Here is a 51,863-nt window from a genome sequence, read left to right on the forward strand (position 1 = left end):
AAGTCAAGTTAAAACTAGAGGAAGTGGCAGAGTCATAATTAAAATTCAGTTTTCTGGTCTCCAATTGATTTGCTTTACAGTATGACCTAAAATTTTTTAATGGTAAGTTATTACCATTTTGTCTAGATGAACCTCAAAGAATTAATCCTAATGCTTTTTTTGATGTGACCAATTAAAAAGACCAATAACCTACATAATTTGCATCACCTAAAGTGGTTTTATTCTGTAGACCTCTGAGCTTCTAATTAAAGTTTCTTTTCTTTTGGTTATCTTCTTCCTCTCATAACCTCCTGAAATTGAATTGTCCTCCAGAATATTGCCTTTATCTCAAGTGAGCCACTAGCATGGCTTGTTGTATGCCCAGTTCTAGTTTCTTTGGTAGTAACTATGAGGTTATTACAGTCTCATGTGTATCAGTTGAATGTAAAGTTCACTTTGTTGCGAATACTCTACAAAGATGATTAAAACATCTTTATGACTTAAGCAACCCATTCTCTACTAATTAGTACCCAAAACTTTACTTTCTTACTTTGCTGAACTTTCTAAAGATCATTTTTCTCAGCTGTAAAATTAAACAGTGTATACTTTAAATTCATGAGAAGGGGCTTTTTGTGTGTGTTGAATTACCTTGCTTTCCTAACCATTATCTATAAAATGAAAATAGTATAGTAAAAAAATGTTATATACTTACGAGGTACTTTCTATATTATGTAATTAGAAGTGGGCTGTGTAAAATCTTTTATATTGTAATTCTCATACTTTTTTCCCCCATCTTTCCCTTAGATTTCCTTCATGGATACATTTTCATAGCATTATTATGTGATGTGAGAAGTTTTTTTTTTGTTTTTGTTTTTTTTTTGTTTTTGAAGTAACATGGATTTTATACTACAGAATCAAGAGATTGGCTTTATAGGAAAAATTGAGTTATAAAAAGTGGTACAGGTTCTTTTAGATAACCATGACAACATCCCATATGAATGGGCATGTTACTGAGGAATCAGACAGCGAAGTAAAAAATGTTGATCTTGCATCACCAGTGGAACATCAGAAGCACCGAGAGATGGCTGTTGACTGCCCTGGAGATTTGGGCACCAGGATGATGCCAGTACGTCGAAGTGCACAGTTGGAGCGTATTCGGCAACAACAGGAAGACATGAGGCGTAGGCGAGAGGAAGAAGGGAAAAAACAAGAACTTGACCTTAATTCTTCCATGAGACTTAAGAAATTAGCCCAAATTCCGCCAAAGACTGGAATAGATAACCCTATATTTGATACAGAAGAAGGAATTGTCTTAGAAAGTCCTCATTATACTGTGAAAATACTAGGTAAGTAAACAAGAATAACAGAAAATGGTTTGCTTTTGTTTCTCTTGCCTTAGCCTAAATGTATATAGGAAGAAAGGAGGGGTAAGAAAGAACATAAGCAAGAATTTGATTCAGTTCAAGATCAGTTCTTTTCTTACAAAAGTCATCATTCTTGGGCCTCCCTGGTGGCACAAGGGGTTGAGGTGCAACGTATGAAGCTCGCCGCAGCCACTGTAGCACAAGTTCGACCCCCGGCCAGGGAGCTACCCACATGGTGCAGCAGATCTTTCCTGACTTGCCCACTGCTCCCCTCAGCAGTGTATTTCAGTCAGTCTGCCTGTTCTGTTCCCCACACTGTCTCTGGTGAATCTCCTCACCCCCTACATCTCTGGCCTGTACCCCAGTTCTTGTATGTATAAATAAATAAATCCTAAAAAAAAAATCATCATTCTTTACTGTTAACCACATAGAGCTAAAGTCAGTGGCTTAATGTTCAGTTACTACAGCATGTTTTTTACATAAAATTTTTGAATTAAAAATTTCTATGAAGTTGCCTAACATTTAAAATCTTGAAATTTACCTTTTGCTTGAAACTCAAGCTTTTATACCAAAATTGAAAGGCAATATTTAATTTCTGATTTTCTTAAACTTTGTGAAATAGTAATAATGTCAGTATTTGTAGCCTATAATCTATTTGATTTTCTTTAATGACTGTCATTAAAAATTGGTGCACTTCATATGGCATCATACACATGAAGCATGACTCAATATTCCCCATGCTGTTTATTCCCATATTCCATTCTGTGGGGAGAAAAAAAGACATAGACAAAGTTCTGTGACAAAATCAATTTTGAGAGTAGTGAATTAAGTTAGTTTAACAGCTGCTTAGTACAGGATTTCTTAGCACCTTTAGAATGCTGATAAGTATTATGAATATACAAGAAAAGTTGATGTTGAATATATGTTCCCACACTTAGAATATTTGATCATTGAACTTACTGTCCTCCCTTCTTATACGCACATAGGAGTGATCATTGAAATGTTCGTTATAGTCAATATGAGAAGCTGGCATAAGTTACAGCGTTATTAATGTCACTGAGAACTGCAGTTTTTGGATATACTGAGTCTTAAGTTTCCATTTTAAAATGAAGTGTAATAACTTTGTACCGAGCATTTTTTTTCCTGTTCATAATTTGCTAACACATCAAACTACAACAGAAATACTCCCTTAAAGTTGTATGTGTCTCCCTGCCAGTATTTTGATTAATACACACGTGCCAGGAGACAACTTCCACAGCCAGAAACAGCAACCTTGTTTTAAGTAAGGGAAGGATGGGGAAACTGATCTATTTCTCTGAGAGAGAATCTTCAGTTTCCAAATGATCATTATTTATCTGTAAGTAGAGAAAATGCTCTTTTAAAAACTGAAAAATGTGATTGGAAAGGTTGGCTACCTGGATTGTCTGGTGGACTTTTTAAATGAAAGTATTTATAAATTTGGTACTGTATAATAATTGAAGTGCAGGGATGGAGCTTATGGAAAATATTCGTAGAAGATAAACAATTTTCTTGCTTAAAAGCAGTCAGAATCTTAAAATTAGAAAATAGTGATGTGGGAACTTAATTTCATATAATAATTATTGGTATTATAAATTAGATTTTGGTATATTAAGGAAGGCAATTCCTTAAAGCTGACATGAATTATTAAAACTTGTTTTACTACAAATGAAATAGTATGCGTTTTCTATTTTATTGGCAAAGCAAATGACTTTATGAGAGAAATCCTGAGGAAAAAATAGAATGCAGGTTAGAGTATAATGAGGTGGAATTAGAATCATTTTCAGATACTCTAGGTTATAAATTTTACTGTTTATTCACACATAAGTAGTTTTGTGCTAGGATTGTAGACAGGTAACTTTAATAGGTGGAGTATTTAAAGGGGATAAACTAGAAAAGATTGCTATCATATATTTTTATTACACCGTGAGGAAACTTTAGGAAAGCCACATGTACCCACCCATCTGTATGCACCCATAATAAGCTGTCTTGTGGTTAATAAGGAGATTCTTGAAATTTGTGATTAGGGACTTTCTAATTTATGTCAAGTGCTATCAGTGTTAAGGAAAAGGGGGAAAAAAGACAACTAGTGGGAAGAAAACTATGTTGAAGAAAGTATTTTCATGATATTAATATGTTTCAGTCTTCATTAGTGTCTGCTCATTTTTTGTCAGCTGTTTCTGAATATTCAAACTCTTAAGTAGAGAGTTTTCCTGTATTTGACATCATAAAGTAAAATATCTCTTCCATCTTTGTTTCTATATTATTTGACTTTCAATGGACCATGGAATATACTAGAATTTTGCTAGATTATGACCTTAAGTTGTTTTTTAAGGTAAAATGTATTCCAACAAACAAAATTCCAGTACCAGTATACCTTGAATTAACTACTATTGAGAAGTTAATGATTTTGCTATTAGATATTTGCTCAACTGCAATAGATATTTCCAAAATTTAGTCCATTCTGTGAGGGAGGTTTTTTAACCCCCTGGTAAGTAACATTGTTAGAACTGTTGATACTATGGTACTGGATTTAATGTTTAAAATGTTAGGACCATTTGAAAATTTACTAATTTGTTCATATTGCTAAAATGAGAGTTAACTGAATCTTTACTTAGTTAACCTAATCTTGCTTATAATGCTTGTTAACTATATATAATCCCACTGAAAATATAATTAACTGCTATATTGTTCAGTCTTGTGACACAAAGACTTCATTTCACCCATTAAGTAACCATAAGTTTTATTTTTTCCTTTTTTTTTAAAAAGATTTATTTATTTCTTTATACAAGCACTGGGTGTAGTCAGAAGTGTGGGAGGGTGAGAGAATCCACCAGAGCCAGAGCAGGGAACAGAACAGGCAGAAGGACCAAAGTACACTGCTGAGGGGAGCAGCGGGCGGCAGGAGAGGTCTGCGCGCCATGTGGGATCCTCCTCCGGTGGCCAGGGATCGAACTGGTGCTGCAGAGGCTGCGGGTAGCCTTGCAGCCCAGCACTCAACCACTGTGCCACCAGAGAGGCCCTATTTTTTCCTTCTTAAAAAAACTTGCATCGTTCTATTATATGCTTAGAAATGCGTGTCACTATTGCATATTGGAAAGTTCAGGGATGTCTGGAGTTAGGAGTTTGTTATTGATCTTGGGCAAGCAATTTTATAAGCATCAGTTTCAAAATTTTCTTGAGGATCAAGTGAAAAAAATGTATGTAAGCATGTGACATACAGTAAGCTTGACAAATTTAACTTCTGTATGGTGATGGAATATGGGTACTTTGGTAATGGGAGAGCAATAGTAACCACATCTAAAGGGAGCAAGCCTATACTTTCGAAAAAAAGTGAACAAGGATTTAAAAACAATGATACATCATTAAAAATAAAAACATTTTAGAAAAAAAAGGAATTAAAGTAGTGAATAAATACTTGTTCAGATGCCCCCAAAAAAAGGATTTTATAGTCTGTGGTTCAGTCTGAAATTTAAAAAGGCAAAATTATGGGTTTAAAATATATTTGCTTTTATAGAGGGTGGTGGGTGTGTAGTGGGGGACTGGGTAGAAAAAATAATATAACTTTTTAAAGAACCAAACATCATCTAATCTTTTAGTTCATTAAATTAACTTATGGTTTTAACCAGTAGTTAAAAATTTTATTTTAAGAAATAACAGCTTTATTTAGATGAATTTACATACCATAAAATTAATTTTTTTTAAGTTCATGAATTTTTAGTTTGTTCACAAGATTTTGTGCAACCATCACCACTATATACTTCCAGAATGTTTCCTTTACCCAAAAAGAAACTCTATACCCATTAGCAGTTCCACCTTATTCTCCTCACCCCAACCCCTACAACTGCAGTCTACTTTCTGTCTGTGGATTTGCTTGTTGGGCATTTCACGTTAATAGAATCGTATAATCTTTGACCTTCTATGACAGGCTGCTTTTCACATAGCATAATGTTTTCATGGTTCATCCATCTTGTGGCATTAACCAGTACTTCATTCCTTTTTATTATTGAATAATATTCCGTAACATGAATATACCATACCATGTTTAACAATTCAGTGGTTGATGAAGCACTTGGTTTTCTCAATCTATTGTCTATTATGAATAGTGCTATTATGAATATTCATGTGTAAGTTTTTTATTTTTACACCTGTTTTCAACTTTGGGAAGTATATATATAAGACATATATGTAGATATATAGATACCAGTCATATGGTAATTCTGTATTTAACTTATTAAGAAACTGCCATATCCTCCACAATTTCTGCAGTGTGGAAGGTTTCCAGTTTCTTAGCATCCTCATTTCTACTTGTTATTATGTCTTTTAATTTTAGCCATCCTAGTAACTAGTGTTTATTTTATTTTTTTAAAGATTTATTTATTTATGATTACAAGAACTGGGGTACAGGCCAGAGGTGTTGGAGGTGAGAGGATCCACCAGAGACAGCAGGGAACAGAACAGGCAGAGAGACCAAAGTACACTGTTGAGGGGAGTAGCTGGAGAAGTAGGAGAGGTCTGCTGCGCCATGTGGTCTGCTCCCTGGCCGGCGGGGGATCGAACTTGAGCTGCAGAGGCTGTGGACAGCCTCACAGCACTGAGCTCAACCCTCTGCGCCCCTGGGGAGGCCCATAACTAGTGTTTTTTACAACTAGAATAAATCAGAAAAATATTAAAGCATGTTATATTGCACCTAAGTTTTCGTGTATCTTTTATTTCAAATAAGTATATATACTGAGTTGAGAAATTAAAAAATACATCTTTTTTTAATGAATTACCAACAGAAGTTTGAGAAATACAATCTAGTCAAAACCACTCATTTTATAGAAAGGCCCTGAGACTTGAAAGGGGTTGTCCAATGATATATGGGCATACCTTAGAGGTAATGCAAGTTCAGTTCCAGACAACCGCAATAAAATGAGTATCACAATAAGCCTAGTCATGATGAAGTTTTTGGTTTCCCAGTGCATATAAATGTTATGTTTACTCTAAACTAGTAAGTGTGCAATAGCATTATTTCTAACAAAACAATTTACATAACTTATTTAAAAGTGACACAGAGACAGAAAATAAACACATGATGTTGGGAAAATGACACCAATAGACTTATTCTCAGCATTTTCCAGTTTGATGAAATAGATCAGACTGCAGGACTAGGACTTCAGGATAGTTACAAAAAACTTCCTTGTAGAAAAGTTGTTACAGACTAAAACATATTACCAAAGCTAGTTGCTGTCTTTGACTTAGTACACTGAAAATCAAAAGTCAAATACTGAATTTTAAGCTTTTAACTTTAAAAAGAAAAATAAAACTATCCCCTTTTAAGCAAAGCTTTGCTGAATGAGTTTTCTAATTTTGATTCAGTTAAGTTTCTCATCTCAGTATTCAATTTCTACAGCTTAAGGGATAAGAAAAAATCTTTTAAAGTTTCCAAAAACAGATGTGAAGTTGGTTGGAGTCCAGAAATTTATGAGGATAGATTAGAAGAATTGGTATTATTTAAACAATGAAATGGAAGAGCCTTAATGTTAGATCTCTAGAAACTATCTGTTTTTGTGTGGGATAAATGACAGCAATAAGTAAAAATAAGCAAAGCTAATCCAGGGTAGATGGTTATCTCCATAGCTTTGACAGATCTTCAGAGTTGGAAATTCCTCAGCTTCCTTGGGTATTTTAGAGGTTTGGATGTTTAAAGATAGAATTTTTAGATAGAGCAACTCCTGACAGCTGATTTTTGTGCAAGTCATTCTTTTACATTTTAGGCCACCAGGATAAGGCAAGGGAAAAGCAGAGAATTCAGTGGCTTGGATTTGTGGGCATATGTGTATGTTTGTATTGTGTTATTAATTGTATCCCAAAGTCATATATATATAAGTGATTTTTTTCTTACATTTAGATCATATGTCCTCTCTTTGAACATAATCAAGATTTAAATGTGATATGCAATGTTAGAGAAGATGGGAATTAAAACAATTTCTACATTTCAAGATGAAGTAGATCAAACTTCAGGACTAGGACTTCAGGATAGTTATAAAAAACTTCCTTGTAGAAAAGTTGTTACAGACTAGAACTTACTACCAAAGCTCGTTGCTATGTCTGCCTTTGTCCATTTCTGCCTTCCCTTCAGCCTACCTAGCTCTGGATACTCCTCTGCTTCAGTACTCTCTTCTTTGTCCACTCTTACAATCTGCACTTGTGTCATGCTTTCTCACTAGTCCTGTGATTTTCCACTTACCTCTGTTTCTCTGTCCACGGGGTTCTTTCTCCTAATGTCTGTTGGGTCTCTGTATGAGAGGGGGAAAAGGAGCCTCTGAATTCTATATGGGGAGTCTCTGTTCTTTGTTCTCTGTTGTCTGTGTATCTTCATCATTATTACAGAAAAATACATATTTGACAGGAGTGACTTAGTTGCATCTGATTGGATTTTTTTAACATACCCCCCCAATTGTACAGAATGTTGAAAAACTTAAGAGGCTTTTAATTTGTTTTAAATAACAGATATATCTTAATTGAACCATAGAAAGTGGAACATTTCTTTAAGTATAAAGAAAATTTACTGGTTTTGAATAATAGGTATTTGTAAAGTATTTTTAATTTTTTAAAGATTTATATGCATACAAGAACTGGGGTACAGGCCAGAGGTGTGGAGGGTGAGAGGATTCACCAGAGACAGAATGGGGAGCAGGACAGGCAGATTGACTGAAAATACTGCTGAAGGGAGCAGCGGGTGAGGCAGGAGGGTGCCACGTGGGTTAGCTCCCTGCCTGGTTGGGGATCGAACTCATGCCGAGCTTCATAGTGCTGTGACTTACCCCTTGTGTCACCAGGGCCCGACTTTCTATATGACTTTAAGTGGACAGAGGCAACATCATTTTTCATAGCCTTAAAATTGGTAAAGCTACTTGTAAATACATGTTCATTTCATCAGAGGGCTCATGTTTCAGCAACACATGATTTAGACCATATTTTCTTATCAGTGCTGTATAATGTTTAATGAAGCTTGAACACTCTTCTGGGTGTTAATCTGTTCTACTTATTAAACTTTTTAAATGGAAATATATTTGAACCTGAAGGATGAGAGTACTTTGGTCAGTTTTCCTTCTTAAGAATGCTGTCTGGAAACTTTCCAGCTAAATTGGTCAAGAAAGTAGGTATGGAATTTATCTGAAATCTATGCCCATTTAAATCATAATTACTAATTTTGCTATACTACTTTGTTACCTAGGCCAGCAGTACTGTCAGTGAGGCTTTACATTTTTTAAAAAAAATGCATAGCCTCTACATTCTCAGAAGTTGCAGTTTTAGTTTTTTTTCTGAACTTGTACTACCTAGCATACTAGTGCTATGTTAGAGATGAATATAAATGCTCTGAGAAAATATTTCAAGGATAAGACCCTTGGTTAAAATATCAGAAATAAAATGCAGCAATTATATATAAACAATAATGAAAGTAGCATTTGGAGGATGTTGAAAACACATATATTATCTGCATTATATGTATAAGCAGATTACAGATACCTAATTAGAAGAAATTCTTACAGATATGTATAATATATGAATCTTAAAATACAATAACTGATATTAATAAAGCCTAGTTTTTCTGTTGGCCATGACTACAGTATTTATACTTAAAATATAGCTAGAATGTGTATGCTCCTTTAAATCTAGTTAGTTTACATTACATGCTACTGTTTTGGGTGAAAAGACATATTAGGACAACTTTTCCAAAAACAGATGAATGACCATATCACAATCAAGACCTAGAATTTTGGGGGTGGGAGTAGGAGTAATAAGTTTAATTTTTTATTCCCCCAGTATGACAGAAAAGGTAAACTGTCCTAGTTCTTTGTGACTTTATAACTCCTCAGTATGAGCTACAATATAAATTAATTGAACATATTTTGTCTTTCTCTAGAAACTGTGTTCCTTACCTTAGTTCCTAGCAACATGAGAAACGTACTTAGATTTTAGAACTTTCAAACTATATTTTTTCCAGTCTGATCAGTCTCAACTGTTAATTAATCTGAATATGGTGTGTTTACTTCGGCAGCACATATACTGAATATGGTTATTGATTTCAAGTTATAGCTCTCATCAAGCCATTCATAGTTTAGATTACCCTACATCCTTTCTCTAGTTTTTCTTGCTGGCTTATGACTACAGTATTTGTACTTAAAATATTCTGAATATGAATATTATATTCTGTGTTTGCCACAGAAGCAAGAAGGCAATAAAAGGAAATAGTTGCCAAGGAGGAAACTTAATAACTATAAAAAGCAGATATCGAAGTTTGATATAGTAATCAAGGTTATTTAGTATAGAAGAAAGTAGGTTTGACTAACATAGTTAGGCCCAACTATATCAATCTTAAAATATTACAGTAGCTGATATTAATAAAGCCTTTTAAGTCAGAGGTTCTAAACCAAAGGGTACATAAGAGTCAACATATATATGTATATATGTACATAAGAGATTTTGATAGTGTTTGAGGTAGAAAATTCTCACAAATATCTTTAACCTTATGAAAATATATTCAACCTCACTACTAGGAAAAGAAACATTTTTTCCTAACTGGATCACCAAATTTTAAAAGATTGATACTCTTTCATTTGGTCTGTGTTTATAGAAAGAGACACTCATGTTTATTAGTAGGAATATCAGTTAGTACAAATCTGCAGCACATTTGACATTATGTGTCAACATTTTAAATGTTTTTGTTATCTAATCAGTTCTAGGAATTCTAAAGAAATGGAAAACATCAGACTGCAAAACAACATTTACAATGTGATCATGTGGTTAAATGATAAAGCTTGTTTTTTTGGTCTGCAAGGCTATATTTACAGTATAATTAAATTATACCAGCAATTATAACTGAAAGATAAAAGGTTACAGATAATTTTTTTTAATAATGTTAGTATTTTTGTGTCTTTGTGGGTAGGTTTGGTACAGAGGAGAGATATGCAGAAATTCCTTAGCCTTTAAAAATTTAAATCTCCCTGGCATTGAAGGAAATGAAATAGGGAGATAGTTACCTTCTGTGATGACTATCGTTGCTTATTGATTTTAGTCAGTGGGGAGATTGGCAACTACTGGTTTTTCTCATTGTCCTGACAGCCAGACTCAACCCCTTTAAACAATTACTAAAATTAAACGTGCATCTCATTATCTATTCATGGAAGTCTATCATTCCCTTAAGATTGTAGTCTTAACTGCTCTATTGGTTTGGTAATTCTTTTTCCTTTCAAAGTATTCAAGGTATTTTCCTATTTTGCTCTAAACATAGCTTAAAGCAATTTAATTCTTTATACTCTTCGGGAATTCTTTACACACTTAGGTAAATTTGTGGTAACCTTTGTATTTGATGGAATTTGACATTCCATAGTCTTTTTTCCCCCCCAGCTTTATTTTTTATTGAAGTATAAGTGACAAATTGTGTATATATATCTAAAGTATACAACATGGTGATGTGATATATACCCTATGAAATAGTTTACATAATAAAAGTAATTAACACATCCAGCATCTCACATAGTTGCCTTTATTATATGTCTGGTGAGAGTGGTCTGCTCTTTTAGTAAATTTCAGATATGCAATACATACTGACTATAGTATCCATGCTGTACATAAGCCCCCTCAGAACTTATTTAAAACTAAAAATTTATACTCTTTGACAAGCATTCCCTTTTACCCCCATCCATATTCTTTCTATCATATTAGCTTATAGTTAAATACTATCTCAAGTTTTATATAGCTCTGGGTCACAACTTATGTCGTTCTAATGACAGTTTTGACTTTGTGACTTTTTTCCAATTTTTTGCTCCATCTTAAATTATTCATGAGCAGCATCACACACACATATGTTTTATAAGGTGAACTAATACTCTTTTGATTTTGAAGGATAAAGGTAAGAAACCTCAGGAATCACTTGAACTATTTGAATCTTTAAAATATTTAAGTAGTGGGATACAAGAAAAATGTAGGGCCTCCCTGGTGGTGCAGGGGGTTAAGGTGCAACCTATGAAGCTGTCCACAGCCTCTGCAGCAGGAGTTCCATCCCCGGCTGGCCAGGGAGCAACCCACATGGCACAGAAGACCTCTCCTGACTCGCCCACTGCATCCCTCGGCAGTGAATTTCAGTCAGTCTGCCTGTTCTGTTCCCCACACTGTCTCTGTTGAATCTTCTCAACCCTCACACCTCTGGCCTGTACCCCAGCTCTTGTATACATAAATAAATCTTTTAAAAATAACACATAAGATTAATGTAAAAGAATCAACATCCTTTCTATGGGACTTATAAAAAAATTAACAAAGATTTAACTTTTTTTTCCATGTGACTATGTAAGACAGATAATACTCATTATAAGTTTTTCTCAGACTCATTTAGTGACTTAATTGCAGTAAATATCTCAATAGGATTTTTCTTTTTGAAGGAATGGGAGAGTGGAAGATATATTGAGAAAAATGATCCTATAACTAATTTGAATATCAAGGCATTTTTGAAAAAGTAATGAGCAAGAACTTATCAATATGAGCAAAGACTGCTGCTATAATAAGACATTGTGGTTCTGATAGACTATTGGATTAAGAATAGACACTGATATATGCAGGAATTTGGTGGTATTAATAAATGGGTGGAAAAAAGGAAGGGTTATAAATTATGCCAGAGTGGAAGAAAAAGAAGTTAAAATATTCCCTCAAATCTGTATCAAAATAAGCTCCAATTGGACTAAAATTTATAATGAAGTAGAAGCCATAGAAAGCTAGTAGAAAGATAGGTAAATATTTAATGACTTAGGAGTAGTAGTTTATAAGCTTAGAAATAGTGCCAGAACCCACACAGGAAAAGGTGGATCATTTGTAATACAGAAGAATTAAAAACCTATACCATAGGGGGCCTCCCCTGGTGGCCCAGTGGTTGAGCGCTGGGCTGCGAGGCTGCCTGCCTGCAGCCCCGGATCGTTCCCCAGCCGCTGGTGAGGGTCCCACAAAAAAAAAAAAAAAAAAAAAAACCCTATACCATAAAAGCTACCAGAAATACAGTGAACAGAAAATTGGAAAAATTAGGAAACTGTTTCCAACAAATATGACAAAGTGTAATACACATGTACACATCTTATCTGTCAGGGAAGAGACATCTGTGGTTCATAATCATTTTGGGGATAATACTGTCCCAGAGAGAAATTCATAAGGTGTATTTGTACACTAACAGGCATGTATACATATAACACATATCCAGAACTTTAAGAATAATTTTAGGAGACTACGATTCATAAAAGGCTTAAGGACCACAAAAGAAGTACCTGGTAAATACTTATATGCTTCAGACTCCCTATTTAAAAGATTAAGAATTTTTTTAAATGGTCATGGTAAATATTGCTATAATGGAGTCTGAATTAATGAAACATCCTTGAAAAGCTATTTTAAAATGTCAGTCTCGGGGCCTCCCCGGTGGCGCAGCGGTTGAGCGCTGGGTTGCGAAGCTGCCTGCAGCCTCTGCAGCCGGTTCGATCCCCGGCTGCTCCCCGGCCACCAGAGGAGGGTCCCACATGGCGCGCAGACCTCTCCTGCCGCCCGCTGCGCCCCTCAGCAGTGTACTTCGGTCCTTCTGCCTGCTCTGCTCCCCGCTCTGGCTCTGGTGAATTCTCTCACCCTCTGGTGAATTCTCTCACCCTCCCACGCTTCTGACTGTACCCAGTGCATGTATAAACCAAACAAACAAACAAATAATAAATAAATAAATAAATAAGATATGCCTCTAGAAAAATTAAAAAAAAAATAAAAAAAAATAAAATGTCAGTCTCATTTTAAAATTCTACTTCTAGGAATTATAAGAAAACACCAGAATCTCAGACAAATTTTTATGCAGCAATGATTATTAGGTACTGAAATATTTATTACTTATAATAGTAAAAATTGGAAGCAACTGGAATGCTCAACTTTACTGTAATGGTTATAAATTATGATTCGATATTAGCACATCATGAAGCTCTTTCTGAAGACTGTGATGTATACAAGTAATTAAAATGTATTGTTAAGTGAAAAAAAGGAAATAGTTGTAAGATGTTTTAAAGTTGTTTCTAGTGGATGGGACTATGATGATTTTAAATTTCTTTATTCACTTCTGTATTACCTAATTCATATTTATAATGCATTATAATGAAAACACTATGGAAAGAATGCAAGATACCCCATTGCATAATTTTTAAAGTTTTAAAAATCAATGAAATGACAGTGACTTGACACTCAAAAATATATGCAAGTTTTGGGATTTTTTTTTAAACTTAAATTGTTATTTAAAGAAATTTTATCTTGAAGCTTATCTTGAATTATAACAGAAACAATATTTGGATACCTTTCCCTTTTCCTACTAGAAGTGGAAGACTTGTTTTCTTCACTTAAACATATTCAGCATACTTTGGTCGATTCTCAGAGCCAGGAGGATATTTCACTGCTCTTACAACTTGTACAAAATAAAGATTTCCAGAATGCATTTAAGATACACAACGCTGTCACAGTACACATGAACAAGGCCAGTCCTCCATTTCCTCTTATCTGCAGTGCGCAAGATCTTGCACAAGAGGTATGTATTCTGAACATCTCGTTAACATATTTAAGATATAGTAAGGCAATATTATTGGAAAATACTAATGTGAATAAAAAGCTTGTTTGAGTTAATTCTTAATGATTCCATGTTAATTTATCATGATGGGAAAAATTGGCTATATAATTTTTATCCTGTAAAATCATATACTAAATTCAGAGTAAGAAGTACTCTATTTGATGAAGAGAGTTTTATAAGAGTGTGAGCGTGTGTGTATGTGTGTGTGTGTAATTGTACATTTGCAGAGTAAGGGAAATATTTATCTAAATTACTATAGAGGAAAGCTTTTCAATGTTTAGGAAGTTACAGTTTTATTTTAATCATTATCATTATAAACTGAGATAAATGAAAGGTGATGAAATAAAATTACATTTGATAATCAGGTATCATAAAGATTTGTTACCTGTAGGTATTGTGAAGATTTTGATCTGTAAAAACTGTATAGAAGGTCCAAAATAATTAAACTTCATATACAGTGAGTTTTTCTTGTTAACATGCTGAGTTTTAAATGCTTTTTTCTGCTGCCTCTTGATATTCAACATTTGCCGTGTCCTGAAAACATCTTTTAAATTGAAGGTCTTAAAAAGATATAAATAATCCATCTCCTACTTTGGGAGTTGGACATTCTGTCATTAAATGATTTTAAATTATTTTGAGATTATAAAAATAATTCTAGAAGTCCATAAAGTAAATCTGTTTCAGTGAACTCAGACATAAGACAGAAAATGGGCTAGGGGAAAGGTAGGACTTCGAGAGCCTCAGACCTAAAATAGTTTCGAGGGCACTTTTCAGATTAACATAGAATGGTCCCGAAGGGAGTACTTTCTGCATTTAAAAGCCTGAGATGAGCAAAGATCCTATGTGCAAGAGTGGCTGAAAAGTCTAGTGTTGCCCAGGATCTAGGAGAGTATTACCTTAGGACCTGCTCCTAGATAGGAAATTTTCCTGTGTAGAGTTGAGAGAATCAAAGAACTAGAAGTGGCTTAAAGAGTGCATGTAAGAGAGAATTTGGGAGAGACAAATGATTGAGTGGGACTTTAAAAAATTAGTTTCAAATATTAGGTTTAAGATAGTTAACATATTCACAGAGTTCGCAATTTTTAAAATACCATATCAAGGAAATTTTCTGAAAATTTGCTTCCACAGCCTGATAGTATCTTCAGTAATACTTAAAAATTGTATTGCTTTGGTAGTAGTGGTATGTGAGTGAGTGGTAGTGACTTTGAGCTAAGACTGGTCATAAAGGGAATGCAAGATGATGAACTTAGTCAGGACCACCTTGTGTGGTTCTGCAGTGTTAGGGTTAGGGTATCTCTCTGGCCACCTGGGAATCAAACCTGCGCTACAGAGGCTGCGGACAGCTCCACAGCACTGCGCTCAACCCGCTGCACCACTGGGGAGGCCCTAGTCTGTGACTCTTTAAGATGTCATCTCCAATTCAGTTTTCCTTTTTTTTAAAAGATTTATTTATGCAGACAAGAACTGGGGTACAGGCCAGAGGTATGGGGTTGAGAGAATTCACCAGAGACAGAGCGGGGAACAGGCAGACTGACCGAAACACACTGCTGAAGGGGAGCAGCGGACGAGACAGCAGAGGTACCCTGCGCCCTGTGGGTTGCTCCCTGGCCGGGGATTGAACTCATGCTGCAGTGGCTGCGTATTGCCCCACAGGTTGCGTCTTAACCCCTTGCGCCACCAGAGAGGCTCTGGTTTTTCTTCTTTTATGTAATTAATGATTAGTCTATTTTATAGTATGTTGATTCAAGAATCAGGTTTTTTTGGTGTTTTTTTAAAAATAAAAAATGCTAATGCATTTTGACTTTTTCTTATAATTATTTTTATTTTCTTTCTTACAAGTAGTTTTCATTATGTTAATTTGCATCTTTATAAAAATACCTGTATAGATGCTGGTGGTATTTTCTCTAATCTAAGGAAAATAATCTTTCTGTTTCTTAGGTACAAACTGTTTTGAAACCAGTCCACCAGAAAGAAGGTCAAGAATTAACTGCTTTACTGAATGCTCCACATATTCAGGTAGCAAATGGACTGGGCATTAAGTGTGTGCTTTTTTACAGCATTTGCCTTTTTTTTCCCTGCCAGACACACAAAAGGTTTTATTCATCCTCCCAAAAATCTGTACAACCACCACAGACACAGATAAAGAATTTTTACTCCTGCAGAATCATTACTTCTCCTTTTTTGCCAGCACCAGTATTGACCTTTGCAGTCCCCCTGACTTTCTTCATTCTGCCCTTGTATTCTTTTTGCTGCTTTCTTGAGATCTTCTCATATAGACTGTCTTGCAAGTCTGTGTTTGGGTTCATTTTTCTTTTCATAATCCAAGGAGTTGTAAATCATGCCAAAGCCAGTTGTATTGCCACCTCCAGAATGGGTTCTGTATCCAAATACAGAGATGACATCAAGGGTGGTCTTGTACATGTTAGCTAGTTTCCCCCAAATTTCTGTCTTAAGTACTGTTGCCTTCCCAGAGTGAAGGATGGCATTGACCATTTGTTTCCACTGACACAATCTGTGGTCATGAACTTCCTGGCCCAGATAGTTACTGTGGCATTCATGATGGTGAATGCTCTTCCAGCAGCAAGGGAAGAAAAGTTTCTTGGTTTGTTTTTTTTTTAAATCCAAGATTCTTAAGGTTAGAAGAGACCTCAAATATTATCTAACCTATTTTGATTATTTACAACTTCCACTGAAAAACAATTATTGCTGAATTACCTATCTTCATATTTAGAGTTAGCCACATTATTTTTGAAACAGTTTTATTCTTTACAAAAAAATCTTCCTTTTGGGGGGCTTATATTATCAATAGTTTTTTTATGGTGTTAACCCTATAAATTTATTTTGTTTTTATGAAGTTTAATAAGCATTTTAGATTTTGATGACCCATTCCAGAGTACACCTGATTCAACTTACCACATCTCTAGTTATTATTAAGCTCTCTCTCTCTATATATATATAAAATCTAAATGCTTATTATATATATATAACTAATTGTGTAGTGCTTCTTTTAAAGATTTGATGCCCAGAATACTATGTCCATGACCAAAATACATCTCTCTACAGAAATAAATCATGCTGTTTCTTTAAATGCTGTGGATTTCTTTTAAACAGGCACTTTTACTGGCCCATGATAAGGTTGCTGAGCAGGAAATGCAGCTAGAGCCCATTACAGATGAGAGAGTGTATGAAAGCATTGGCCAGTATGGAGGAGAAACTGTAAAAATAGTTCGTATAGAAAAGGCTCGAGATATTCCATTGGTAAGTGTTCCACATGTCTGACCTGAGGTTCTTTTTGTACATGGATCTTATGTTTGACAGATAGGTCAAAAATCCGTTTACATTTCTTTTAAAGGTTAATTTGAGAAAAATTTGTTCATCTTCTCTCACCCATGATTTAATAAAAATAATAGCTTTATGTATTATCCAATGCCTAAATAAACTAATAGCTAAATAAATTTATCAAATAGCTAAATAATTGTTGAGGAACCACAAAAAAGGACTAGTAATCTGCTAGTGATTCTCTTAGCTTTTAAAAAATAGTGTCTAGAAATTTAATCTTTTCATTCAGTTAAATCTGTTGAGACACAGTTGCTTATATACTTATATATATCCTTAGAAGTATGTGTTCTTTAATAAAAAATGAATTTAGGCTAGTATATGCAAATTTTTAAAAATCTCTTCTCTTAGTCTGCTGTCATTGCCATAATTTTCTTTATTTTCATAGAAAAATTCTTTAATCCTGATGTCTCAGTTACATCTTGGCAAATGTGGAATTTGCCAAGGGACTGCTTTTTATGGGAAGTTTATGTAACTAGGTTTCTTTCCTACCAGAAAAATAAATATTGAGGAAATGATAAAATTTTAAATTACACATGAAGAGAAAATTCATATAAATTCTACGCTTTCAAGCTATGTTCTGGGGATATTTCATATTTCCAGGTTATGAGCTTATATATTTCAGTTGTGCTTCCAATTTTTATAATAAATATTAATGATGTAATATATTTAATGTGGCTTGAATGCAGCTATCATAATTAACATTTGATTAATCAGACAGACTGGTCTTTTTCCCTCAGTCATATGTTGAACTGAAGAAAAAAAAAAAAGTCATGTTCACTAATTATTCCTAACTATAACATAACCATTTGAGTAGTATTCAGCATATAAAGAACAAATTTGATTATAGGTTGTCACATTGTTTTTAATTAAGTATGCTCTTGTATGCTTCAAAAGTCTACTTGATTTTAGAATTGGTAATGAATACAATGTTTCTGAAGCAGAAAATGTTTGGGGAAAATAGTCAGCTTTCAAATCTAAATATCATAATTACCCTAGCTGTGTAAGTAAATTTATTTTCAAGATAACTGAAGGCTAGTATTGAATTAAAAAACTAAGAATCTAAAAGTTAAGAAATGTTTAAAAAAAACTATATGTTGATTTTAAAATTAGATACTAAACTTTTTTAGGGGGCCACAGTTCGCAATGAAATGGATTCTGTCATCATTAGTCGGATAGTAAAAGGAGGTGCTGCAGAGAAAAGTGGTCTGTTACATGAAGGCGATGAAGTTTTGGAAATTAATGGCATTGAAATTCGGGGGAAAGATGTCAATGAGGTTTTTGACTTGTTGGTAAGTTGACAGTGGTGGAAGAATAATTGATAGGTTCTTAAAAGCTGTTTTCTTTATTAGATTTCAGAATAAAATATCTCAAAAGCATTTAATAATAACTGTTAAGAACACTGGATAATTTTTAGTCTGATTTACACGTGACATAATTATTTCCACAATATAAGTAGAATTTTATTTTTGGTGGGTACCTCTGATACTTTATTTTGAACTTTATTACAATTCAGTCTATTTTATTTGCCTCTGAAATCACTAGTAAAATAGATCATTAATTCATTCAGCATATTTTTTTAAACTATTATTATTTTTAATTTATTTATTTATACAAGAACTGGGGTACAGGCCAGAAGCATGGGAGGGCAAGAGAACTCACCAGAGACAGAGCGGGTTGCAGAACAGACAACAGAAAACACTGCTGAGGGTAGCAGCGGGTGAGACAGGAGAGGTCTGCTGCACCATGTGGGTATCTCCCTGGCCGGTCAGGAATCTAACCCACACTGCAGAGGCTGCGGACAGCTTCATAGCACTGCGCTCAGCCCGCTGCGCCACTAGGGAGGCCCTCAGCATAATTATTGAATACTACTATATGCTAGCCACAAAATAAAACGAAGTCCATGCCCTCATGGCATTATGATCATTTTGTCTTTTTGTCTACAATAGGTTGTTTTTTCCTTAACAATATTAGGTAATAGTGGTATAGGTTGACATTGTGCACTATAATAACCACTACATGTATTAATTATTTCAACTTAAGTAAAATTTAAAATGCATTTCCTCATTCATATTAGCTTTATTTGAGCTGCCCAAGAGCAATATGTAGCTCATGGCTACCATATCAAGAATATTTTCATCATCATAGAAAGTTTTTTTAGACATTACTATTATAATACATATAGTCATATGTAGAAACCCCTATAGAAGTCAACTTTTGAGGACAATTCATGATCACTGTATCTACCTACAAACCAAATTTATTCTTAAATTATCTGGCATTTATTATTATAGTAGAATCTCCTTTACCTGGTGATGTCTGAGAATAACCTAGAAAACATCCTCACATCACTGTTTTTACCTGGTCCAGTCATTGGTGAATCAAAGTTTCAGTGGTCATCTTAGTCTTTTTGTTACTGGCTACTGTCTCTGGGTTAAGCACTGCTCCCTGGTATGTCAGAAGAGAAGCTTTGATTACAGTCTATGTTGGAGATAGCTGAATGAGGTAGTCTGTGATGTACTATAAAATAATTGTGAACCTGGCAGTACGACTATGAAGTTTAAAAAAAAAAGAATGGGTGACAAAGCATCTGGGAATTGAGAATATTCTGTGTTAAAATTGATGTGTGTCAGAGTAGATAACCCGGAATTGTAGCATTGTGATATATCTCAATCCTTCACTGTGGAATCCTCCTAAAATTACACTAAAAGGAAGACAAAAGAACAAGTGGCTAAGTGGCTTTCCCCAGTGGACCAGAATTGCAGAATGCCATATCCCTAGGTATCTCTAATGTATGAAGCCATCATGAAGAGCAGAATTTGTGCTTCTTGATGAAGGAGAGTCATCTTTACTGATTTTTTTTTTTAATCTATTAGGGGTTCTAGAATTGTCCAGGTTAGGGCATAGCTATAATAAGATCATGGAGTGACCTTCATAAATATGGACTTTTGTAAAAATTTTATGTATTTTTTACATCATTTTTCATTTTTGTACAATGTATGCATTTTCATCTTGAATATGGACTTTTAAATACCTAATCTTTTTGTTACAGTCTGATATGCATGGTACCTTGACATTTGTTCTGATTCCCAGTCAACAGATCAAGCCTCCTCCTGCCAAAGAAACAGTAGTAAGTGATTTTTTTATATTCATTATTTATTGTCTGGTGGCTATTTCTTTTTTAAAAAAAATTAAGAATCTAATTTTTAGAGTAGTTTTTGGTTTACAGCAAAATTAAGGAGAAAGTTTAGAGTTCCTGTATACCTCCTATACATGTATAACCTACCCACTATCAATTCCTGCAACATAATTGTTCAATTATTACATCAGTGGTTTCATCATTATCCAAAGTTCATAGTTTACATTGGGATTCACTTTTGGTATTGTATGTGTTATGGATTTTGACAAATACATAATTCATTATATTGTACAGAGTAGTTTGATTTAAAAATCCTCGGCTTTGCTTATTCATCATTCTCTCCCCCATAATCCATGGCAACTACTGACCTTTTAACTGTCTCAGTGGTTTTGCCTTTTCCAGAATGTCATGCAGTTGAAATCATGTAGCTTGTGGCTTTTTTCACTGATGATAAGCATTTAAGTTTCTTCCATGTCTTTTTATAGTTTCTTAATTCATTTCTTTTCAGTGCTTAATAATATCCATTGTCTGGATATACAATTTATCTACTCACCTATTGAAGGACATCTTGATTTTTTCCAAGTTTGTGCAGTTATAGTAAAACTGCTATAAGCATCTGTTTTTGTGTGGATATAAGTTTTCAGCTCATATGGTTAAATAGGTAAACACCAAGGAATTGAAAACTTAAGTCCACGCAGAAACGTGTGTATGAATGTTGTTTTGAGTATCAAAGGTATTACTTGAAATATTTCTTGCACTCAAATAAAAACAGGTAAGTTCAGTAGTTTCTGATTTGTATTTTAAAAAGTTACTTTTGACTGCTGTGTGGTAATTCGGTTAGTAGAACCAGTAATGGAAGCAAGATTTGGGAAATTGTAGTCATTGTACGTATGATGATGGTTTAAACTTGGATGACAACAGTGGCAGTAGAGAAAATGATTCAGCCTATGTTCTAGTAGAAATGACAGGCCCTTGTAATGATCCTAGAGGATAAAGGAAAGGAAGGAAGCAAGAATGCTTCAACAATTGAGGGTATAGTGGTGCTTCTTACTAAAAAGAAATTGGGAAGAAAAACAGATTTGGGGAGCAAAATCAAGAGGTCCCATTTACAGATTTGAGATACCTCAGGCACCTTCAGGTAGAGATATGTAGTGCTTAGAAATGAATATATGGTGTGGAATTCTAAGGAGACATCTGGGTTATATTGAATTTATTATGGAGAAAATAGGACAGGGAAGCATATTTATTTATTTATGCATATAAGAACTGAGGTACAGATCAGAGAGGGGAGGGAATGAGAGGATTCACCAGAGACAGAGTGGGGAACAGAACAGGCAGACTGATTGAAATACACTGCTGAGGGGAGCAGTGGGCAAGACAGGAGAGGTCTGCTTCACCATGTGGTTTGCTCCCTGACTGAGGATCAAACTCGTGCTGCAGTGGCTGCAGATAGCTTCATAGGTTACATCTTAACCCCTTGTGCCACCAGGGAGGCCCAGTCATCTCATTTCAATTTAGAGCATTTTCCCTTTTCAGTTTGCTGGTACCCTACAGTTCATATTTCTAGCTTCCTACTACTAAGTGTCAGTTGAATGTCCCACCAATACCCCAGACTTTTCATAACAATGGGAAAGAACAAATAACAGAGATACCCCTTTGCAGATAGGAGTTGGGGAGTAGGAATCCCAGGGTTAGAGGAGGAAATTTGGAAATTTGCTTCACACTACAGAGACTTTTCTTGCTGCAGTTTTTAATTTTGCAACCTGCCTTATGGGTGAAGTGAGGGCCAAAGATAAGGAAGATACACTTTCACTATTTTCTTTTCCACAAGTAATTCTCAAAATTAAAGATAAAGCTAGTATAATAAAAGACACAGAAATAAGAATTTCAGAGAAAACTTATTTGCCGCATTGGATATCTCAAAAGATAAACTGATGTATTATTCCCTTTACCATATTGAACTAGAAGATAATAGCATTTAACAATTCTATAATCTGAAATTTAAATATATTTTGTTTGGTTTAGGAACCAAACACTTATTTTGATCAGATGCACTGCTTTAATGTTACAGCATTGTTAAACTCTGGGGCTTTCCTGTCAATGTCTCCTTCATTTAAAAGGGGCTATGTTTTAAGCCATAATCATCAAAACTGCATGGTATTGGAACAAGAACAGACACACAGACCAATGGAATCGAATAGAAAATCCAGAAATAAAACCACAGATTTATGGTCAACTAATCTTTGACAAAAGAGCAAAGACTGCATTGGAGCAAAGAAAGTTTGTTCAATAAATGGTGCTGGCAAAACTGGATTGCTACATGGAAAAGAAGGAAGCTTGACCACTACCTCACACCATACACAAAAATCAACTCAAAATGGATTAAAGAACTAGACATAAGACCTGAAACCATAAAATACATAGAAGGAAATATAGGCGAAACACTACGTGATATGCACATCAAAGACATCTTTACAGACACATCACCCAAAGCAGTGATAGTGAAGGCAAAGATAAACAGCTGGGACTACATCAAATTAAAGCGCTTCTGCACAGCAAAAGAGACAATAACAAAAACAAAGAGAAACCCCACCAACTGGGAGAACATTTTTGCACCCAACACTAATGATAAAGGACTGATCACAAAAATCTGCAAAGAGCTGATGAGACTCAACAACAACAAAGAAAATAATCCAGTCAAAAAATGGGCAGAAGAGCTAAAAAGAAACTTCTCTGAAGAGGAAATGCAAATGGCCAACAGGCATATGAAAAAATGTTCAACATCACTTGTAATCAGGGAAATGCAAATCAAAACTACCATGAGATACCATCTTACACCAGTGAGAATGGCACATATTAAAAAAAAACTAGCAACAACAAATGTTGGCGAGGGTGTGGAGAAAAAGGAACTCTTCTGCACTGTTGGTGGGAGTGCAAACTGGTCCAACCATTATGGAGAGCTGTGTGGAGATTTCTGGACCTACTAAACATAGAGCTTCCACATGATCCAGCAATTCCACTCCTAGGTATTTACCCAAAGCACACAGAAACATCAATTCCAAAGAGCACCTGCACCCCTATGTTTATAGCAGCACTGTTTACAATAGCTAAGCTTTGGAAACAACCCAAATGCCCAAAAATAGATGACTGGATCAAGAAGATGTGGTACAGGGCCACCCCTGTGGTGCAGTGGTTGAGCGCTGGGTTGCGAGGCTGCCTGCAGCCTCTGCAGCACCGGTTCGATTCCCGGCCACCGGGCGAGGGTCCCACATGGTGCGCAGACCTCTCCTGCCGCCCGCTGCTCCCCTCAGCAGTGTACTTCGTCACTCTGCCTGTTCTGTTCCCCTCTCCGGCTCTGGTGAATTCTCTCACCCTCCCGCACTTCTGACTGTACCCAGTGCTTGTATAAATGTATAAATAAATAAATAAATCTTTAAAAAAAAAAAAAAAGAAGAAGATGTGGTACATATATACCATGGAATATTACTCAGCATTCAGAAAAGATAAACACATGCAATTTGCAGCAACATGGATGGCGCTGGACGGGATCATGCTCAGCGAAATAAGCCAGAAAGAAAAAGAAAAATACCGGATGGTCTCACTCATAGCAGGAATCTAGAAAACTTAAATAAGGGACCAGGAAAATGAATAACTATAAGAAAGTGCAAATCAAAATCAACAAAAAACTATGAACCAGAGACACTCTATGGGGAGTGGGGGCAGGGAGGGGAGGGATTTGGGTCAAAATAAGGGGATTGCAATTGTATGGGGAATATAAAAATAAAATTTATTAAAAAAATTAGCAGGTAAGAGAGGGCACAATAATTTAAAAATAAATAAAACAAAGTCTGAAACATCAAAAAAGGGGGGGGGCTGTGTTTTGCTTTAAAAAATTAGTCACTAACAAAACTGGAATGGAAAGGTTGATAAAGATAACTTAAAGAACTGATAAGAATTGACCATTGGAATATATGGATAGAAGCCACATAGTACATTTCAAATCAGTGCTCAGACTCAAATGTTTAATTTCTCTGATGTGAAATAAATTTTGCTTGGGGTATGTTAAGTGTTCTTGATGTTAGGGTAGATTTTAAGTGGCACTTGGTAAATTTGTCGCATAAGCAAGCATGTTCTCTGTATACCTACTCTTCACAGCCTATACAAGAGGGGCCACATTCCAAACCAGCTAAATCCAGAATAGTCCAGGGATGAGACCAAGCAAGAATAGATAAAAGAACATCTCTGAGAGATTTTGTTGGCCTCCAGTAAAGTTCATAAATTTAGAAATACCCTCCTCACTAGTCTATTTAGGTTCCCTAAGATCTTAGGGTACATTTAAGTGGCATGTATGTAACAATTATCTAAGGAACCTACTTAAAATGCATTCTGAAAGTCTGAGATGTGGCATAAGAATTCAGTATTTTACAGGGGAGGAAAGCACAAGGAACTGTAGTGATGGATCACAGGTACTATGGTGGTGAAACTATGGGGACTACATAGGTGAGGAAAGAAAGAAATACTGTCTAAAATTTAACAACAATATAAAAATAAATTTAAAAAAGAATAAAATAGTGACTTACATAAAAATAAGGCATTAAATATATATATAGTTATATATCTATATATTTTTCATATGTCTAAAAGAATTCAGTGTTCTTTTTTTAATTATTTATATTTTACATCATTGTTCATTTTTGTACAATGTTTGCTTTCTTTTCTCATGTCCTCATAGAATTCCCACCACCAATTCACCCGTGCACCATCACCATAGTCCCTATGCTCTTCCCGCCCTTGTTTTAATTCCTCCCCTTTCCCTGCAGAATGTCTCTTGATTTATAGTTGTCTGTTTATTTTTGTTTTGTTGTGTTTTTTATTGTTGTTTTTGCCCCAATCCCTTATTTGGTTCCCTGAAATTCCTCCTATAAGTGAAACCATCCAATATTTTACTTTTTCCTTCTGACTTATTTCACTGAACATAATCCCTTCTAGCTCTATCATTGTTGCTGCAAATGGCATTAGTTTATCTTTTTTGATGGCTGAGTAGTAGTCCATTATGTATATGTTCCACATCTTGATCCAGTCATCTATTTTTGGGCATTTGGATTGTTTCCAAGTCTTACCTATTATAAATAGTGCTATAGGTATCCTGTTGAGTTTATGTTTTAATGTCCTTTGGGGATATTCCCTAGGAGTGGAATTGCTGGGTCGTATGATAGCTCCATTTTTAGTAGTCTGAGGGCCTTCCACACAGCTTTCCATAGTGTTTGGATCAGTTTGCATTTCCACCAGCAGTGTGGGAGAGTTCCTTTTTCACCACATCCTTGCCAACATTTGTTGTTGCTAGTTTTTTTAATATGTGCCATTCTTACTGGTATAAGGTGGTGTTTCATTGTGGTTTTGATTTGCATTTCCCTGAATACGAGGGATGTTGAAAATTTTTCATATGCCTCTTGGCCATTTGCATTTCCTATTTGGAGAAATGTCTTTTAAGTTCTTGTGCCCATTTCTTCACTGGATTGTTTACTTTGTTTTTGTTGAGTCATGTGAATCCTTTGAATATCTTTGTGAGTAGTCCCTTATCAATTGTATGGAGTGCAAAAATTTTCTTCCAATCAGTAGAGAGTCTCTTTGTTTTGGTTACTGTCTCTTTTGCTGAATAGAAGCTTTTTACTTTGATATAATCCCAGCTGTTTATCTTTTCCTTCACTTTCTTTGCTTTGGGGGATGAGTCTTTAAAGATGTTACTGAGATGTATGTCATGTAGTGTTTTACCTGTATTTTCTTCTATATGTATTTCATGGTTTCAGGTCTTATGATCAGTTCTTTTATCCATTTTGAGTCGATTTTTGTGCATTCCTTTGCTTTTGGTGGTCCAGTTTTCCTAGCACCATTTATTTAACAAACTGACCTTGTTCCATTGCATATTCTTTACTCCTTTGTCAGAGACTAGTTGTCCATATATCTGTGTCTATTTTTGGGCTTTCTATTCAGTTCCATTGTTCTGTGTGTCTAGTTTTGTCCCAGTACCATACTGTTTAATTATGATGACTTTGTAGTATAGTTTGAAGTCTGGGCATGTGATACCTCCGTTGTCCTTTGTTTTAGTCAGGAGAACTTTGGCTATTTGCAGGTTTTTTTGTAGCTCTGTATGAATTCATCAGTATTCTATTTCTTTTTTTTTTAAATATTTTATTTTATATAAATCTTACATCATTTTTCATCTTGCACAATGTATGCATTTTCATTATGGTTATAGTCCCCATACAATTGCACCCCCCACCCCCGCTTATTTTGACTCTAGTAGTCTTTGTTCTATTCCTTTGAAGAATATCATTGAGTTTTCATTGGAGTTGCGTTGACTTTGTAAATTGCTTCTGGTAGGATAGCCATATTGATAATGTTAATTCTTCCAATCCATGAGCAGGGGATGTCTTTACATTTCTGTGTCATCTTCTGTTTTTTTTAACAATGTTTTATAACTTTCTTTGTATTGGTCTTTCATCTCTTTCGCTAGGTTTATTCCCAAGTATTTGATTTTTTTTTTGTTTCAATTATAAAAGGGATAGCTTTCTTCATTTCTTCTTCAGATTGATTGTTTATAGGAAGGCTACTGATTTTTGTGTATTGATTTTATATCCTGCTACTTCACCAAACTGGTTGATTGTTTTGATTAGTTTTTCTGTGAAGTTTTTAGGGTTCTCTATGTTTATTATCATATCAGCTACAAATAGTGATATTTTACTTCTTTCCCTACCTGGATTCCTTGTCTTTCTCTTGTCTTATTGCTCTGGCTAGGACTTCCAGTATTATATTGAAAAGTAGTGGCGAGGGTGGACATCCTTGTTCCTGATTTTAAAGGAAAAGTTTTCAACTTTTCACCATTGACAATAATATTGGCTGTGGGTTTGTCATATATGGCTTTATCATGGTAAGGTATGTTCCTTCTGAGAATTTCAAAGTCCTTCATCATAAAAGAATGTTGAACTTTGTCAAATGCTTTCTCAACATATATTGATATGATCATATGGTTTTTCTTTTTGTTGATGTGTTTGATTACATTAATTCATTTTCGGATGTTGAACCATTGTTGGCGAGGATTTTATTGAGGATTTTTGCATCAGTGTTCATTAGGGAGATTGGCCTGTAGTTTTCTTACTTTGTGTTGTCTTTGGTTTTGGTATTAGTGTCATTTTGGCTACACAGAATGTATTTGGTAGTGTTCCTTCTTTCTCAGTTTTTTGAAAAAGTTTTTGTAGGATAGGCACTAGCTTATTTCTGAACATCTGGTAGAATTCATTTGTGAGGCCATCTGGTCCTGGGCTTTTGTTTTTGAGGAGTGTTTTGATTACTGTTTCAATTTCACTGCTTGTAATTGGTCCTGTTTAGGTGTTCTATTTCTTCTTTATCTTTGGATGACTATATCATTCTAGGAGTTTCTTCATCTCTTCTAGATTGTTGAACTTTTTTGCATATAAATGTTCAAGGTAATCTCTAATTATTCTTTTGATTTCTACTGAGTCTATTGTAATTTTTCCTCTCTCATTTATGATCCTATTTATTTGTGTTTCTCCTATTTTTTTATTTTTCCAAGGAATTAACTTTTGGTTTCATTGATCTTTTGGATTTTTTTTTCATTTCTATTTTGTTTATTTCTGCTTTGATTTTTATTATTTCCTTCTACTGGTTTTTGGGGTTTTGGGAGGTTTTTTTTGTTTGTTCTTTTTCTAGTTCTTTGAGATGGGATATTAGGTTGTTTCTTTGAGTTCTTTCTTGTTTCTTAATGTAAGCCTGTATTTCTATATATACTTTTCTCTTATTACTGCTTTTGCTGTGTCCCATACATTCTAGAAAGTGGTGTCCTCATTGTCGTTCAACTCAAAGTATTTTTTAATTTTTTCTTTGATCTCTAATCCAATGGTCTTTCAGTGTAGATTTCAGTCTTCATGAAGTGGGAGAGTTCCTTGCTTTCTTTTCATGATTTATCTTTAGTTTGATGCCTTTATGATCAGAGAAGATAGTTGGAATGATAATTGATCTTAATGGATCTGTTGATGTTTGTCTAGTGGCCTAAGGTATGATCAATTCTGGAGAATGATCCGTGTACACTTGAGAAAAATGTGTACTTGGATTCTCTTAGGTGTGGCATTCTATAGATGTCTGTTAAGCCCATGAGGTCTAAGTCTTTATTTAGGGCTTTAATGTCTTTGTTTATTTTTGTCTCATTGATCTGTCCATTGGTGAGAGTGGGGTGTTGAAGTCCCCTACTATAAATGTATTTTCTCTAATGTCGGTTTTCAGAGCTAATAATAATTGTCTTATATATTTTGGTGCTCCTTTGTTTGGTGAGTATTATGTTGATGAGTGTTGTATCTTCCTTATGTATTGTCCTCTTAATCATAATGTAGTGTCTATCTATGTCTCTTTTTACCTTTTTTAGTTTGAAGTTTGTGTCATCTGATATAAGTATAGTTGTTCCTGACTTCTTTTTTGTTCCATTTGCTTGTAGGATTGTTTTCCAACCATTTACTTTCAGTCTGTGTTTAACTTTTATAGTTAAATGTGTTTCCTGCAGACAGTATAAAGTTAGATTTTGTTTTTTAATACAGCCTGCCTCTGTGTCTTTTTATTAATGAATTTAATCCATTTACATTTAGAGTTAGTGTTGCTATGTTGGCATCTGTATTTGCATTTTCTTTGTCTTTTTGTGATTTTATTCCTTGCCTTATTCTGTTCTTCTTACTCATTCCTCTGTTGGTTTTGGTTTTAGGACTTCTTATAGTGTTTTTGAAGTGGAGGTTTAGTCGAATTTCTGGTTTCTTATTGTCTGAGAAGGCCCTTATTTTTTCTTCATAGAGGAAGGAGAGCTTTGCAGGGTATTCTTGGTTGGCATTTGCTGTCTTGGAGTTTGTTGAATGCTCTTCTTGCCCGTAGTGTTTCTTCGGAGAAGTCTGATGTCAGCCTGATTGATTTTCCTTTATAGGTTATCTGTTTCTTCCCCCTTGTCAGCATCATTATTTTTTCTTTGTCTTGGACTCTTGGAAACTTTACTATTACGTCTTGCTGTAGTTTTCCTTTCATTATGGTAATTTGGTGTTCTTTTTGCTTCTTGTATACATATTTTCATCTCCTTCTTCATACCTGGGAAGTTTTCTTTGATTATCTCCTTGAATAGTTTCTCAGTTCGTTGGTCTCTCTCCTCACCTTCTGGGATTCCTATAACTCTTATATATCCTTTCTTCATGGTGTCAGATAGTTCTTGAAGTGTTTCTTCATTCTTTTCCCTTCATACTTCTCTTTCCTTTTCTTTTTTTGATTCTTTTTATTTCTATGATCTTCGAGAGTACTGATTTATTCTTCCATTTCATCAAATCTGTTTTCCTTGCCTTTCCCCAGAGTTCTTTAGCTCCTCCACTAATCTTTTAATCTCTTGCATTTCTTTCATTTCTTTCTTTAGGGACTCAGTTTCATTGTTCAGTTATTAATTAATTATTTTTCTGATTGTTCTATGCACTGGGACACTGTGCCACTGGTACTGGCAGGCATCTCTTTGGGCTTCTCCTTCTGGGATGTAGGGAACTGGTGGCCAGGCTGGTGGCCAATACTGTAAAGCCAAAACTCCATAAGAGTAATGATGCAGGGCCTCCCCGGTGGCGCAGCTCCTTTCTGCCTGCTCTGCTCCCCACTCTGGCTCTGGTGAATTCTCTCACCCTCCCACGCTTCTGACTATACCCAGTGCTTGCATAAATAAACAAATAAATAAATAGATAAGTAAGTAAATAAGTCTTTAAAAAAAAAAAAAGAGTAGTGATGCAGTGGCTATGCTGTCCCTGAAGATCCCCTCCCTCTGTATTTACTCAGTCCCAGAAGGGGATCGTGGGGTCCCTGGCTCCAACAGTGGCACAGAGGCTGCCCGCAGTTCACCTTGGTGGTGGATCCCACCCGCCCCAGTTCTGCTCATTTCTAAAACATGGGCATGGGTCTTGCAGCAGCCTTAGAAGTTAAATTCTAAATGATAATCCAATTCAGTGTTTTAATAAACATTCTAAGCAGGTGATCTTAGCAAAACACTGAAAAACAGTATTAATAGTGTTGCTTTTAGAAAGTGATTTGATGAAGTAATCAATCATGCTCTCAAGTAGTCAGTAGTCTGATTTTATAGTTCTTTGAAAAACCTGACAACAAAAATGATCTCTCCCTAACTTCAAGTGATAAATTTCCATTTTTAGACTTCCAGGTTGTTTTGACTAAAAGTAACAATCTAACAGATTGTGAAGCATTATTGATTGACAGGGGTGATACTTAAGCAGAAGTGTTTTTGAAAGCATTTCTCTAGATGACCTTACTATTAGAAACTTCTCATGCCAAAATTATATGTATAATCTTTTTATCCAGTCTCTTAACTGTGTTTTAATTTGCTGCTGCCCTATATAACTGTGAATTCACTTTTGAAACTGACATAGTTTTTAAGATTTTAATCAAAACTATTTTCACATCAACAACAAAATTATTTAGGGTAGTCTCTTGTTGGAAGACAGCCAGACACTGTCATATCAAGCCTGATATCTTTGTATATTTGATCCAAGACTTTCTACTATGCATTTCCATTTACATGAAATATAAACCAGGAGAGGTGTTTACCCTTGGAGGGAATGGTTTGGTGACTAAAAGGGGCATGAGTTGAGGTTCCCGAGGGCTGGTGAGATTTGCTTATTGAGTTGGGTGCTGGCAAAATAAGTGTGTTTGGTTTGTGAAAATTGATTGAACTATATACTTAGGATTATATATACTATTTGAAATTGTATAATAAATCAGTGAAAAACTACCCCTTCAAAAGTGGATTGGCATTAGTGTTGCATTTTTAACTGAGTCACTTGCTTTACCTCACTTTTGCTGTTTGCTTGTATATTGGGAGTTAGATTTCCCATCTATAGTAGTTATTAAAATATCCTTTTGAAATTGAAAAAATATTCTTTAATGCTACCCTCAAGCCAAATTTTGCAAAGATTTGCTTTCGTGAGGATTCTTCCTTATTACACCATTATAATGTGTGTGTGTGTGTGTGTGTGTATACAGTATATACATCATATGCCTTTAGTACTTAGTATTTTATCAAATTTTATAAAGCCCATCATCATTGATTGAAAATAGTTAATTTAAGAAGGGAAGTTCTTCTTAAAAAGATACTATCTTCTAAAATAATTTTTAGGGTAGTCTGATATTATACTAAATGGCCTTAATAGTGGTAAGAGCAAATGAATTAAAGAATGCCAAATAACAGTTGGATAGAAAAACAATCAGAATTATAAAATTCTTAGGTTGTCAGTCAGTTGCTTAACTCATTTAACCCAAACATGAAATTTAACCTGTATGTGGAGAAACACTTAAAGCATATAGTGTTTTGTTAGATGAAAGTGGGCTTACAGATTTTAAATAGGTCACATGCCACTTGCCCAAGTTAAATAAATATTAGAAATGGAGAAGTTAAAGAGAATATTTATTTCTTTATACCTTCTTAGAAGTAAGAATACTTTGGGGGCCTCCCTGGCGGTGAAGGGGTTAAGCATCGCACTATGAAGCAATCCATATCCTCTGCAATATGAGTTCGATCCCCGGCCAGCCAGGGAGAAACCCACATGGCACAGCAGACCTCTGCTGTCTCGCCCGCTGCTCCCCTCAGCAGTGTAATTTCAGTCAGTCTGCCTGTTCTGTTCCCCACTCTGTCTCTGGCGAGTCCTCTCACCCCCTGCATCTCTGGCCTGTACCCCAGCTCTTATATGCATAAATAAATCTTTTAAAAAAGGAAGTAAGACTATTTTGTCATATCTCACAGAGGCATGTTGAGGAAATGGAATAGGAAATAACTAAGCTTTCTATAAAATTCATGTAACAGTTTTTTGAGATTTAGAAACACACCATTAGCAAAAATTACAACTTGTGCCACTGATCATATTTCAAAACCTGTGTATATTACAAAATAGAAATTAACTATAAACTTTATTTAGATAATTTTAGCGGTTTATGAACCTAAACATAATTTTAGCAGTTCATGAATCCAGACATAAAAAGAAGAAACACTGAGAGAGATTAAGGCACATTGACAGTGTGGTCAGGAAGAGATGATGGCACCAATGAAACTAACATACACCTGCTTATTTGACAGAGGTGGTGACGTGCAAGGTCTACTTGGTAATAGTGGCTTAGAAATTACATATCTTAATGCAGGCATTGTTTGTACAGGTCAGGAATGGAGGGGGTGTTTCTGTTACATTCCTTTTGCTTCTCTCAAGGCCTCTTATCACCTTGTTAGCAACCAGTAATAGTGTTTTATGTATTCTTGTAGGTGTTTGCAATCAACAGAGAAATGAACATAGTTGAAGAAAACAGATGAGTCAGAAAATACAACCCTGAGACACTATCACTCTTTTTTCAACTCAAATATTTTGTGTTGCCATTTCTTCATTATTATTATTGCTATTTTTATCCTTTTTATCTTACAGATCCATGTAAAGGCTCATTTTGACTATGACCCCTCAGATGACCCTTATGTTCCATGTCGAGAGTTAGGTCTATCTTTTCAAAAAGGGGATATACTTCATGTAATCAGCCAAGAAGATCCAAATTGGTGGCAAGCCTACAGGGAAGGAGATGAAGATAATCAGCCTTTAGCAGGACTTGTTCCAGGTAATGTGCAAATTAGTAGAAAGCAGATAGTTACAAATAGTTAAAGAATATTTAAAATGCAAGCCTTCTGAAAGGAACTCATTTTTTCATGCCTTTTAAAAAGTGATGTAGTTGTTTTTTCATGTAGTTTGATCATTATGTTGTATCTGTAATATAAGTATCTTGAACAGAAGTCTGATCAATTTGTCACAATTCAAGTTATAATTGAATTATACATGTTTTTACTACTTGCACTGTAGAAATATTAAGATTACCCTGTTCTCAAGGCAAGAAAATTTTTATTGAACTCTTATGCAATAACAAATTACTATCTATTGGGCCATAAACTTGATTTCTAAATAAGAATTTGTCAGGATGCATCACTTTTTAAGGAATTAGGAGAGTAAAACCATGGAATGTATTTACTCCAAGATATCTTAGGGTAGAAATGGGGTGCTTCAAATTCTTCATTAAAGAAAATTGTTTTGCATTTAGACTAAACTAAATCTTAGTTCACATTGGACTTGGAATTTACTAAAAGAACATATTTCTTACAAAGAGTGAAGATGATACTTAAGAGAATGAAATGTCATTTTCCCTACAAGTTGTTTTGTAGTTCTCAGGATGGATGTAGTGTGGAGTAAGGGAAGCAGAAACAAGGGACATAAGATACACTAGACATGATAAAGGAATACTTATAGTATGATGAAATGGGACTAGGGTAATAGACAATAATTCATCAGTTTATTCATTCAACAAATACTATTAATCTGCAGTGTAAAAGTTACTTGACTTAGCACTAAGATAAGCTTCTCTTCCACATTGGACTTTAAAACATATTACCATATATGACATTAATACCTTAATTGTACATTAAAACAGTATGGATTTTTGGTTTTTGTTTCCCCTACTTTTGTAAATAGTTCCATCTTATTGTGTCTGTGTACTTCTATCTTATAGTCTCAGTTTGTAAGTTTCTTGCAGCCCTTTATAGCATCTTATTTATTCTTTTAAATCTAGGCAATATCTGTTAATAAATAAATTGTGAATTTTAAAAAATGGTTCTGCTAGAACTACTGCTTCTGTATTAGACTTTCTAAGGCTCTTCTGTAACTTGTTCTGGTTTTGTCGTTTGCCTGTAACATGTCACCCCCTCCTACTCAAATCATAAGATCTTCAACATAAAAGATGGTTCACAACTAATAGATTTTAGAGAAAGAAGGAAAAGGAGGGCATGAAAACAATACTTAAAAATATTAAATATTAGATAATATAGTAGGAACAGAGGACATTGTCCAAAGACTTTGAAACAGTTTGTAAGGATTTCCTTCTGTCTCTGGAACTAAACCAAGGCAATTTTCTGAGTGACAAGAAATTTCAACATAGTATGTTCTTGTGTGTAACATCACAAAAAGCCACAGATCATCAGCTTTAGAACCCAAAAGTTGAAAATACATTATCCATATTTAGTCATATTTTAAGAAAGGAAGAAAGGACTTTTCTAGTAAGCTTAGAGGATGATTCTTTAACCATTACAGAATATTTCTCTAGAATTCTGGAGTTACGGGTAGCCATCTTGGTTCCACTTAGTACTTGTGCCAAATATCAATTTGATATCACCATGCCAGCCATAGCCCTTAGATTTTTAAAACTAGTGTTTATTGACTAAGTGACTGCATTTGGTTTCTGAAAGTATATAGATGAGTCAGAGAGTTCATTGAATACCATTGATACCCATACATAGGACAAACAGACCTATAGTTTGAGTTTGATGATCATTTTCTGACAGATTTTTAAGAGATCATAATGTCCATGTCTCATCATTGTCTGTTTCTGTTTCAAAAGTACATATGTGTACTATAAAAAATGTGCCAATAACCTCCCCGGTGGCGCAGCGGTTGAGCGCTGGGTTGCGAAACTGCGCGCGGCCTCTGCGGCGCCGGTTCGATCCGCGGCTGCTCCCCGGCCACCGGAGGAGGGTCCCGCATGGCGTGCAGACCTCTCCTGCCGCCCGCTGCTCCCCTCAGCAGTGTACTTCGGTCCTTCTGCCTGCTCTGCTCCCCGCTCTGGCTCTGGTGAATTCTCTCACCCTCCCGCGCTTCTGACTGTACCCAGTGCATGTATAAACAAAACAAACAAACAAACCAGCAAACAAATAAATAAAGCATGCCTCTATAAAAAAAAAAAAAAAAATTAAAAAAAAAAAATGTGCCAATAAGTATATCACTGTAATATTTTTTTTAATGTAATTATTTATGCATACAAGAACTGTGGTGTAGGCCATAGGTGCAGGGGTGAGAGGATGCACCAGAGACAGAGTTGGGAGCATAACAGATGGATATACTGAAATACACTGCTGAGGGGAGCAGCGGGAAGACAGGAGAGTTCTGCGCCATGTGGGTTAGCTCCCTAGCCGGGGATCGAACTTGTGCTGCAGTGACTGACCAAAGCTTCATAGTGCTGAGACTTAACCCCTTGTGTGACCAGGGAGGCCCACTGTAATGTTTATTAACATTTTAATTTGTAAATGATTGAATTGAATTTTATTTTTTTCTAAATCTCTTAAACTTCATATATTTTTAAAGTGTTGATGCTCTTAAAATTTTCATTCTAGTCATGGTTTCTTGTTTTACTAGGAATACAATATGTAGATCTAAAGATAACCTGGTTTCTCTCAATGTTCCATATATATATATATATATATATATATATATCAAGCTCAATATTAGTATTTTTTTGTTTTTAATCCTATGAAATGTATTGAATTCTATAGATTATCCCAACATAAATGAATGTTTGTTGATTTTTAAGAATCCAATCCCCAGCTTGAAATAGAAAGAATTATATATAAAAATTAAATATGAAAGTAGAATGCTAATCCATATTTTTAAAAATATAACTACTTTTGCCCCTCAAAAAAAAAAAGCATTTGTTTTCAAGATTGATATCTAAAAAGAACAGGGGGTCAGAAACCTTGGAAACCTCCTATGTTAATATTAATCCTGAAAGGAAAAGTATGTTTTTCATTTATTTGTATCATTGATAGCTTGAAGGTACAAATAAAAAATCATTAACACATATGCATACATACAAAGAAAAAGATGGGTTGAGGATAATAAATGTAAGGTAATATATTGAGTGGTATCTTAGAATCAAAAATGATATTACTTTGCAAAGTCAACTCCTAGAATTAATTGACTTTGGTTTTAGATAATTCTGAATGATCAGAACCATTGTAAGATCCAGCATAACACTTTCCACATAATAGCTCAGTAAAAACTTTCAGAAATTGAACTATTACATTTTCTAACACTGGTTTATTTTTTATCCTTTCTAATAGATATATACTGTACTCTTCTAGTACATGTCAGGATATGTTGAGAGTGAATTTAAATCATAATACTTTATTTTTATTTCTTTTCTTTCTTTTTCTTTTTCTTTTTTACATCATTGTTCATTTTTAAACAATGTTTGCTTTCCCCCTCCCCCCTCAGGTGTAGTCCCATAGAATTTCCTTCACCAGTGCACCCATGCCACCATCACCACAGTCCCTGTGCTCCTTCCTCCCTCCCTCCTTCCCTCTCTCTGATCCCTCTCCCTCTTCCTCCCCTGCAGGATGTCTCTGATTTATAATTGTCTGTTTTTGTTTTGTTGTGTTTTGTATTGTTTTTTTTTTTAACACTGATGTCTTATTTGGTTCCCCTATATTCCTCATTTAAGTGAAACCACCTGTTATTTTTCTTTTTTCTTCTGACTTATTTCAATGAGCATAATTCCTTTTAGCTCCATCCACGTTGCTATGAATGGCATGAGTTTATCTTTTCTGTAAATCATAATACTTTGGATGCGTATAATTATAGCTGACATACTCTAATATATTGGTAGAAGAATTTAGAAGAGAATATAAATGAAGAGTTACTTCCCATATCTTCCACTTGATTTAAAAAAAACAAAAACAAAACTTCTGTTCTTTTGTTCTTTTGTCCTAAGTATTTTAGTTTTTTCTTTCTGCTTTTAAGGGAAAAGCTTTCAGCAACAAAGGGAAGCCATGAAGCAAACCATAGAAGAAGATAAGGAGCCAGAAAAATCAGGTTGGACATTTATATTTGATATATAGGAGAGATGTCTTGGGTCTCTATCTCAGCCATTTTTAAATGAACATATCAGAACTGTCAAGGTGTATTCATGGCAAGAGAGAAGTGAAAGTATCTTAACTGTTTGTATTAGTTATTAGTTAAGATATAGTTAAGATTAGAACAGGATTTAAATACTCAAAATTACCTACATATACTATGACATTGATGGAAAACTAAATACTTCACTGAAAATATTCATGATTCTTTTTTAAGAACAATGTAATAAGTGTTTATAAATTTAAATTTAAGACTATTTGAGTTTTTCAGTTTGAAATATATAAGTTTGTATGGGGAAACAAAAACCACATTTATAATTATGTTTATGATTGTTCAATAGGAAAATTATGGTGTGCCAAGAAGAATAAAAAGAAGAGGAAAAAGGTCTTATATAATGCCAATAAAAATGATGGTAAGTTCTGTTCTTAGACACAGCTGGATTTATATCTGAAATAGGTCCAAATCTAACACATTAAACATATTTGGAAGTTTTATTTCTAGTTCTGTTTTGCCTCTTACTATAATATATATATATGCTCAAGAAAGTCATTTAGCAAAAATGATTTTCTTTTGAAATCCTATGAGTAATGCATTGTTTTGAATTCTGAGAGAAACAGGCATAAAAATTAAAATACAATTTAGTATGTATAATGTTACATTCATAGTTTCTGCTAGGATTTTTTCCTAGTTAAGCCATGAAATTAATACATGCTGCTTATAATTTCTAGTAAAATAACTGTATTGCTGTAAAAATGAATATTTTTGTCTACAATAACTCCTGTCAAAAAGATGCCCTCATTTCATAGCGCCTGCTATGTGCTTCAACTGAGTGTTTCTATTTTAATTTCATTTATTGCTAAGATTAAAAAATCCTTTAAGTTTTAGCTTCTCTTTAAAATCAAAAAAACTAATAAAACTGGGTTCTTATTCCCAAGTGACCACAACATGTTGGACCTGAGTGATGTCTGTTACCTTCATGTTGGGCACCTTACACTCAGTAAGTTCAGTAGTCACGACATCCAATTTCTTACATACCCAACCTGATACCTTCTTTGTTGGCCTTAGCGGCATTAAAATTTGCAGTACCTGCTTTGGTTCATGTTAGAAACAAAAGAAATAAAGTAGAGGCACTACTTCTTATATAATTTATAGGACTTATTCTCTCTATATCTTGAAGTTTTTTTAGGCAACAAATTAATGAAAATTAAATGTTCTAAAATACTGAACTATGCAATATAAAACTAAACCTGAGATTTAGTGCACTTTAAGAAAATATTTTCCAAAGTAAACATCTTTTAGTACAAACTTACAGATTATATAACTAAGAACATTTATTGAATTTTTAATCTTCTAAGGTTTCTGTTTCTTCACTTTTAAATATTTCTTCATCTTTTAAAACAGACTAAAATTAATTGCTTCAGCTCTATAGCTATTATTATAATATAGAAAACTTGCAAATCTTAGTCTGTACATAGGTAAACTAAATCTGTAATCAAAATGCTGTCACAATCTATCTGTATATTTAGCAGAAGGGGAAATTGAGATTTTTCAGAGGGAAAAACATTTTGGGAAAGGGGAGGAATTACAATTCTATTTCTGGTAGTGTCGTTTCATTAATATTTTGTTAGTAATAACTTCATTTATAATTGTTCTAGTTCAGGGGCAATAACAATGTTTTAGTCACCTTCATGTAGTTCATTCTCACAATAAATTCCTTGAGACTCCAGGTTATAAATTCAAGTTCTGATATTAAAGTGACTGTCTTTAAGTTCTTATAACTAATATATGGTTGACCTGGAATTTAGACAATACAGTTTGAGCTCCTTCTCTGTGCCATGCTCTGTGCTAAGCACTAGCAAGACTGAGATGATCCCTTGCCCACATGGAACTTATAGCTGAGTCGGGCTACATGTGCTCTTTTCCAGTCAGGATTAGTAATGTGAGGAAATGGCAGGCTGCTCATTGTTTGCATTTGTCCTTATCACTCCACAACTCTTGTTTTATCTGGATTATTAGCTTTAAGAATGCTACCCCAGGGCCTCCCAGTGACGCAGCTGTTGAGCGCTGGGTTGCAAAGCTGCCCGCAGCTTCTTCAGTGCCGCTTCGATCCCCGGCCGCTGGGTAGAGGGTCCCACATGGCGCGCAGACCTCTCCTGCCGCCTGTTGCTCCCCTCAGCAGTGTACTTTGTCAGTCTGCCTGTTCTGCTCCCCACTCTGACTCTGGTGAAATCTCTCACCCTCCCGCGCTTCTGACTACCCAGTGCTTGTATAAATAAATAAATAAATCTTTAAAAAAAAAAAAAGAATGCTACCCCACCTATCATAAGTTATCTATCTTGAATCATGGCCTTATATTAGTAGTAGTAGTATTCCCTCCAAAAAAGGTAAACATAAGTACAGAAAGTATAGGTAACATGAGTATGAACTGTTTTGAAGTTATACAATCACAGGCAAGTATTCCAGCTTTCTCTAAAAACACTGCTATAGCTACTATTTGTAAGTGTGCCAGATGCTGTGCTCAGCATATACTTTATTTCTGATCCTTAAACCAACTTATAAATAAAATACCCCCATTTTATAAAAATGACATATTATTCTCATTAGTTTATCCTATGATGCCTCCTCGCCCCTGCCAAAGTATTATATAAGAACCAGTATCATTACATTATATTAAACATTCAAATACAGTATAAAATGAGAATAATTTCTAGAAGGATTAGTATGTTATCTGGTTTATTTTCATACTATCCTGACAAGGATGTAATGACATGGGGAAAATACTGCTCCATTATTACCATCATCCAAATATTTGAGTGTTTTTTAAATAATATGTTGTACTTATTTCCAATTTTGTGATCTCTAAGTTTATATTTAGTACATAATTATTCCCTCTGATGGGCTTTTTTACTTCTTTTTGAAAGATTATGACAATGAAGAAATCTTAACTTATGAGGAAATGTCACTTTATCATCAGCCAGCAAATAGGAAAAGACCTATCATTTTGATTGGTCCACAGAACTGTGGCCAGAATGAATTGCGTCAGAGACTCATGAACAAAGAAAAAGACCGCTTTGCATCTGCGGTTCCTCGTAAGTTTGGATGCATTCCCATTTTCTTGTGCTTTTCAACTTTAACACCTTTAGAACCTAATTGTATAGAGCAATTTTTCATTCATTCCAGCAAAATAGTGTTGTCAAGGAAAGAGGAACTTCATTTTTAACCAAATCTTTTGGACAATTTATTACAAAGATAATCATTTTTGAGAAATTTGAAGTTTTTCCTAAGAGTGTGGTACAAGTTGTTTCCTAAATGAAGTTCAATTTGGTCCTCTTACAATTCCCAATTCAATATGGAATAAGCTCCTGTTTCCTTAAATTGATGTAGAAGATAGAAATTTAGACGTAATCTCTTAACATAGAAGTTTTATTTAAAGGTTATATAATTCCTGATCTTATGGAAATAGACTTTAGGGAAAGATGAGCAGTAGTGTTTTAAACTCAAGAAGTAATTTGAAATATGTGTAAAATATATTGTTAATTAAATGTAACTATTACTAAGATACTAAAAACATTTTCATTTCTCAGTATAGAAATAAAAATCAGTGCTAAATATTTGGCTATTAATATATCTTAATTCATACTGATCTGTATTACACAATAACTCAGAATTATCCCCTCTTCTCACTTATTTTATGCTCTTTATTTTCACTTGATTTTTGCCTAGATACCACTCGAAGTAGGCGAGACCATGAAGTAGCTGGTAGAGATTACCACTTTGTTTCACGGCAAGCATTTGAGGCAGACATAGCAGCTGGAAAGTTCATTGAGCATGGTGAATTTGAGAAAAATTTGTATGGAACCAGCATAGATTCTGTACGGCAAGTGATCAACTCTGGCAAAATATGCCTTTTAAGTCTTCGTACACAGGTAAAGCTGTTTCTGTTTAGAGTGTTGAAGGCATTTTTTGCAAAATAATTTGGTGGAAACTAGATGTTGATCCAAAACTCACAGAATCTAATTAAATTCTCATGCATTGTTTTCCCCACTTCCCCAGTTCCCTATGTGAAATCAGACAGGTTACTAAATCTCTTTCGGTTTTTTCGGGGGGGGGGGGAAATTCACACATATCTACATCTATGCACATACATATTTTCTGAAACTAAAAATACAGTGACTGTAGTACTGGTTGTACTTTTGTATTTTAGACCTTAAGAATTCACCTTGTCTGAGAAAAATTAGGATATTTAGAGGTCATTTTTATGACTTAAAATGCCATTGTTCAAGTATATTATTAACAAGTATCATAATGAATCTTTGATTGTGTTTCATGAAACCACAACTGTTTTCTGTTACTTAGCAGTCTAAGCAAAAGCTTTGAAAATTAATAACAATTCCTTCTTAGATTTTGATTTTAAAAGATAATTGTAGAAATTAGAAGCTTTTAAGATTGTGTTTGTTATGGGGTTTTTATTTTTCTAGACTATACAGTTTCAAAATAAAACTTTCCCTAATGTGATAGAATCTGCTATTTGTCATCTCAAGAAACATAGGCAATGATCATTAAAGAGTTAAGTGAGAATTGACTAAAATGGCTATCCTGAAATAGAAATTGGGTTTTCTTTGTTTAGTGGACAAATACTTAGTCTCCACTATTTCAATTATAAACATTTCACTGAAGAGAAGTATAAATATTTTTAAATTCCTTCAAGATTCCTTCTATTTTTTGAGCTAACAGGTTTACCAAAGAACTTAGAATAGTCAAGCATATGTCTTAATGATCGTAATAATGATTTGGGGTAGGAAAGGGCCTGTCCTTATAGTCCTCATCATGGTGGAGTGCTTCAGTTTAGGGACACACAGTTATGTAATGGCAAAGGCAAGATGAAAACCATAACCTCCTAATTCAAAGTCTGGTTTTTCTTGAATGCATTATTACAGAATTTTCTTTTGCACATGTATGTGACATTTTCCTTTTTGATTCTGCTTGCATTTAAGTGTCAGGCACACAAGGTTAACTGCCTCTTGTCTCATTTCTCCAACAGAGTTTTTTTAATGTGATTATTATAGTCTATATGGGACCTTATTAGCAGAGAATTTTATAATTATATAGCTGCCATCCTTCAGTGTCATTCACCTAATATTTCATTATATAACAGCAACCTAATTAAGAGAGAGAGAGAGAGAGAGAGAGAGAGAGAGTGTACGTGTGTACATGTGTACTTTATAGCTATACAATTTAATCTTTCAGTGATGGGCAGGATCTTACAGTATGAATTGTTTGTTATGAAGATGTTTGGAATATTCAGATAGTTTTTTTAAATATAGCATTATCATATTCTAGGTATATTGTTGGGAAGTTAAAGATGAAAATTATTTTAAAGATCTAAAATACCTCTTCTTTACAGTCTTTGAAGACTCTCCGGAACTCAGACTTGAAACCATATATTATTTTCATTGCACCTCCTTCACAAGAAAGACTTCGGGCATTATTGGCCAAAGAGGGCAAGAATCCAAAGGTAACATTTGTATACTATTGTACATTCCAATTGAAGATAAATATGAACATCCTGGCCTGATCTGTCATGGTTCTTCGGACCTACATGATCTTAAACGTAAAGACTGCTTATTCTTTTTGCTAATTCACTGTCCCTAAAGTTGTGATGGTTACAATGGATTCTGATTAGACCATGGCAGCTCTCTAAAGCAGGGGGCTTTTTGTTGTTCTGCACATTCCCTGTTGGCATCCCGTTTTACTGCTTCAATCTTCTTCACATAGGTTTGTTATTTCCAAGAAGCATTAGGTGACACCCCAGCCCTTCCCCACAGAAAAAAGTTCTCAGCAGATTCTTAGGGATTACCCACTGTTTTCCTGGAGACTTTTTGCGTCTGCTGGGAGCCAAAGTTAAGACTGTTGTTGCTTTTGTCTTCTTTTTTCTCATTGAAATTTTATGTTTTGTCCCTCTCTTTTGTCTTCTCATATGATCTTAAATGGAAAAAATACATTTTTAGATGTTGGACAAAGTTGAGGTCCATATTACGCTAAACATTAATATAAAATATTGACATTAGAAAACATTGACTTTTTATTTAAATGTGTGAAATGAAAGCTTTTACTGTATGTCAAAATAACAAATATTCTTCATTTCTTAAATATTTTTGTTTTATAGAGGTCACTTAGATCTCATTTCATTTGCTGTGCTCTAAATCTCTTTGAAGGCCTGGAAACACATAACACTTCTGAAAAGTCACTCAAGTATCACACTCCTTTCCTTTGGTTCTTGACTGTTCACCACAGCCTCCAGCTCTCCTTTCCCATCCATATATCTTTTTCCACTGTAGGTTTACTTATATTTCATATTCAGTTTGTTTATGAAAAAAGTATTTCTCACGTAGGCTACAGATATCAGAGACTTCCCCATCCTACATGCTGAGCATAATTCTGGTTGCTTGTCTCGGCTAAGTAGGCTAGCTGGTTAAAGTAGTGTATCAGGATCCCTTTTTCATTTTTGCAGCACACTTGTACCTTCAAAAATGAGAAGGGAACGAACCGGTGCTGCAGAGGCTCTGGCCCTGGTGAATTCTCTCACCCTCCCGTGCTTCTAACTGTACCCAGTGCTTGTACAAATAAATAAATAAATCTTTAAAAAAAAAAATGAGAAGGGATCAGAGTATCTGCTGTCCTTAACACTTGAGAAAAGACAAAAGAAATATGAGAGATGGCTGCTGGCTATTCTTGAGGAGGAAACAAAGTTAATACTCAACAATAGTCCACAGTAACTATGTTGGTAGATAAGAAATACTATGGTTGCACAAGGAAATGGATGCACATTAAGGACCAGAGTGGACTTCATTCTACATGTTCAACCTAAATTTCTGTTTTCTAACATGCATATTTTTATTTTTAGGTTGTTTTTCTTCTACAAAGATTCAGTATCATGCCAAGGACAGTACACCCTCCCAAACATGTTAGGCGGCTTTCTTTTGATTGGCAGTCTGGTAGTTCTCACATGAGTTGTTTTAACCTACTTTATTTGGAATTGCCATCTGAAATTGAGTGAGGTCTAGAAAGATACTGTTTAGGCATATTATTAAAGTGGGAATTTAATCAGTATCAGAATGTTTTAAAAGTATACAATATACGTGATTTTCAATTAGAATTTTTAATTAAAAAAATTAACCTTATTGGGGGTCAAGTATATGGTAATACCAGACTTGCTGGTAATCACAATGTGGTATTTACACATGTAGATTACATGTGCTATACCTGAAACATGCAGTGTTATAAACCAGTGTTACCTCAAAAAAGTCATTTAAAAAATAATGTAATAGGGCTTAAAAACTTAACCTTATTGAGGTATATATCACGTAAAATAAAATGTATGCATTTTAATTATACTTACATATAATAAAACACGAGTTGTGGCAAAATGTATACCTGTTTGACTACCATGCAAATAAAGATTTAGAACATTTTCATAACCTAGAAATTTTTTTCTTGCTCCTTTGAAGTTAATAACCCTTCCATTCTTCCCCGGGTAACCATACTCTGCTTTCTGTGGCACTTTAGATTTGTTTTGTCTGTTCTAAATGTTAATAAAAATGGAGCCATATAGTGTGTGTAAGTTTTCATCTGGCTTTGATCAGCATAATATTTGTAGAACTCATCTGGGTTGCATCTAAAAGTGTATTATACCTTCTTTTTGCTGAGTGGTATCCCATGAGCTAAACATAGCACAATTTTTCCATTTATTAGTTAAAATGCCGTTTGAATTGTTTCCAGTTTTGAGCTACTATGACTGAAGCTGCTTTAAACATTCGTACAGTCTTTTGGCCAAAATATGTTTTCATTTCTCTTGGATAAATCCCTAGAGGTAGATCTGCTGGATCAAAAGTGGAGAGAGTGGGCATTCTCGTCTTGTTAGAGGAAAAGATTTTAATGTTTTAGCATTGAGTATGCTAGCTGTAAGGCTTCTCATATATGGCCTTTATTATTTATACAGTTTTTATTATAAATGAATGTTGAGTTTTATTAAATGCTTTTCTGGTATCCATTACGATGACCATATGATTTTTATCCTTCATGTTGCTCATGTGTTTTCTCATTGGTTGTTTTGCAAATGTTGAAACATCCATACATCCCTGGAATAAATCCCACTTGTTAAGGGTGTATGATCCTCTTAATATGCTGCCAAATTACTAGTATTGATAGAGACTTTTTGCATCATATATTCATTGGGGATATTGTATCTTTGTCTAGTTTTGGTATCAGGGTAATGCTGACCTTGTGAAATAAATTTGGAAACATTCCCCCCTCTTCAGTTCTTTTGGAAGCATTTGAGAAGGATAGGTATTAAATCTTCAGATGTTTGGTATAGTTCACTGGTGAAGCCATCTGATCCTGGACTTCTGTTTTGGGGAAGTTTTGGATTACTGTTTCAATCTCCTAACTAGTAAATCCATCTATGGATTGTATGATTGTATGATTCTAAGAATTGTATCATTCTAAGATTGTATGATTCTAAGAATTTATTTTGAAGCAGTTGTCCAATTTGTTGTTACATATATGTTCATAGTAGTCTCATGGTTTTTTATATTTCTGTGTTATTGGTTGTAACTTCTTTCATTTTTTATTTTATTTGAAACTCTTTTTTTCTCTTGGTGAATGTAGCTTAAAGATTTGTCAATTTTGTATATCTTTTCAAAGAATCGGCTCTTATATCGATCTTTTTTTTTTTCTATTGTCTTTTTGGTCTCTTTTTCATTTATTTTTCACTCTAATATTTTTTTGTTTCTGCTAATTTTGGACTTTGTTCTTTTTATAGTTCCTTTAAATATAAAGTTAACCTTATTTGAGATTTTTCTTATTTCTTGAGGGTAGGCTTGTATTGCTGTGTATTTTCCACTTAAAACTGATTTTGCTGTATCCCATAGATTTTGGTGTATTTTTATTTATCACTAATTTTTTTTTATTTTGCCTTTGATTTGTTGATCCAGTAGTAGTTCAGTGGTATGCTTAATTTCTAAATTTTTATGATTTTTTTCCAATTTTCTTATAATTGATTTCTAATTTCATAGCATTGTGGTAAAAAAAAAGATACGTAGTAAGTTTTCAATCTTTGTAAATTGAGAATTGTTTTGTGGCATAATGTGATCTGCTGTGCAGAATATTCTATGTATACATGAGAAAAATTTATGACCTGCTGCTTTTGGATAGAATGTTCTGTATATATCTATTAAGTCCATCTGTGGGGATACAGTTGTAAACCCCACTGGCCTCCAGATCAGGTGATTTTGGGGTGTCCCCCTTGGAGATAACTGTTAAGAATCAGAAGGCTAGTAAATGCTAGTATACATGCTCCTTTCTTGTAGTTACCAGTGAGACTTAACAAGACCTAGAGCAAGCGCAACGATGCATGCCCCAGCTTACAGCCTGAGAGCTCCTCTGGCTTCAGTGGAGCCGCAGGCTGGGCAGGAGTATAGTGAGTCCAGCAACATTAGCAAGATAAGGGAAACACTACATGGCACTCACCAGCACCTCAGTACCCAGAGAAAGTTCCATCCGACGATTGCCCCTGGCAGATGCTAAGATTAGCTAATGATTCTCCTTCATGATGGTGTAGGCACTTTTAAAATTGCCTTTATATAGGTTCTCAGGGTGAGTGAATCTGAATGTTCCCTTTAAGAGCAGATTTTCTGTTCCCTACTGCCTTTTGGGGTCTCCAGTTCATAAGTATTGTTGGTTTTCAAAGCCAGTTGTTAACAGGGCTCGGAAAGAATGTTCTTTCTCCAACCCAGATCCAAGGGTTACGTGAGGTGGGCATGAACCCTCACTTCTCAGGGAGAAGCTCGGCATTTGTGAGATACCACTTTTAGGTTACCACTCTGGAAGTGGGTATTTTTATTTGGTGAGACCACGTCTGCCTCTGCCTCTCCTACCTATTTCATTGTGTGGTTGTTGTTGTGGAGAATCTGTTCCCATTTTCAAATATTTTTCACTGGGAATTGTCCCATATGCAGCTGTGTATTTGGTGTATCCATGGAAGGAGGCGAGCCCTGGATTTTCTTGAACTGCTCCTGTCCTCCCTTTGTATTTTTTCTTAATCCTATCATTTGAGATCAGAAAAGTTTAATAAAGTACACTTTTTTATTCTTCTTAAGGTTAATGATTTTTGTGCACTCTGGAAATTTTGCTTACTCTGAAAGAATATTTACCCTATGTTTTCTTCTAAAACCTCTTAATTTCTACTTTTAGATCTATGATCCCTCTCTTTTTAGATCTCTGATCCCTCTACTTTTAGATCTATGTTTGGTTTAATGTGCAGCAAGGTTGATTATTTTTTCTTTTAAGCCATGTTTTGTTTATAATCAGGTCAATAACCAGTTTCTCTAGCATCATTTCTTAAAAAAAAAAATTATGATTTCTCCCATTGAATTACATTAGTCACTGTTGTCAAAAATGACCTGATCAAATATGTCTGTGTGTGGAGTTGGAGTAGAATTATTTCTGGACTCTCTTCAGTATTTATGCTGATAAAGTGTCTTAGATTACTGTAGCTTTAAGTCTTGAAGAACAGATATAAGAAAGAACGGACAGTTACTGATACATGCTACTACATGGATGACGCTGAAAACAATTTAAAGGAAAGAAGCCAAAAAGAACCAATGATATATGATTCCACCATGTGGAATGTCTAGAACAGGCAAATTTATAGAGATCTAAAGTAGATTAGTAGGTGCATAGGGCTGAAGTTTGGTAGAAAATAAGGAGTGATTGCTAATGGATATGGTTTATTTTGTGTAGAGGTGATGAAAATGTTCTCAAATTGAGATGTTGATTATACAACTCTGTAACTCCACTGAACACTATTGAATCATATACTTTAAATGGGTGACCTGGGTGACTTATGAATTATGTATCAAGAAAACTTATTGAAAACAAACAAAAAAAAATCTCAGCGGTCTTTCCTGTAGAAATTTGGATTTTTTAAATTTATATGGAAATTAAAAACCAAATCTAGGGCCTCCCCGGTGGCGCAGCGGTTGAGCGCTGCGTTGTGAAGCAGCCCGCAGCCTCTGCAGTGCCGGTTCAATCCCCGGCTGCATCCCGGTCACCGGAGGAGGGTCCCACATGGCGTGCAGACCTCTCCTGCGGCCCGCTGCTCCCTTCAGCAGTGTACTTCGGTCCTTCTGCCTGCTCTGCTCTCCCTTCTGGCTCTGGTGAATTCTCTCACCCTCCTGCGCTTCTGACTGTACCCAGTGCTTGTATAAATAAATAAAAATAAATCTTTAAAAAAAAATGATTAAAAAAAAAACCAAATCTATCTTAAAATTGGAAGACTTTTATCTTCATTACTTTATTGACTGTTTTCTACTTAATTGACTTCTGCTTGTTTTTATTTTTTCCTTATATTTATCATAGTTTGTACCTCCTCTAGTTTCTAAAGATAAAAACTTAATTTTTAAGACATTCTTATTTTCCAGTATAGACATTTGAAGTTAAAAATACCCCTCTAAGCATTTAAGTTACATCCCACAAATTTGGAGGTTTTTTTTTTTTTTTAAAAAAGATTTATTTATTTATAAGCACTGGGTACAGTGAGAAGCGCGGGAGGGTGAGAGAATTCACCAGAGCCAGAGTGGGGAGCAGAACAGACAGGCTGACGAAATACACTAAAGAGGGGAGCAGCTGGCCCGGCAGGAGAAGTCTGTCGCACCATGTGGGACCCTCACCCGTGGCCCGGGAGGCTGCCCAGCGCTCAACCACTGTGCCACCAGGGGAGGCCCAGAGGTTGTATTTTTCATTATCATTTTGTTTCATTATCATTTTGTTAGAAATACTTTCTAATTTCCCTAGTCTTTATCTTCTTTAACCCATGGGTTATTTGGAAGTATGTGTTTTCTGCCTGTTGAGATTTTAAAAAAATATCTTACTGATTTATAATTTCATTGCATTCAGAAAACTACTCTGTAAGATGTGGATCTTTCAAAATTTGCTGAGCCTTATTGTATGGCTCAAATCTGGTTATGTGTTCCATGCACACCAGTAATACATCTACAGTTGTTGGGTGAAAGGTGGTGTTTTTCATTGCCTTTTATTCCACTTACATTTTTTCTCATTATTTCCAGCATTGTTTCAACATGACTAATAAAAATGTCAAGTAAAAACAAATCCTTGATTTTAACTCTATGAAATTGTGCTAACTAGGAAAGTGAAGATGTTACTCAATTGTATATAGAATGTACGCAATCATTTGTCCTTTTATCTGTTCTGCTAAAATGGGGAGTTAGAAAGTAGTGAAGTGATAGTGTAAACTGATGTGGTCAATTTTTAGTCCAAAATTTTTCAAGCAAAGACCTCTTGGTGCTTAACATTTACATTTCAACACTAGCACCACAAAGTTTAGATTCTGTTTTGAGTTCTGGAATGTTCTTTGAGTAATCTTGAGTTTTGAGAAGACACTTAAGAATGTTAGTGTGTTCAGTTCCATGGTGTAGTAGAGTCCTTGCTAGGGAACAGAGGATTCTATGTGCCATAGCCAGATATACCGCATTCCAGAATGGAAATAGCCACACAAGAAAGTGCCTCAGGACAAGCCAGAACTGTCATATTTTTACTGTTTTCCTACTGTTATAAAAGTTCAAGCAATTGAATAATAGGAATTGTTTTTGTATTATGGGCCTAATATACTACTAATATGTGTTACTTGCACATCTGAGAACTTTTGGATTTGACTTTAATTAGTTCTCTTCTTGACAAGGATGATTTTAGGGAAGATTCACTTTCTTGAACATGTATGCCTAATAATTAGAGAATTTTAGAAAAGTTTTGCCCATAGCTTTGCCAGCTGTTTTTTATCCACTATTTTAAAGTAGCCTGCTCTGAAATTCTTAAGATACCTTTTTGCATCTCAGAAACCTCCTTTGTATATTGAAAAGAGGGAAGCAATTTAAAGTATTAAGCGGAGTATTTGACCAGCGGTGCTTTTATAGAAAAAGCTATCTATTCTATTCTTTTATTTTCCCACGTTTACTCTCTATAACAGCTGTAAACGGCAAGGGCTCTTTATAAAAGTCAAATGTAGATGGTACTTTGGGTCCTGCCACCCATAACTCCAACCAGGAAAATTCACTCTGTTAAGAAGGTGTTATTTTTAGGAAGAGGTCACGGTGCCCTAAAATATTTGAAAATATTTGCTCTTGAAGCCTCTAGACTTGAGGTTAAGACAAAAATATGTGAAAACCTAACTAGCAGTATAAAACAGAATCTGAGTCCTAAATGATTCACATTGTGAGTCCTGAAGATGCCAAAGCAAAGGGAACCACCATAGCCTTGGCAGAGTTAGGGAGTGAAGGGGAGTTTCCAAAGTTGTTAAGAGAGATGAAGGAAAGTTAAAGTCATTTCTTGATGTCTTTGTCTCTGACTCATGGTATATTTTGATAAGGATTAGAATTACCTCACTGTGTTTTAATCTTCTCTTTGCAGCCTGAAGAGTTGAGAGAAATCATTGAGAAGACTAGAGAGATGGAGCAAAATAATGGCCACTTCTTTGACACGGCAATAGTGAATTCAGATCTTGATAAAGCCTATCAGGAATTGCTTAGGTTAATTAACAAACTTGATACTGAACCTCAGTGGGTGCCATCCACTTGGCTGAGGTGAAGGAAACATCCATTCTGTGGTATGAATGAAGTTGATTTGGCAAATTGCCGATAGAAAGATAGCCTTGATACTTCAGCTCTGAGGATACCATGGCATGCAGTATAAGCTGTAGACCTTTTCTTAGATCTTAAACTAGTGAGAAGTTCCCTTAGGCAGTTTGTGCACAGCAGTCTTTATTCTCTGTACATGACTTTAGAGGTTCTTGCCTTATTTGGGGATTCTAACAGAAGCTTTCAACATAACAGTTCCATTTTATCCATGTTCACTTTTTTCTGCCTAGTAATATTTCCATGAAAAACATGTATATAACAGTCCATGTCTCTCAGAGTTATAAATATTGGTGTTATTTTAACAATTAATTTAATGACCTCAAGGGAATGGGGGTGGGGGACACTGTGTTTCTGTGTACTGGACAAGATAGTACTTGGTTGGTTAAAAGACTGGTTTAGTCATCAGAAATATTATTCTGAAGGAAAAAGACAAAATGGTGCCATTTGGGTCTGGAGCTGCTCTGTTAGACTTCATTAATATGTTTTCAATTTTGGAAAAAAAAAAAAACATTCCGTTAGATGTACTGGTTTTTTAGCTCAAACTTTGTGGATCAAACTTCACTGCACATTCAGCAGACTCTGAGCTAGTGAAAACATATACAACATATGCTTATCTTTTTAAAAATATGATTTTCTGAATTTTAAATTGTCAAAACTAATTTGATAACCTCACTTCCTTTATCTGCTCTGCATAGTACAATATTTTTATGAATGACGTGTTCATATAGTGTTGACTTAAGTTCCTCATGATGCAAATAGATTTTTATATACATGAGGACACAGGCTATTTGACAGTTTTGCATTTTTACATAAGCACAGTATAATTCGACTGTGCTATATATAGGTAATAAACTGGAATTCTGTGATGAATATAGCTGCTGTACTATATAATATTTAACAGATTTGATA

General features: G+C 34.8%; 1 protein-coding gene and 1 pseudogene across 2 annotated transcripts; one reads left to right on the forward strand and one right to left on the reverse strand.

Annotated features, from left to right (window-relative positions):
- Positions 1–772: 772 nt before the first annotated feature.
- Positions 773–50,904, forward strand: PALS1 (protein associated with LIN7 1, MAGUK p55 family member; the record flags this gene model as incomplete). The annotated part of the gene is made up of 13 exons (XM_084240046.1): positions 773–1,325; positions 13,730–13,938; positions 15,916–15,993; positions 17,089–17,235; positions 18,444–18,605; positions 20,366–20,443; positions 32,950–33,133; positions 37,132–37,203; positions 37,586–37,657; positions 40,167–40,334; positions 40,969–41,171; positions 42,650–42,760; positions 50,728–50,904. The coding sequence occupies exons 1-13, from the start codon at positions 959–961 to the stop codon at positions 50,902–50,904; spliced, it is 2,028 nt and encodes a 675-aa protein (XP_084096172.1). The 5' UTR covers positions 773–958.
- LOC311176107 (small ribosomal subunit protein eS24-like) lies at positions 16,128–16,535 on the reverse strand (annotated as a pseudogene). The gene has a single exon. The product of its transcript is annotated as a small ribosomal subunit protein eS24-like (transcript).
- Positions 50,905–51,863: the final 959 nt, after the last annotated feature.

The sequence above is a fragment of the Talpa europaea genome (genome assembly GCF_964194135.1).
Source record: "Talpa europaea genome assembly, chromosome: 8".
Lineage (NCBI taxonomy): Eukaryota > Metazoa > Chordata > Mammalia > Eulipotyphla > Talpidae > Talpa > Talpa europaea.